We start from the raw sequence: 72,089 nt of genomic DNA, 5'->3' as shown, positions 1-72,089 counted from the left end.
CCAGCCATATTTTAGCCAGAGGGCCTCGTTTGGACATAAACAACTGCGTATAAAACATCTTGCAGCTAATCTGGCGTTTCTAAACCTGTTGTAAACACAGACATAAACTCAAACATTTTATTTGAGGAGGTGGCAACACGTTTACACATTTTGTCTGTAATAAACAAAGTTACAAGGCCTACAACACAACCTTAGATTTTTTACTATCAACAGGCAGCTGGGGACCAACTAGGAAACGTCTTTAACTGAGCATGTGCAAAGTTTAAATGCTTTAAAATGCCTTCCCTGTTAAATTATCTGTTTGATTAGTATTTGTCCTTCTCAAACAACTGGCACCGCTTCATTTAATGAGCGCTATTTGTTTTGAATGTATGTGCCTGGATGCGCCTTCATACGATTACGTAAACGGCGTCAAATCACCGCAATTCCAGATTAAATTAATTCAATGTATTTTCTATGCAAACCACTAACAATTATTCATATGGTTACTGGAAGAAGAAAAATCAACCGTTGTATTAATAAGATACAATTGTACGCGACACAACAAAACCTAATTTAAATACCTTAAGACATTTTGTTATAATTATACATTCCTTTCGACAGTAGCAAGCGTGGCAAATTACCAGCGACTTATTAAACAATGTAAATACAGTAATTTTTCATTAAAACGGGCGGACAATATTCTTACCTGTAGAAATAAAACTGAGATGGCGCCTAAAAAAACAGCGGCCAAAAAAAAAAAAAATCCCCGCTCGAGCCAGCAGCAAACGCGAGACAGGGCAAAGCAGGCAGTTCTGCATCTCAGTCAAGCGCCGTGCAATGCTAAAGAAGGACATGTTCTGACCTTCACCATAATAAAATAATGAATACATGTCTGTGTTTTACGATTACAAAGAAACTACCGGTACTTATCGCCTCACAAAGCCCTTTCTTCTTCAATCTGAATTGGGTATGGCAGTTGAGAGCGGTTTGTTTCCGGTAGCAGTTAGCTAACGTTAATTAGTTGGGATACTGCAGACATGAAAAAATAGTACATTACTACTAGGGACGTTCATAACATTGATAAAAATGTGTTTTGCAATAAAAAAATAAAAATAAAAAATCAAAACTTTTTTTTTATTGCAAAACACATTTTTATCAATGTTTATTCAATCGATGTATATTTGATATAATCTACAATACACGCTCAGCTACGTTATTTATATATGTTTACATTTTGCAAACATACATGTTTTTTGAAAGGTAAATGTTTTGTATTAAAGCGTTGTAGTGTTTTTCACTGCTAACAGTACTTACACTAATAATAAAGCAATAGTCTACTACTAACTACACTGTAGACTCTATTTTGTTCTATATAACTCAGTTGTGCAGTAGACTCCACTACAATTGCATTCTGTATGACAACTTTTTTGCCAGCAGAGGGCACCGGTGTCAAAACTATTAGACGTCTGGACCTGATTTCTTTAGACAAGCAGAGTGAGTCTCCTTGTAATGTAGTCATACTTTCTGTAAGTGCATGGGTGAAGAAGGTACTAATCAAAATAAGCTACAGTCATTTTCCTGACTTGAGTGAATGAGTGTTGTCTACACTCTTAAATGAATAGAACTGCTACACACCTGTTCTGAGGTTTGAGTTCCTAGCTGGATATCTGGTAGGAAAGCTAGCAGCTGCTGAGAGATCATACATACAGAGAACGAGTCCTCATGTCAGGGGCACATAGCAAAGGAGCAAACTGCAGCCTACAGTCTGCAGTAACAAGCAGAGGCAAGTGGGGATCACAAAAGAATACATTAGAGCTTTGGCTGGGGTTCGACCCTTTGCTGTGCTTAGCCTCGATACAAGGACTTTTTCCTGTTTCTACCAAACAAAGCGTATCCTGTCCATGTCCTGCAAAACAGTATGTTCCTGTGGTCAGTGTGCCCCAGTCCTCATTTAAGCAACTCTATTTCAGAACAGTGCATGCATTCAAGATCTACTGGAAAGTGCTTATGGACTAAACAAGTTTAATCACTGATCAGTTTCAACCTTTGAGTATATCTTTGCAAATCTCCATTATAGTGAATACAAATATACACATTGCCAGAAAGAGATAGTCACATGACAGGAAGAGAGGACTAGTGTGGAATTGGAATCCTAGGGGTTCTAAATTGGAATGGAAAGATCACAATCCTGCCCTTATTTTAATGATCATATTCACTGAGCCAGTCAGTGACAGAGGTGGGATTTGAACTAGTGATCTTCTGGTTACAATCCCCTGGACTTTAACCACTGGACCACACTGCCTCCTAAAGGGAAGATTACGGTGTTGTCCTTTGGTCATTACGCCAGCTGAAAGCACACACGTTCAGGTGCATTAGACTGTAATCTGTTTTTTTTTTTTTTTTTTTTGTGAAGCACTTTAATCCTCTTTCTCTGTGATTATGCTTTCGCAAGAGAGCCCCAATCAAATAAACCACTCTCCCCGATCTCCTGTCAGAGAAAGAAAATACCCTGCTCCAAACCCTAAAGGGATTTCTGTCTTGCTTTTGGCACTTGCTTTTCAAAAGTGAGGTTTATGAGCAGAGATTTGAGTGGGCATGACATGATTATTCCAGGAGTGCTAGGCTATAGAGTGTTACACAGAGTAGAGCCAATTTCAAGTCTGAGTTTGTTTGCCTGGGTGCTAGCTATGGCTGAATAACAAGTAGGAAAAAATAGTGAATAATAGGAGAGATTTATGGAGGATTAATCCAGCTGAATTAGACTAAAATGGAAACAAATTTGAGGCTTTTTTTTTTGTTTGTTTCAATTTTTCTTCCCAGGATGGCCCAACAGGAATACCCCGGCCTTTTAACTGCGAGGGTCATTGTGACCCATGTACCCAGGGGCGCTGGAAGTAGGGGTGCTGGGGGTGCGGTAGCATGGCTTCCATCATATACATGGGTTACAGTTTTGTTTTGACTTTCAGCACCCCAGCTATAAAAATTGTTCCAACGCCTCTGCATGTACCCCATTTAATAGTTTAATGAACAGCAGTCTCCAGTGCATGTACCATGTGCCATGTGTGTGTGAGAAGGACTAGCAATCCAGTGCTTCTATAAACCATAACACATCTGTTAGGATATTGTTTAGAGGCGTTTTTCTTTTCTAACAACGTGATTCAGAGTACAGGGCTTTGAGAGGGACAGCCTGCCGTGTTTATGTAAAGTAAAAGTTGTCAGTTCTTGAAGAACAAAAGGGAGGTTGATATTTCAGAAGAGTTGTTGCGTGGGATCTGAAAGCCTTATACGGTGCAATAAAAGGGAACTCTGCTCGATCCATTCGTTTTACGTTTGAGGCACGAAGCAAACGAGCAGCAGGGCGCACTTTCATTACTCAATTACACCAGCAGGACTTTGCTCAGAGAAAGCCCTAATCATCCTATAATAGCACCATATCACAAAATGACGTTTTTCATTGCCCAACATCACAATCTGCCCACTTCTTCTTTACGCTAAGATTGCATTTACATGTATATTTGTTTGGAAATGAGGCGTCATATTTAATGGAGGAAGGAAAAAAAATACATTTATATTATTTGTAAAGAGCCCTTTGTTTCGATGGATTAAAAAATTTTGATATTCAAAAACCACAGACCAGAAGGTTGCATTCATTCAAAAATGTATTACCTGTGAATCCAATCGCAGAAATTGATTTGCAGAAATGCTTTTTGTTTAGAAAATGCAGCACAAGTTTAATTTCATTCAAACAAACTGGATGCATATATTATATTGTGCATGAACAGGCTCATAGGCGCCAAGCTTTTATGAAAGATTATTCATGTTTCGGGTGTTGTCTAATCAAAGAGGCCATTGCATAAAAGATCACAGATAAATGTATCTGGAATTTGTCATAGACTTTAAATAGTGTTAAATTCATATTATAAAGTGTGGATGTCTTGGGCTGGGAACCAAGCATACTGTTGCAAATGTAAATGTAATTGATGTATATATATATTAAAAAAAACAAAACCTTATATATTCTAGTTTGAGACATTCAATTGCATTGAAAGCAAACAAAACACCCCCCTTGTCTAAAAGCCCTAATTGTGACCATTCTTCCACATCCCTGAATGCACCACAACTCAGGAGTTACTAAACTTGATGGGGTCTGACTGAGCAGAATGGCCAGGTTAATATCCAGTCCTTGTCTAATGCCTCTATTTGTTGTTTAAGATATGTTCATGACTGGCCTGTTACATCAGTTACATGTATTTGACATAAGTTTTGATTATATCTCCCCTTCACAGTCTGTGCTATATATATTGTGGAGTCATCATGGACAGTCCTTTCTTCCTCTGCAGAATGAATTACAAGCAGAAATGATTTGAAACTAAGGACGCTCATCCATGTGCATGAGGACAGGGGCCTGGATTGTCAAGCAAATAATCTTAAAGGGCAAAGAAAAAAAATGTATTTGATTTTATTATTGTTATAAAAAAAAAAAAAAAATTTATAACAAGTTGCATCCTTGAACCACCTCATAACTGGCCGTCTCACAGTGTGTCTGCTTAATATAAGATACTAGATATGAATCGCTCAGTCCGAATCACAGCTCTTTCAGTGCAACCCATAGTTCTACTTTTTTATAAGAGTTTACCATGAAAAGTGTGCTCAGTAATGTAACAGTTTCCATTCTCACTCTCCCATACACATATGCTTTACCATGTTTATTCTTCCACATTGTGGTGTCTGTGCTTACCATACTTTTGCAATGCTTTTCCAGTGCTCTTCTACCCTTTTCTATGCCTTTTGTCCATAAATCATCATGAATAAATGATGTTAGAAGGATCAAAAAGTGATCTATTTTAACAAATCAAAAATCAAATCAAGTCAAATTGCAAAATCACCCATGCACAGCACACTAGCCAAGATCACTCAATACTACTGTAAAGTAATGGCTGCAAATCCAAAAACATTTATATGCAGAATCTTTTGTTTCAATGATCTTCCATGGGAATTAATTGTGGATTTGAATCCACAACTTTAAAACAATCTGATAAATTACAGAGAAATGTTTCTGACAATACGCAGCGGACAGTTGATGTGGTTTTGGAGGACCATTGAAATGAGAATGTCACACCAAGCTAGCTTGACAGGTTGGCTCCGAGGCAGTCAGCAAATCCAACATTAAACATTTAAACCGAACACTGCGCTTTTACATTCTCCCCATGTTAAACCACGAGCACGTGTTCATTTAACATTTTCTGCCTGAAAAAGCAAAAGGGCAATTGTTATTTATAAGACCCGTTAAGATAAAAAAAGCTCCTAGGTGTTTCTCTCACAGGAGATGAAGACTAATCTGAAACCCCGCTCTCTATCACTTCGGAATTCTTACCTTCCTCCAAGTTGCTTTGAGTCAATATCCCACTGTGTCGTTGCTCAACAATGTGCCACAGTATCAGTGATGAGTCCCCAGGCTTGCATGACAGATAATAAACTTGAGATGTTGGTTATCTTCAGTGTCATATCAGTGCTGTTCAGTGGATATGCTTATACAGTAGCAGGAAAATATTATCTATATTAAAAAAACTACCCCCCTTATTTAAAGGCAATAAAAGTAATGTATTTCTGCAGAGACTTTGACAGGAGCACGCATAGTATCCATGCAACAGTCTCCTTGTGAAAACATTGTAATTCCCTGGAATTTTCTATCTTCAGACAATACTCTGGTGCTCACTAGCATTCTGTGTTCCACTGGTGTTTAATACACAAGCTCAGCTCTTCTTCAGCCATTCTATCTATGTATCTGTTTAATGTATGACCGTGTGTGCGTGGGGTCGGCACCTTTAATCCCCAAAGCAATTCAATTCAGCTTTCTATTGTTTAATCAGGCAGAGTTTTATACAACTTCCTATTTCATAGAGAGAGGAAGTATTCACACCTTCACTTAGGGCAAATAGAATTTTGAATGTTTTATTAGGTTTATTAAAAAAAAAAAAAAAAAAAAAAAACTGTTGTCATTTCAGTAATCCAAATGAATTCTGTCAGCTGCTTTCAAAGGGAGTTTGTAATTCATTCTCACGCATCTTTCAATAAAGAGCGAGTTCAAGAATAACTGTGGCAGTGCAAACACCATGCATGCTGTAAACATTGTAAATACTGTGTGGGTTCAGCAGGCAAACCCTTTCCTGTTTAACAATTATAGCGGTGCATATATCCCCTCTGGCCGCTCCTTGCACCATGTTAACTGTCCTATCTGTCCTATCTTTTATAATTGATGGATGTTTTTTCGAAATGCTTTGTAGGGCTAATTCTTATACCTCCATAAAAATGATTTGAAGGTCTGCCCTAATCAGGGGGGTCAGACTGTGATCAGGCAAAATTTAGTAATGAAATGTCAATTTAGTCAGGCCACCTGTGTAAAAACACATTGGAAAGATCATTTCAAGGGGGGGAATTTTTTATTTTTTATGAAAGTGCTGTATATAACTGACATAATGTTTCCCCCGGGAGAGTTAAAGGGCAAGTTAGCAGTGAACTACGTCAGATCACTCAAGCTGCTCAAATACGTTTTTACTGTCCAGTAAGAAGAAAGAAATTAAAGAAGCCACAAGTTTAATATTAAATTGTTTGCCAGATCCACTGGACGGTTCCATCTCATCTGCAAAGCTTAATGAATGAGCCACTACTGATAAAGAAAGAACCGACCCAGTGTGCATTGGGATCTCCACTTAATAAAGATCCCTTGCAATTCTGTGCCCATCGAACCAGCTAGGACAGAAAACGTTTTCATACGGTACTGGACTATTCTACAAAAGCTGACCCTGGATAACATCTCACGTTAAACTCAAGTGCAGATCTGTGTAGCTCCCAGGCTTCAGCACATTGTACTTCAATTTCAATTCATCCACACTTTCATCTCGCTGAGGCAAGCGGATTCATAACCCAAACAATGCTTTGGTGCTCAGAGGTTCATAATGTGTCACTGTCAATTTACAATGCTGAGTCTTCTAATGCTTTGGCTTCTGTCTCTGGCCACAAATCCCTTTCGGGCTCCTGCTCAATTCCTGCCCCTCGCAGCAGTCAAACTAAAAGACCTTCCTTGCAACCTGGCTTTTAATAAATCTAATTGGCAAATTGATGTATCTGTCATCTGACCTGTCGGGTTATTGTATTTAAAGAGCAGGTACTGTCGCTTCAGTTGTCACTTTATTTATTTCTTATACCTTTCTCTTGTCTTTTTTTCATTGTGTTTGCAATTGTTTTTTCTGGTTTCTCATCCTCAATTGCTGAGTGATTCTGTTGTTTCTCTACATCTGTCTTTTAACTGGCTCTGGACTTGCTTAGATCCTGTCTGGGGAATGCTAACTACCTAGAGCTGAACACATTTCCTCATTCTGTTCCTCATTCTGGATTCGAACCCCTGTCGGTGACATGAGGTAAAAGGAGATGAGCCTGGCTCCTTTGCATAGGTGTTGAGGTGCCCACTCATAATGAAGCTGCTATCATGAAAAGGACGGTTACAGAAGAAAAACTGAGGCCAAAGAGATCCAACCAAAGGACTGTTGCTTGGAATCTTGTTCAGCCAATTATAGTGTTATGTTCACCCAAGCCGTTTCATAATTGACAACCCCAGAACGATTGCTATAGACGGTGTCTTATAGTGCAGACATTTCACATGAAAGATCCCAAGTTCCTTATACACTGAAGACATCATATCTAACTAGCAGGCAAATTGATATTTTTAGAATGTATCATACATTTTTGAATTCAGCTTTATGAGTAATTCTGGTAATTTTAGGTTTGGCAGCTAAATTCCCTGAGTCTCCTCTTTCACAATGTACATCTGTCTGTAGTTCTCCAGTTTAAAATGATTCTGATTTGACTTCTCCACTTTATTTCTCAAACATTTTGAATCCCATTATTTGGACTGCAAGGGACATTTTCACAGAAACGGCCCAAATTACTTTCATGGAATATAACGTAGGATACAAAAAGACAGCAAACTAAATGACACGAGTTACCTTAACCTTGACAATAACTTACAAGTTTTTAGAGAGCTTTCCTCTTCCTGACAAGCAATTAGCATAGTCACTGAACATCCTGACTACACTTCCAAGGGGCTTTGAAATAGCTGCCTTGTTTCTCATAGATGTCCTCATGCACTTAACATGTGCACACTAGACAGGCCAACATGAAAGAGAGCGTGTAATTGTACATTATGTTTCTGTACATCTACCAAAAAAAACCAAGCAAACAACAACGAAACTAACGGTTTAATATTAGTACTCAATTGTGAAACTGTTTTAATATGCAGCTGCTGAATATTTAAAGGAACAGTAGAATTAACATTTTATTGTTCATTTATTATTTTACTGTTTTGGCATTTCTTATGAAAGGTACTTATTATTGAAAGGTGCTTATTCCAGTTACTCTTTTTTTTTTTCTAAGCCTATGTTGAGGTGCTTTTACCTGATTTCAGGAGCTGCTCTGCTTCGTTCTCTGCCACAAACCCAGGCAATACAGGCTAGGTCAGCCAAAGTCTCTTGGTATTTACACAATGCCTCCTGAAGCAGAGAAGCTAGTGTATTAGCCTGCTGTGCCACTTAGCTTCTATCGTGAGTTTTTGTTTAATCAAATAGCCATCCTTGAATAGCAATTATAACTGTGAAGCATCCTCTTTGGTCACTCCATGTACCATGTTCACTTTCCTATCTATTCTATACATTTAGAATGGAGATCCGTCTTTACTGCACAACCAATTAACCAATTCCCATTAATTAATTCATATTTTAGAATGCAAGAAAGGATGCAATGTGCATCACTTGATAATTAACCAAATCCTTACAGGCCAATAAATAACGCAGAAATCTGTACACATCAGTTACCTTACCTTGATGTGATTCCGTGCGAGCCCAGGCTTCTCCTTTGTCATAGCTGAATGCCAGGCAGTTGTGCGCTTTTCAGTTTGCTCAGACCAAAATAAAGTGTTACTTGCAGGATTTTTACCCGACGGGCTGCAGCTTGTTTATTCTGTTTACCCTTTTAGAAGTGCCCATGGTTTATCCTTCATTAAACAAAACAGAGACGTTTTGTCTCTGGGATCAAATGTGGGTATTCATGGTTTTGACTCTAAAGATGATACTACCTCTATATTGCATTTACTCAATGAAATAATCTGAATCTCTGAGCACATTTTAATATATTTTAATAAGAAGATGAACCTCTGAAAGATAAGGATGGATTGGTTCTGCTCACTGGGTCAATTTGTATTATAATTTAGGGGGTTTATTATAAATTTTCATATGCATAGGCTAAATGTGTATTGTTTCTTAATAAAGTAGTCTTTTAACCATACAGGTTAAAAAGCCCACTGGGGAGGGGGGTTTGTGTGATTCAGGCCAACAGGAATTGAGCCATTGCATAGGGCTGGAGTATTGCTCCCCTGCAACAGTCCACTTTCTCTCCCAGCTGCCATTTCAGAAAATTGAGCACGGAATTGGTCGTCATGACAATCTCCTGCTTCCCTTTACATCTAATCAGCGTGGTGACTAGCCCAGCGTGACCGCTTTAGCTTCACTCAGTTTCTTATGGGTTTTATCTTGGGCAGGCTATGCACAAATGTTGGACGACAAGGGAAGCTGATCCCTGGATGACACACTGTTAGCTATACCTCAGTGGTTAAAAACAACACAACATAAACTCTCACTCCAGTAGTGGATAGATCCCAGTTGATAAATCCAACCGAAAGACTTTTAATTAATGACATTCGAGTAGCAGGTGCCTACTGGCTAATGCCTTCCTCAGAACACACGGACAGCAAAGAAACCTGCGACGCAGGGGATAGGGAAGACTGTAACATGTCAGACATGCTCATTAATGATCATGATCTTAGGGGTTCAGTAGGTATGTGACACAAATCTGTTGTTTTTACTTAAGACTAGTCTGTGCCCTTAAATACAAGATGCTGCACAATCCTGGTCCTGTACACATCATTAATTAGAGAACAGAAACTCATCACCTCTCTTTTAAAGATACTTGTGTTCTGTTGTGCAAATTACTGGTTCTGTTGGTAAACATGTCTTGACTCAAAGAAGAGAAAACAGTTTTTTTTTTTCTATGCACTACATGGCCTAAAAAGGAACACATTGAAGTGTTTTGTTTTCTCATGGGTGGTATTAAAATGAGACACGAGACAGTTTTACAGCAGAATGTTAATGACAAAGAATTCTCAATGTTTAAACCACAACAGAATCTATATAAACACATCATGTTAATATCAGCTTTTCATCTGTTTTTTTTTTTTATTTTATTTAGATAATATGTTTGTGAGTGTACACAGAACATTGCAGGTATTCACCTTGGTTCTAACTCTGTAGATACAGGTAATTATTACCTGGTTAATATGAAGCCTGATCAAGTCATTGTATTCCTCTCTGAGACTCTGCCACAAAAGGACTTTCAGCTCAGCACTGCATAGCTGTCAGCTGGAGCTACAACCTTTCTTTTTGAAGAGTTTCTTTAAATCCGTGTTCCCAGTTTTCAAGAAACTTCATGCACTTCATGAAACACAAATCAACTGTATTGTGCACAGTATATTGTGCAGTAAGCATCCTTTTAAGTAAGCGAGAATGCGGCTCTGTTTTTGTATATGAGCAAACCTGAGAGCAATGAACTAAAGGATGACATTGAAACACGAGTAGGTTATAACAGGGACCAAGAGAGCAGTGCTTCCTGTCTGACTGGATTTTGAATGAATGTGTTTGCAAAAGCAGACAAGCACAATGCAGTCTACAAAAGGTTATTTAGATTTCACAGATACTGCTAAATGTTTCTGAATTTTAAAAGGTTTTATTATGGCTTAATAAAGAGAAGAAGAAAAAAGAAGCATTGTTCTTATCTCAACCTTTAATGAAAATAATGTATTCTAGTTAAAAAAAAAGACCAAAAACCCCCAAAGCAATTTCCTTATAAAAATGCTTGATTTATGTATTAAACAAGTAATTAATGCAATATACTAGACCACACTGTTTGGTTTTGCATTGCATTTTATTGGCAGAGAAGATCAGTAAGGCATGCCTGGATCCTATGCTGGATACCGTGCAAGTAATCACCAATGCTGATTTGCTGTAGTTTTAGACACTGACTAATTTAAAAAGATGAAAATAAAACAGAACTGTTTATGTCATAACACTGCTACATTCACACTTTTGGCCATTGGAATTGAGACACCCAATTTCTGAAACTTTTTCATCAGTGCTATCAACTTATTGTAAAAAAGAAAATTTCAGTCATTCACCCTGTGTGCTCAAGAGGAGGCTGCAGGGCTTGCCTTTGTCCTCCAGAGGCTGGCAGCTCACTGATGTCCACTCTGCAGTTACTGGGTGTAAAGAGACAGTTGGCTTGGTGGTGGGATTGGAGAATGACCGCCGATCTTCAGTTCTCCTGAGCTGTCGTGGGGAGATGATTTGTGAAGAGAACATAATTGGGCTCTGTAAAATGTAAAAACAAAAACCAACAAAACTTCAGCTCTTAGTCTTAAAGTGATACTACATCTGGCATGTTAATACAGTTTGGTGAATACCTCCCTCGATCATCTGATGTGCCGGACCCATGATGAAAGCTCATTATTTGAGCCTCGATGCACTGAAATACTTGTAAGTTGTACAGTGGAGCTCGTGATTGTGGAAAGCCTTTTAAATTGATTTTTATTTGGTGCACTTTCTGTATTTCACTTTTAGAATTATCTTTTAGTTAAGATGAAATAGTTGTTGCTAATTACAGGGAGGCTTGAGGGTGGCTCCTGTGTGTGTGGACAATGTGCTAACAAAGAAGATCTTAGGGTCCTTTCATACCAAAAATGACTGTTTTGGTTGTTCCCTTGGGTAGATTGCATTATGATTTTATTTAATCAGGTGCACCATGTCTCCAAGACTACCTAGCATTGCTGGAAAGACAGGGAACATCATTAAAAACTGAAAGTTATGAAAGTTCATGTAAGCATTTACTTTTCGCTGACCTCACAGATGTTGAACAGATGTTTCTCACCACGAAAGATTTCCAATTGACCCTGAAACTGACAATAAAAAGCCAACTGAAAATGAGGTTATATATATATATATATATATATATCTATATATATCATTGTATATATATATATATATATATATATATATATATATATATATATATATATATATATATATATCAGTCGTAGCATGTCGTTAATCTAGGGCAACTAATAACCAGCAGTGTAGAGCTTTTTTGGAAATGAGAGTTTAATTCATATTTATATCCTGAAACACCATCAAAGATTACAGTAGGCCACAACACAGATTCATGACATCAGTCATAGCATATTGAGTTTTTTTTTTTATTGTCCTTTATTCCCAAAATTGGTATGGTTGACGTCACCTGAGGCCACCTAATTGGTTGTCCCATTAACACGTGTTTTCAGGGAGTGGAGAACTTTCATATTGCTGTGAGATAATGGAACTGAAGAGCACTTAAGGTAGTTGGATTGGAGGGATATATTGGAGACCCCTGATATACACATATGCTGTTGGTAACAATTTTAAAGATAAAAATGTAATTACATATTATGAACTACCACATCCTTTCCTCCTATTAAAATGAGCTAAGCATTAATTAAGGCTACGTTCAACACTTATTACTCCTATAATCAATTCTGTGTCTATGGAAGCTCGCGATCAGTTCTTGTGTTCTCATATAATTACATGCAGAAGAGCGTCATAGATAAATGTTTACTTCATACGAAATCACAACAGTGCAAGAAGGGATAGAGACTAATTTTTTACTTTAAAAAACTGGAGAACATGCAGTTTGATAAGTAGGTCCAGTACTTTCACAGCACATACTCTTGTAGTATAAGGGCTCTGCTCTACAACTGAAGAGCTACAGTACCTAATATAAGCCACATCTCAACTTCCTTAAATAGATAAAGCACACTGTGGCACTTGAAAGAAAGCGATGGCCTTGCTGGAAATCTGTTATCATTGTTGTGCTTTAAGAGCGATAGATGAAAGCTTTCACAATAACAGCTACAGTAATATCCCTGATTAAACAGTACATGAGCCCATCCAATGTTTTGGAATGCTGTTCCAGCAGCATTATTTACCAAAGCACAAACAACTTGTTACTGGTAATTCACAAATGAATGCCTTTTGTTATTCTGGGAGACCTTGTTTTGTATTCTAGCCTTGCTAGCTCTGAGACTGTGCCTCAATCCAGTAGTCCCATGTCAGATTGAGTTTTGAACAAGGTAGTAGTCCATGGGTTGGGTAGAAACATCTACTCTTCCAGGCCTCCCCCTGACCATTGGGCTGAGTTGTGTCCAATTGAGGGGGTCTTTAAACCAGACCCACAAAGGTGAAATGTATTACAAGCTAGTGCCAGTCTGCTCCTTATTGACATGAATGGTAACTTTAAATATTGATGAGTTTCAGTATAATGACTACAGGCAGTGGACAAAAAATGGCAACACCAATGTAAAGTCAATTAATAGGGTGTTGAGCCACCACGTGCGGCCAGTACAGCCTGGATGCGCCGTGGCGTAGAGTCCACCAGCCTCTGGAATTCTGCAGGAGGGATGCGGCACCATTCTTCCACAAGAAAGTCAATCAACTCACACCTGGCTGATGGAGGTGGAAAACTCTGTCTCAGGCGTTGTTCCAGAATATCCCATAAATGTGCGATTGGGTTCAGATCTGGTGATTGAGAAGGCCGTGACATATGGATAACATCAGTGTCATGCTCATCAAACCACTGGGCGACCATACGTGCTCTGTGGATGGGGGCATTGTCATCCTGGAAGACACCCCCCTGGTAGGAAAGAAATGCTGCAACATGGTGTGAGGATAATCACTCAGTACCATTAAGTAGTGATTAGCATTGACCTTGCCATCCAAACCATGCCAGGAAAATGCACCCCACAACATCACAGAACCACCAGAACCCTTCACTGTAGGAACCAAGCACTCAGGGCTGTAGAGTTCTTTAGGTTGGCGCCACATGTGCACTCGTCCATTTGTCGAGAACATGGTGAAGGATGATTCATCTGACCATATCACATTTCTCCACTGCTCGGTAGTCCATTGCCTGTGCTCTTTGCACCACTGGACTCGCAAACGTGCATTGCCAGGTGTGATGAGCAGTTTGTGCACTGCAACCCGACGATAGTATCCCGCTCTGTGGAGTTATTGGTGGACAGTTTTGATGAAACTGGTTGCTGGCTCCCCAGATTGAAATTTGCAGTCACGATCCTGGAGTATGCACTTCCGCCCACTGTTGCCCATTGCTGATGATGTCTTTCCCTCGGAGTTCCATGTCAACATCACCTTAGACACCATTGCTCGTGAAACATCAACAAGTTGAGCTGTCTTAGTCACTGAAGCTCCTGCCAAACGCGCCCCAAAAATCACCCGTCTTTCAAAGTCACTGAGGTCTCCTCCTGCAGCCATGCTAGCCATAATTATAGGCAACCAGGCCTGTCCAGCATTTTTATACATGACCCTAAGCATGCTGGGGTGCTATCTGCTTAATTAACGCATGGGCCTCACTTGTGGGGAAGCCCTTGCTTTCAATATACTTGGTGTCGCTCCTTTACCCATGTGTTTCCATTTTGTTTGTCCACTACCTGTACATCACGTCATTAATCTGAAACAAGCTAATTACTTTTGCCTTTGATCTTGTTTTCTATGCTGTTGCTTTGTGAGATTGGAGAGACAGTGCAGCTAGAATAAACTTGGAATCTGCAGGCTAGATTGTACCCCAGTATCTGTCAGGTGGACTTGCTGAGCCAGTTTAGAATGTCTATTATGCTGGCTCACTGCAGCAACTTCTCACAACAGCTCAGGAGAGCTGAATGTCAGTGGCATCATCCAGTCCCACCGCCAAGTCACTTAATACCCATGAGTGTGACAAGCTGGCCCTGAAGGACAAAGGCCAGCCCTGGAAATGTCTGCTTATGGAGTGGGGGAAGCTCCGCAAAGCTGGCAGTTATGGGGCATTGCCCTGTAGACAAGGCATGTCAGAAGAAGCGATGATGTTTTGTGCTTTTGCCTCTAGGAATGAAACTAATCTATAGTTGACTTTAACTAACATCTGAGGGTTACCCATTTTCCCCAGATATCAAACTTTGCATACTGGAGGTGAAGAACGCCAATAAGATCCAGAGTTGAACTGTAAGGCATGAGGTATTATGAGTGACTGTTAAACAGTAAGGAAAGTCATAGTCACGTGTCTCCTGTACAAACTGAATTAACCCATTAAGTGCCATTGTCCTCATTTGAGGACAGGTTACTTTGTATTTTTTTTTTTTTTTTAATTTTTAACTGGCATCTACCTGTTATTTAAAATTTCTCTTTAACTATACTGTTATGATAACTTGCTCTAAACTTGTTAACCGCAAAAGTTAAGTTTAATTTATTTGGTTCTTAATGGGTTAATCCAAACCAGTTAACACATAGTGAAAGCATGGTAAGTAAAATCCAGAGAGGTATGGGAAAGCATAATAAAACAAACACGGCAAGCCATAGTAAAGTATGATAAATGCTTAATATAATCATGGGAAAGCTGCAAACGTGTCTTCCCATAATGAGCAGTTTCATGGAAGGAAAAGTGATCAAAAATGAAAAAGACTCCCTAAACAACAATTGTGCCCCACTACATATATTTTGATGGCATTTTTTAAACCTTTTGCAATACTCTCCATAATTACTAAACACTGGATTCCTTGAAGATTTCTTTGATTTGAATGTGTTCACTTATTGTAAGAGACAATTGGGATATGCAAATGTGCTTCCAATGCTGTGAACTATGCAAACAACGTGAAAAAAAAAGTTACTTGAATTACGCTTAAATTACATTGTATTGGTCTAACTAGGTCAAACTGTACTAGAAATATACATTATCACTAATGTGCATAACATTTCTACACATTCACTCAAGGCTCACACAGCAGCTTCCATTCCCTTCCCTGTTTGCAGGAACCTCTTGCTCTTAAAATAGAACAAACTGCTTTTATGTTTAAAACTCCATGGCAACATGATGCCATTGCCCTGCCGTTCCTTTCTACCTGTTTCATGTTGCTGTTGCAGAGAGCAGCACAAATGACAGTCCTAATGCTTGCAAGTTATATTCTACTGGTTTTACTTAAAAGTTCTTTCCAACTTTCAAAAGGCCTGCACTGTAGAAAGGAGAACTCGCTGGCTGGCGTCTCTTCAACATTTCACAGGTCTGTGCTGAAGAATATGAATGAACCATTAAATAAGCATTGTGTAGCAGATTGCTAAGCGTGCGGACTGGCAGAGCTACAAACGTGTTATTTTCTTAAAAGCTGACTAACATGGTAGAGAGCACATTGCTAGTTCCAAAATGCATGTACTGCTGACAGTTGATAAGGGCTAGAGTCACAGACTCTGCGCCTACAGCTAACTTGCCCGGCATTTATTGCAAGCAGGCAATAATTGACTGCAAGTTGCATATTCTTGAGAAAAACAGGAAGATAGCCAAATCCACAAAGGCGTTGAGATGACGGCAACGTCTCTTACAAACAACGGATGATGGCTGAGGAAACTGAAACGCCCAAGATAACATGACAATAGCTCGCTAACATCCTAAGAATACAATAATTTTATTCTGACAAGCAATTTTCAAGGCTACTTCAGCACGTGACGCTAGTCACATCTTTTGCACACACCACAAAAACATTACTCACACAGTACTAAGAAAGAGATGTAACCACAAAGCGTTGTCCCTGAACTATTAGTTAAGTGCCAGGAAGAGGGGACTGGAAACACCTTGTAAAACAGTATATTTAGTATCCTGTAAATTGTAAAAACTTTGAATCTGATTTTTCTATATCTGGGATCTGATTTCCTGCATTTTTTAAAATAAACTTAACACTTATTGAAGAAATAAAATTACTTCAGTCTGCATATACAGCACCATACTGCATGCATCACTGTACTGCATATGAATATATAAACAATGCATTTTTAATAAAACAAATCCAGACAATTACCTTTAATCCACATGTTTTAATATCATTATGTGACAGGGCGAGCAGCCCTGTTCAGATTGTTTATTTTCAGAACGGGGTCTCCCCCTCCGCCCCAGGTGTTATTTTGTATTTGTTTATGACTTGTTTATTGTATTGAGTTTATTTTGTGTACATGTATACATACATACATATATATATATATTATTATATTATAGGAAATTATTCTTTTCATAATAAATCTGCTTTCAAAGCTAACAGGCCAACATGTGCAAATGTCAATGAAATCAATTTAACGCGGAGGCAATCAATCATGTTTGCAGTGTATTTTCAATAGCACAGTTTGATGGTGTCAACTAAATCAATGGACATTCCTATTCAACTGCAATGCTAATATTTCCTGGCTATGTCGGTGTTTGGACTATGAGCTGTAGGATGAAACTTGAAAGCTCACTTTAATAATACAGTTTGTTTTTTATTGCACAGAGTCACTACAGGAAAATTATATGTTCAAACAGCTGTCGTGATATCTCAGTGGAAAAACAACTGGAAATGAATGGTGTGGCGGTGTCACAGGAACGTTACAGCAATGACTGCCTTTATCAAAATAATCACTTCTTAATAACCTATACATTCTACCATATATGGGTATCTTAGTCATATTGTAAACAGAATAAATGGGATTCAAAGGGTTACTATTGGGTTTCATACTGACCTGCAGTCGTAAGGCTTGCCATTTTCAAATCTTAGTTCCTTGTTTGGCAGATATATGAAACAGAACATTATCCGAACTTGTCATAGGATAAAGCTTTACAGCAATAGTGCACCCTGAACATGGTATTGGAAGAAATTGTTATTCCTAGTTTGCAATTGTCAAAACACACCTGTCCGGTAAATCTTGTTAAACTGTCTGTTCACCTTTAAGAAAACAATGACCCAATTGGCACATTATTTTGTAACCTCAGTTATAAAATGTTCTCACAGTAATAGCACAGAGATGTGTAATAAAGCACAGTGAAAACACGTTAAAGCACAGGCAAGCACTGTAAAGTATAACAAGGGATGGCAAAGCATATTAATAAACATGGCAAACCAGGGTAAACTAGGTAAATGCATAGTATGACTATGGGAAAAGCATGGAAAAATAATTCTCAAACTGGCATGCCTATTCATATTCACTGCCTGCTCCCCTTTAATGAATGTATAAAATATGATCAAAGCATTATTAAAAGCACCAACACTAATGTGCTACCTGCAGACTAAGGGTCTTCTGTTCTGCAATTATGGATGTAAACTTGCAGGACACTAGAGTCTGACTGAATTAATAAAACAGCATTTTAATGCAAATCAACCTTTTTTTTAAATGGATCTGGCATACCATTTTCAGCACCAGCATCAGTCACACAGGAGGCCACTAAAAAGGAAGGCTTATTTTGTCTTTGTGAGCCCAGAGTGCAATTTTCTGTAGATCTGCAGCCATGGTTTTTATCTTTCTAAGCCTGATGGGCTGAGGTGTACCATCGTGTGAAGCTAAAAGTAGAGTGAGATGAATCCTGAGCTTATTGATGTTTTATTCTCGGCCATAATGAAGCTTCTCTAATAACAGAGCTGCGTGGATTGTGCAGGACAAGTTTGTTATGTAAATTTGTCTAAGCTTTAAAATAATGTTTAGTTGTTGCTGATAAACTGCTTCAGTCTACCCAATCCCTGGTATGTGACTGGAGCGTAGGTAAACATCTTTAAACACAATACAGCATTATGTTTAGGATGTCATTTATAAACAGTTTACATGTCATTATATTCTTACTAGAGGAGTGAGTTATACTGCCAGTAATATAAGTAATATATTGTAACAACGTTTGCAAATGTTTTGTAAATTCTAACAACAGATAATGTAATAAAACTGCAATAACTTCTAAAATAATGCATCTAACACTCTACTAATCCCATACTATAAATAAGAGTCTATCTGTAGCTCTCACCTGGATATTCAAATCCACACACCAACCTGCTGGACACTAAACCCATTACACCCACCTAAAGCCCCTGCTGTGAATCTCCTAGGAATCCTGTCCAGGTTGAGTACGCAGACAACTGCACTTCAGTAATTGCAGTTCCGGTCCCTCCACAAAAAGTGCTCAGAGCTGAACAGGCAATGTTAAGTTCTGCTGAACTGCATTTGGCTAAATGGGCTTAAGAGGCTTTTGACACAATCTGCTGTGAACCTCCATTAAACTCCCGTGGCTTTTAGGCTTTTGTGTCGCTGTGATTACAAACATGTGCTGTAAAAATGAAATACGAGCTTTGATGTGCAAATTATAAAATACATAAAATTGCAACTACAGTGTAAGTACAGGTGTTAAATATACAAGAAATAATGAATCAAGCACTTAAGCATAACATCTGAATTAAACTGTGTGGGGCAGTGGGGGACAGGGACTGGGATGGGGGGGGGGGGGGGGGACACGCATGGATCCCTAGGGTGCACCTCCCCTCTCAGCTGCCTATCCAGCAGGGTCAGCCAGCACACAGTTCCAGTTGTTTTTTTAACAGCTCACACATAATGTGTCTAACATGCTCTCAACTGTGGCACATACAGCTGAAGACAGAAGTGTGATAATGAGACTCTTGTTCAAATGCTATATACATCATGCACAATAATAAATATGTGTTGAATGTTGCCATGGAGTCAATTCAGCATGGCTTCCAAAAATAAACTTGGAGCTTCAGAATTATTCGGCATGCTGATAAAATAAAATAAAAAAGCTAATGGCAAAAACAATTCCTCACCTGGAACATATGATTAATTGAGACCAAAAGGATTCAATCAGTTTTGTTACCAATGGGAAGGCTTGTCTGGACAGAAGAAAATGAAAACATACAGTATGAACCAGACCAGAGACGAAATAGACTGCAGCGATTCATTTATGATACTGATCAAACACAGGGCTTATCAGGGCAGAATTAATAGATTCATTTTGCAGATTATTCAGAATTACAGTAAACAGAAACCTTGACCAAAGATCCTGATCATAAATCATTAGTATCCAATGATACTTTCATGCAGGCTTAGACAGACTGAAATTGAATGTTTAACCGGTATAGGTTTTTGTAATACTTTCTTACACCTTAACAGAAGTTCTTCCTTTTTTTAAATGGTTAGTTAATATATTATAACATATCTATAAATATGACCCAATATCCATTCAACGCCACTTGGCTTCGTCTCTTACAGCATCCATTGGATATTAGACCACATTCGAACACCTCCACAGTAGCTACTCTGTGTTCTAAATCATTTTCACTGATTATTAGATCTGAACTGATGATGAATTGCACTGACAAAGCTGAAATAACTGAAGTGACTCAGTCAAGCTCAGGCTAGGCTTATGTGTTTGTTAGCCTCTGTTTGAGTAGGTACAAATATTGAGGAACCATCTGGCTTAGAACTGACAATTTAAAGGCAATCAGCAGCATCACAATCGTAAACCTTGGAAACATCTTCCCATGCATAACAGCCTCTAACTGTCATTGCCAACCATCTGCTTGCACGTTGAGGGCTCCGAGGCGGAAGCTAGTAATCCATAAAGAAACAAAACAGCATTAGACGGGGCATGCTTTGCAATGGCGTACACAGAGCTGAACGTTCCCACAGAGAGTGATCAGATGGCTATGAAGAGCTCTTCCCATCTTAAAGCCTTAATAGGTCGAATCCCTATTGGTCCTTATAAGTCTATAAGTCTAATTTCACTTGCAGTGTGCTATTTTATTCAGACCACAAATTCCCCCGTAAACGTCAGCTGTGAAATGGGATCAGGGAAGGCCTCGGTCTGCAGCTACAGTCATTAATGCATTGTGCTTGGCATAAAGACTCTCCAGCAACTTCTGCATGCAGAGGCGTTTTTACTGAAGCATCAGAGTGCAGAAGGCCAGGTGATATTTAATTGCAGGATGCCAAGCCATGAAAGAAAGAACTACCAATATAGCATGAAAACTTGCTAATGTGACCTTAGCACTGTACAGGGAACCAAATAGCATACGCAGAGCTAGATTTTTATAGAAGTCATCCAGTGCTTTGTTGTTCCACAGTTGCGATCATCACATTAAATATAAAAGATCATTTCATTGCATTCGGGTGGATTCACTAAACGGTGACACGTCTCAATATGACAATCACTGAAATAATACAGAAAGAGCACCTCTAGCTGAATTCAAGGAGCAGCTTTTTTACTGAACTGAATGGCAGTGGTATTCAGGTCTATTTAATAGACTCCAATGGACTATGTACAGCTGCCCAGGTCTCCGATTGTATAAAACTGTCTTCTCGGAGGTGTTTGGGTGGGCAAGGGGATCATGAAGTGACGCTTATAGAACAGATATGTCTTCAAGTTACACAAGATTTATTTCTTATTTCCAAATGCTGTTACTTGTTTGCTTTTGTTCATCGTTCATTTATCATGATTATTCCATGGTAATTCAGATTAATAGTATGGACCAGAATGACATTCTGGTCCATATTATAAATCTTTTTGTGTGACACATATACCTTACTCATTAAAATTAAGATGCATCATTAAAAATCCACAATATGGCAGCCTTTTACTCTTTGATGAATTATCATTACCACTGGATGTAGCTCTGCGCCTCCTGTTAAGTGCTACTGTATGCTGTTAGCTTTCCTAAGAAAGTTAAATGTGTTACAGGTGCAGCTAAACACTCAGGTGTTACACTCTACCTTTGAGTAGGACTGGGAGTGTAGGCAGCCACTATGCTAATTCTATGTTCTTCTCAATGAAAGTACTCAGCAGAGATGTGGGGCTCTAATCACTGAGCTTTAACTCATGAGTATCATTACTCCTGCATTCTAAGACTTCAAACCAAGAAGTTAAGTGCTGCTTCCATTCTGAGTGAACTCGGTGACAAGTGCTGTTGTTGTGCCATCACTGGACCCTTTGTGATGTTTGGTCATCCAAACTGTCCCTGGGCATGTTATCAAAATCTGTTACCCCATTGAAAGTGAATGGCAGGGAGCTTCCACTTGTCATAATAATAATATACCCATACATACAGTGAACAAGAAGAGCTGGTTCACCTTGTAGAGCAATGTATTGCCCATATACAGTAGCTGTTTTATTCTGAACTGCTTACAAATTTTACAGAACTATCTTGTGTTCAGTATGTAGAGATATTTCTCCATATCCAGAGTAGAGCGCGAATAATCCGAAAATCAATGTGAGAGATAATAGATGAAGAGATGACTTGTATTGTGGAGAGTACGGGTTGTGCATTGATTTATTTAATCCACATTTAGCCTCAAGACCGGTGTTGGATTGACCAAGACAATTCAAAGGCTGCTTGCATTAGCTGCTAGGCTACGTTGCTGAAGCAATTTCCTTCTGTATGTTGAATTTTTATTAAATAATTTTCAAGACTGAGAAAAAAAAGCCTACTCCAGTACTGATAGATTTTACTGGGGTTGTGCTTTGTGCATTGCACCACAATCAAAGACTGCACTGTGAATTCTGATAGCCTCATAGTCTTGTTTTGTTGTGCTTGTAACAAACTCACACCAGAGAATACTATTCTGAGCAAGCTAGTGGGCTCCATGGAACGCCAATGATGTAGCTATGGCCAAAAGCCACCCTATAGAATTAACTAATTTTGCTTCATAAAGTCAAATTAAACTGGCTGAATAACATTACGTTAACATATTGAATTACACACCGCTTTGTAGTTTTCCATATAACTGACAAAAATTGAAAAAGGTGACTGTGGCAGGCTGGCGAGTGGATAGAGGCCCAGAGACAGACTGCAGTTCAAAAAAATAACTATTTTATTATAAATAAACACAAAAATGAAAGGGCACAAGGGCCAAAACAAAACAATTTAAACACAAAGAAAGACAAAAAGCAAAATTTACAAAAATAACAGTTTCCAGGCTGGGCAATGCCTTCACTGGATTCAAGTTTTCCAAACAACCAAAAAAAACCAACCTGCTTCCTCAGCTCCCTCTCTCCAAATGAGAAGCAGAGGCCTCCTTTTATATCAGGTGGCTGGGAGCTGATTGATCGTTAATCAACCTAATCAACTAATCAACCCCAGCCACCTGAACATAATAAACCCAGGCAGGTAGGGGAAGTTAACCCCATCCCTGCCAATTTAAAGGGCAGAGCTTTGCTCTGCCACAGTGACATTTCAAAATCTAATGTGATAACATTTTGTAGTTTCTTTGATCACATGATGTTAAATAAAAGATCTAAATTATGTTCTACAGTTTTATTTTTTTTGTCCTAAAATTGCAGGTGATGGAAAACACTGTACCATATCTGTACCGTAAAAAGAAGCAGAGAAGCTGCATGCTATGCTGTTAAAATTGTCAAATGTATCATGTTAACCCACAGGGTTAAGCAACTAACCTCAGGGAGCTTTATTAATACCACCGGTTCATATTGTAGTTTTCGTTTTTTCAGATAGTGGTCCAGAATAAACTCCAAACAAAAGGAGAAAGAAAAACTAAAGTATGGAGTGGAGAGATAAACCTGCACTGTCCTGGCAGAAATTGTTCAAATAAACCACCAGTGTATATTTAGCTTTATATGATAAAAGGGAACACATTAGGATTCAAAACTGTGTAACCTGCAATATACAGACTGATTTGTTTGAAGGCAAACTCACAGCTGGACAGTAACTGACTTGTTGGTAGCACTCTCTAACGGCAATGCAATTATGCTATAATAACATAGTAATTACACATTAATATCTTATAATAACACATTAATTACACATTGTTATGTAATTGCCATTCTGGCAAGTCTCTTGCAATCACATTGCAGTTTATGTACAATCTAATGACAATGTAACCACACTTGACATTGCACTAGAAGAAGGAAAAACAGCATCTAGGACCAGACTTCACCCACATGCACTGAAACCCAGCCTTACATGTGTGAAACACTGTTAGCAGTAGATTCAGGCCAACCTCAACAGATAATGAGAAAACCCTTCTTTCCTCTGTGCAATGGGCATGCTAATTGGTTTACGGTTTTGACACAGTGCTAGTTTGTGGTCTGACTTGTGATAACAACAGTCTCTTCATCTTTTACTTTACTGAGATCAGAACCCAGTCCAGAAACAGGTTTGACTTTACTGAATATACCGGGCTGAATATTTGAAGGATACCCCATGAATGTTCACAGAGTACTGTTGTTGCTCCATGAATGAGGATGGCCGAGTAAAATAAAACAAACGACTCTGAGAAATTATTTGCCACAAACAATTTATTAGGGGAAAAAAAAACACACACACAGAACTGTTCTTCATATCCAGTCAAAGTCATATCCCATCTACAATCCATTTGACACTAAAACAAGTATGGCTACACCTTAGATAACCCTTTAAAACATACCACAGAAATCACATGGAGCACACAAAACGATACCTGCACAAATATCAAACTACAGATTATCTGTACAAAACCGTTGAGTCACAATGCAAAACTGTTATCGACGCACACACACTTAACAACTGAGCTCTGTAGAAATACTGACACGCTATATTCAAAAGGGCAACATTTCAACAAGGCATCAATTGATGTCTGATTTTACACTGGCACTGTTCATCACTGCAAGGGAAACGGTAACCATAACAACATAACAGCCATCACAGCACACATATACAACACAAAACATTTCAAATACAAGCAGGAACTGGAGCCACACGTTAACGACAACACGATCGCTTACAGCAGTTTCATCACAGTTATAAGTAAAACAGTAGAAATATATATTTTTTGTAGTTGTTTTTTGTAGTTGCACTTCGTATAACAGCCACACTGCTTCCGTATGTCAGCTTTACATCCCTGCTATCAGCCTTCCATATCCTTTCAGTTATGGCTAGCGGACCATGGCCAGGAAAATCCCTCTCCCAGTATTCTCCCTACTGCCGGAGAACAGAAACGGTTCTGATAAGGCTCGGGCAACAGCAGGATCTTCCCGTGGTCCAGCAGAAACTCAGGATATGTTGCAGTTCTTCTTTCATCCTAGGAATCACTGCTGAATTGGCTTCTGAGCAACATATATTTTTTTAACTTGCAGTACAACTGCTTTTTTTTTTGCTTCCTAATGGCGACATCCCTCATAGTCTTTATGTTGCTTGTCATGTTGATCTGGTTCAATTTGTCTTCCCAGTGCCCTAGAATCGTAATGATTTTTGACAGCGAATCCCTCTTAAATACTTTTGTGTAAGATAATTCTCTTGCTATCGATTTTGGCTTCACACAGATAAGCAGTTGACTGGTAATGCTCTGAATATTTATACACACGTCAATCTGCCACACAGTAATGTTTCATTCTTGCTAAATAACTGGGCAGTTTATATACCAGCACTGTATACATATTTAGTGTATTGACTTTGCATTTTATGTTCATATAAGAGATTTTTATTGATTTTTACTAATCAATACTGTAAATAATTTCTCCACTCACACACACACACACACACACACACACACACACACACACACACACACACACACACACACACACACACACACACAGACAATAATTGTACAAGCGATCTATAAGTGAAAAGGGAATATTTTGTTTTTCACTGTTTTCTGACCAACTTTTCACATGAAATCTCACTAGCGATTCTTATTTTATATTTTGAGTCACAATTTGAATGCCCGATCTACAATATTTGAATTGGTATTCATGATTAGTTAAATCAATTGTAATGTAATTACAGTTATGTAGTTTGACAATTTGGCATTTTAAATGATATGTGAATAGTTAATACCGGTGCTTATTCCACTTGCCTTAAACTGCCTTAAGTGGTAGGTACTGTATTCTTTAAAGCCAGTACAGGCAAACTCAAAAGGATCATGTGCTACTTCCTCTACCTTAATCACACCCAAAGGTTGAAGGAAGGAGAGTTTAAGAGAAAATATTGTCAGGTCATCATTTATCTCATTTAAACACATTATTACGTCAATGCACTGAAACACTGCTTCTCAGAAGTACAGCAATTGGAACAAATTGAAAGTGGGAAAGTACATTCTTTACAGGAACGAGACAGAGAGCCAGCGTGTGTTTTAAAAGGAACAGTCTGTTCTCATTTTAAAACACTTAGCAAATAGTGGAGTAAGGTTAGGGGTGGTGTTTAAAGCTGTAGTGCAGTAAGTTGTAGTTTTTTTTTAAACTTCAGGACAGTAAGCAAAGTATAGAAAAAAAAACCTCAAACATGCTGACTGAGTTCTTGTTTTAGACAAATACATAATACTTAGACTGCAGAACTGATGCCTTGATTTAACATAAAAACCATAAGATTCATGGTGGCAAATATGATGGGTATTTACAATGTGCATGCATTAAATAATTACAGCCTACTGTTCAAGTATCCACATTTCTGGACCCTAATGAATTTGGACAGTATTAGTGCACGGCTATTATACAAAACTTTACAAGAAAATGAAACTACTATTGTGATACAAATAGCATGCTATTTACAATGCACTGTGTCATATTATTGTATTTACACACTATGGAAAATATCCAGTCATTAACACCTTGTTTGGGGACACAGAGCTTCACTAGCCTTGTCCTTGAAGACCAAGTCCTAGCAAAAGACACTTCACCCATATTCTCCTATGTCTTGCCTGTTTAATATCAAACATTACTTCTGAAAAGACATTAGGATGTGCATGGAGGCCGTACCCGTGCTCCCTTCCCAACTAATGAGGGTTTAGGAGTCTTTTCAGAAGCATGAGCAATCTTTGAAGCAGAAACTGCAACACAGAACCATACAGAACTTGCATAATAGTACATTAAGCAGGTACGATAGATAAACACGCATACAATAATGACCATAGACACATCTGAAGTCAATAAAAAACACCAACAAAATACTTAGCCCCTGACAAAACCCCTATTAGTGCCTTAGAGCCACTGAGACATAACAGCTGGGCTAGTACATTGTTTCCTTAATGATGTTGCTGGAGAAGGTTTGATTGCTTGTGATGCTGTTGAAATGCCTGGCGAGGGCAGGCCGCTTCCTCTTCCTCCTCCAAGGCAGACAGAAGTAGCTGAGTGTTGACATGAAGATCTGCCTGTAGTTGGCCGATACCAGGTTATAGAGGACAGGGTTGACTGTGGAGCTCACGTAGAACAGGACGTTGGTCACCATGTAGAAGTAGTGGTAGAAATCAAAAAGAAAGCTGAAAAATATCAGAAGGGGGACCATTTTATCAAGGGCTGCCTAACCCTTTAATCCCTTAACCCCCAACCCTTATAACCCAGTTTTAGAGAGATACAATTCCACCGGTTTCTATTTGTTGCCATATAAAAAATAACCTACAGTACTACCATGATCTATTCCTATAGTATACTGCAGCAGATATTATAGGTATCTATACTGTTTTTGGACAGTACTATGATTGTGGGGCACTTCACCTGAATGTATTAGAAAAAAAACAATTACACTTTAAAACATCTTTCAGCAAAAGCTTCAAGTTTTTGATCAGCAAAGCTTTTCCTAGCTGTGCCTACTCTGCTTCTATATGATTAAACACCTGGCAGTGTTTTTTTTGTTGATGATTAATGTTACCACCTTGAAGCAATTTTAATAGCTTTTGAAGGCACATTCTCATTTGAACATTATACACATCGATCTGGACACAGATTGACAGGAACCCTTAAACCACGACTTTAGCTGTATCCGTTGGAAACAGTAACGAGCATAGAGGTGTCAACACCACAGAAAACTGCTATCTTTATTACCTTCACTGTGCTGCTGCTTACACAACTGTTACAGAAACTGCAATGCACGCTCTGCCTTTCAAACTGTTGCATCCTGAATGACTTCCTTCCAGCACACACTGCCAGCTGTGTTAATTCATGCGTGAATGCAAACCTTACACATGTGATCATTTGTTACAAAAGAATATGGAATAAATACAGGGAATTAATTCCACATGCGTTAACAAGGCTGAATTCAAAATGAATTACTTCAGAACTCAGAGGAAGTGCGTACGATATTCAGGTGTTAATCCTGTGGTATTCAGTCAGAGGGTTTTTAGTAAGCAGTGATTTTACCCACCACTGCTGGCAATTAAGTCTCTCCCACCTTCCTTTCTTCTAGAGGTCTCCAGCAGTAATGAACTCCCTGCTGTCTGCAAGTTTGCATTACACTGCAACATGTCTGTGCAGGTCAGAAGACACCTCTTGCAAACGCCTGAGATCTTTAATAAACCCAGTGGGATTTGTTCCTATAACTTGACCTTATCTTTAATACCTACAGGATGCTATTGCGCTTCTTACACTGATGCAGAAGCTCCAGATAGCTCGACCAGCAGGAACTTTATTGGAATCTGTGAAGCCTGTATGTATTACTACGTCAAACCCAGACAACAACAGCAGTTCACTAATAATTTGATTCTACGGTCTATCCTGCACAATTTACACTGGCTTGTCGGTGCTTTATGAATATGGAGTATGTGTGAGATCCGCAGACTGCATTCGTTTCGAGGACCTGGACCAGAACAGCAGGTTAGATGGCACATGGAGAGAACCAAGCCCTGTTTTTTTTGTTTTTAAACTAGTTAAACTGTAACAAAAATGTGACCCAGGTATTCCCGTTCTATTAATGTTGCAGATGAACCCTCTATAATTAAAAGCTTCTTGTTATCAGCCCTATGAAGAGCCTTTATTATTTAATGAAAGGTTTTTCTCAGGACCCTGTTTAACAGGATTGTCTTTGAAAAGAATTACATCTTTGTCCTTGCAGATTACTATTCTTTTGTGAAGATGCCTGTTCTGTTGTTTAAATGGGATCAGTGCTCAAGCCCTCCTCTTCGTGACCACTTTAAATGAACATCATTATGATAAACTTCCTGTCGCTTTGCTGGTCTTCTTCAGATTTGATTTGTTCAGCTGCTGCGTCTTCTAATCAGGCTAATTCTGAAGCCCGAACCCTCGCTCTGAAAATGATTTAGCTTTAATGAGTGCTAGCAAAGGCTACTCAATGCTCCTCATCTCTGTCAAAGCTTCATCAATCCATGTGTGTGTAACACCACTAAAAATCCATTTTCAAAGAGCAGTGCAATCAGTGCTTGGAACTGTGTTTATTGGTCTGTTCGAGGAATCCAAGGTCTACATCAGGGTTTTAAATGAAAACAGACTGTTTTCTTTCTGTTATTTTTAAGGCTACTGTAATTGATCTTTTCTGCTGCAAGACTTTTGCGCTATATATGCTGACAGATGAAAGGAATAAAAAATACAACAGAGGTGCTGTAAAGCATGAGTACCAGAGAGGTGCGGTAAAGCATAATTACCAGAGAGGTGCGGTAAAGCATGATTACCAGAGAGGTGCGGTAAAGCATGACTACCAGAGAGGTGTGGTAAAGCATGATTACCAGAGAGGTGCGGTAAAGCATGACTACCAGAGAGGTGTGGTAAAGCATGATTACCAGAGAGGTGCGGTAAAGCATGATTACCAGAGAGGTGCGGTAAAGCACAATTACCAGAGAGGTGCGGTAAAGCACGATTACCAGAGAGGTGCGGTAAAGCACGATTACCAGAGAGGTGCGGTAAAGCACGATTACCAGAGAGGTGCGGTAAAGCACGTTTACCAGAGAGGTGCGGTAAAGCACGATTACCAGAGAGGTGCGGTAAAGCACGATTACCAGAGAGGTGCGGTAAAGCACGATTACCAGAGAGGTGCGGTAAAGCACGATTACCAGAGAGGTGCAGTAAAGCATGTTTACCAGAGAGGTGTGGTAAAGCATATTTACCAGAGAGGTGCGGTGAAGCATATTTACCAGAGAGGCGTGGTAAAGCATGATTACCAGAGAAGTGTGGTAAAGCATATTTACCAGAGAGGTGCGGTGAAGCATATTTAGCTTCAACATTCCGTTAGCTTCCAATCTGTAACACTAGCAGAGAGCTCTGGTTCACAACAGCATCAGACGCTGTAGCCTTGCAGGTGCACAATTTGCATGGACTCCCTAAAACTTATTGCATTCTCTTTCATTGACTTTTATTCAGTTTAATCCGCTCCAATCTACAACTTATTTTTTTTGTTCATAATGACATCTAATCCTGCAATGAGCTCATGCAACTCTCCCATGGATACACACCTGCCAACCAACCATACAGAACGATTACGCAAGTTAAAATCTTACACAAAGTCGTTCATTAAAATGATTACACATTGCTGTGGCTTGCAGCCGCTGACGAAAAATAGTAGCAACCATTCGGAATCTCATTTAGGTCAGCATACACTATACTGCAGTCTTTCACACCAATCAGTTAAAACAAGCATTCACTCGTCCATTATTGACCTCCATACTGACTCAGTGACTTGTCCTAATCTGTGTTCTAGACACAAACTGAGAGCACCCTGACAGGGAGCAGTACTTGGGGGAGGCTGACGAGCTCTGAAGCACGCTTCCCTTCTTCAGTTACTGATACAAACCCAGATCACTGAGAAGCTGACTCACACAGTGCCTCAGACCCAGTCCAGACCAGACACTTACTCTGTCCAGTCGGTCACGTAGCAGTACATGAGGCGTCGAATGTGATATGGAAGCCAGCAGACCACAAAGGCGACCACAACAGCCCCTGCAGGAAACGAGAACACGAATAAAGTTTAAGAAATGTGCCGTTAAAACCACTGTGACAACATTTTCAAGACACGAGTCAATGGAGAATACTGAAAAGCAATCAGGATGCTGGAGACAGTTAGTTGTCAGAGTTATTATTTTACTTACACTACGATGATAGATGTACTTTGAGATAGCTTGGAGGACCATGTATGGTCCTGTCACAAAGACAGCTGTAGTGGGTGACGTCAGACCAGAACCAGGAACCAACAAATAAACAACAGGGAGGTGCAGTTTGGTGAAGCTGAGCGATTGCTTTCGCTCAGCATTTAATAATAAAACAGAGAGAAAATAAAAGGTTGTAAAAGACAAACAAAACACAGGACAAGGCACTGTCAGCCAAAACAAAGAGACAAACAAAAGTGAACTACACAGACAAACATGGTAAGCTGAAATTATTATATCGATTACTATTACCTCCGTCTCCAATCCCGTTCTCCACTCACAGAACACACAACCCAGAGTGAGTGAAAACATTCTGCTTTTATGCAGCTGTACCGAGACTCGATTGCTAATCAATCATTCAATTGGAGCCTCGGTACAACTGCACGTGAATTAATAAAGTGCAATTCCCCGTGCTCACATATTATTACATTTTACCTGCACGTGAAGTGCTGTGCAATCCTCATGCCTAAATACAAATACACATTTTAAACAGTCGTGTGCATACCCCATATTACATCCCGTGTACCAATGACTATACACCAACATTAACACACAACACGCAACATACAACACAGAAATACACAGGGTGGGGCAACATTACCACAGGTCCCTAGAATATCAGTGTACTACAATAGCTGCAGACATGTCTGCTGAGTCCTTTACTCACCCCATTGTTATAGAAACTCAAAAGTTCTCAACAAGGTGAGCTCAAGCATTGGAATGTGCAAGGAGCATTCTTCACAAAGAGGGCCTGCATATGAGTGGATGCAAATCATTTTGAAATGTAATGTTGCTGCCGCTATATGAGGTACCTTGGTGCTAGACTCTAGCGCCATAGTGCTAACTTTGCACCCCTGATAATTACGTCTTCTGGCTAATAACTGATTACATTCAGAAACCTTTTGATTTTTCTGCTCCCTGCTGTAGTTTCACATTTCAGGAATACAATGCATGTTTTCCATGCCAACACACACTGTTAAATAAACAATGTACTGCAGAGCGTGCATCTATTTGCACTCCAGGAAACCTGAGAGGCCTCCTTGTTAGAGAGGATACGGATTTCTGTTCCTCAATCAGCCACCTCAGATCTGTGAAACTATCAGGGAAAAGCAACAACATCTTAACCTTCTTCTGGTGCCACAACCCTAGCTAGAGGTTCAAAAAGAGCAACATGAATTAGTTTATTTAATATCACACTGGCCTGGGGATAAGTCACATTGACATGTGAGTACCAGATGTCATCAGTTACAGGAGCATTGATAGATTAAAATATGTATAGCACTTGGCAAACAAAACACAGTGAGACACCGCTCCACTGTATATTAATAATAATTAATACTACTACTACTACTAATAATAATAATTTATTGTTTTTATATAGCGCCTTTCGGGATCACAAAGCACTTTACATACATAAATGACAATAATCAAAAATAATAAAAGCAACAATAAAACAGCACTACAAGAAAATTACAAGAATAACATTATAAACAGATAAAAACACACACAGAACTAAAAGCAATTTAAAAAGCCATTGTAAAAAGATGTGTTTTTAAAAGAGACAGATCTTCCCTTATTGTGAGGGGACGCATGTTCCAAAGACAAGGCGCGTAACTGGCGGGCGCCCGATCTCCCATTGCTTGCAGCCTCAACAAAATGAATATTTAAGTATTAGACATGCAGTGCTTGGTGTGAGATCATCGTTTCATTAGTTCATATTTTTTTGCAACGAAATGTTATATTTTTAAATATTTTTTAAGCAAGATTTTTTTTAAACTATATGATTACTGTAATTTGAGTAATAAGGAACCTTTAAACTGATCTGAATAATTGCTAAACTAATTCATGCATCTTCCATCAAAAGCAATTTTCCATCCTGACAGGGAGCATACTTGAAACTTGAATGTAATAAAAAATCAACGCTGCAAAAACGTATTTACTGCATGGTGCAGTATATGAATAATGGAAGCAGACACTAGCCCACAAAATCCCCAACCGGATCAGAAATCAAGGTCATTTTATTTTATTTTCCAATTATTGGCTGATCAAAGCTGTCTGTTTTTTAAATAACATTTTTTCTGCTGGGTTTGTTTTTATTATTCTGCGATATGTGCTATGTCTCTGAAATCAGCTGGGATGTGAAGATGGGTTAGATTGCAGAGCTCATTTTAAAACAGCAAGAGCCAGTATGTCTGTTTTGGAAGGCAAGTGTCTGTGCCCGGAGGAAGATCATATCAGATTGAAACAGTGAGAAGTCAGGGGTGGATGGAGTGAAACACAAGGTGAGTCTATTGAACAGTATATGTCCACCACTGACTGCAAGCTAAACATTGGAGCATGAGTACTCGCGCACGAGGACAATCGAAGCCACAGAAACAAAGTGGCTTCTAGATGTTCCATTTGTAGCAGCATGCTGCCCTTTGTGTGCAAGAAACCAAAAAGCACTGGGGCAAACCTTGAACTGGAATAGTCCACTGGCATCAGCAATGCCTGCAATGCCAAGGTGAGAATGTGATTCACATGAAGTATAGAGAGGATTTTCTGTTCCGAAAAGGCTTTGAAAAAAGCTCAGCTCAAGGATTCAAAAGGGTTTAACTCCCTTATCGCATACCTGATGTGTTTTGCAGTGCTGGAATTTGAGCATTAAAAGCAGTGTTTTTACCGAGCAGAAGCAAAGGTTTCTGTGCGGCGTGGCGCAGGGCTTCCTCTTCGCTGTGTCTCGCTGTTGGTCTAATAGAGTCACACCCAGGCCGTGATTCCCACAGCTCATTTGCTCATTTGGTGCACAGAGCCTGACAGTTCTTTAATGCTTCTCAGATTTGAGCTGCTAGAGACTGTAAACATCCCTCCGCCTTCCTTTCTCAGCATCGCTGGATCTTTAGGTCCCACAGTTCAACTGAAGCAAACCAGAATGTATGGTGCAGCTACGAAGCTAATTTCTTCCAGAACAATTCAACTTTGATTTGTGCATTTTTGCACTATTCATTTGCATACTGAACTGCTGCTGCACAGTGAAAATGTCTTGGTAACCACATGAAAGAATGCTGGTAATGTTAAACCAGTTTGCTGAAAGTGACTATGGCATAATTTCAGTTGCTAAGGCAACTTCACTAGGTTAGAACGATATAATGATAAGGCATGGGCAGAAAATATAGTGAACTATTAACCAGAGTAACCCTGTAAAAGAGAGTGGTTGGTTGAATGGAGTAACAGCTGAATAACTAATTTCAATTATAATTAGTAAGAAACAAACTGTAGTCACAAATACTCTGAGTCTACTAAAGTATAAATACCACTTATAACAGTGACACAAGAAGCTCCCAATACCTCCAGATCATTGGGACCATTGATGTAGCATCTGAGGGTTCTCCCTAGGGTTGAGGCAATCTGGTCAACTCCCTATCCCTAATAATAATAATAATAATAATAATAATAATAATAATAATAATAATAATAATAATAAATAACTATATTGTATTTGACATTGGCAACACCATTACAAATCTACTCTCATGGGCAAATTTAATGGATTCAAGAAGAAGACTGATCAAATGCTCAGAAAAGCAAAGGTTTTAGTTCCCCTGGCCAAAGCCACTGTAACTGACACAATCAGCTATCTCAATGATACTGTTATCCGTAAGGTTCAGCCTACCAGTTAACCCGATTGCCTCAATCACTGTTCACTCAACATCAGATGAAAAATAAGTTTGACATCCCTGCTGTAAATTGTCCTTAACAATCCACCTGCCTCTCAGGAACAGACTCAGGAGATGGAAGGAAATAGAAGAAGAATAATCTCCTAATAGTCTTTCCAACAGTCTTTTAGAAAAATAGTTTACTGACAGCACCAAGCCTGAGCCAAGGATCAGCTAAGCAAAAAATACATACGTACATAAATAAAGAGAGCCTTTAGTGTGTTTTATTTATTTATTCGTCTTCTTGTCCAGCTTGCTGCAGTTGCAAACATACAGGAGCGCTTGGTGGCAACATTGTGCATCTGCTTTCCAGCACTGGCGTTAGTATCACTGGGTTATTCTCCTGTTCATTATCACACACTTTTACTTCCATTAGGCGGAATTAGACTGCAAACGTTTCGATTGATCCCTCACCAAGGCTCTGAATTCAGTCCCTGCGTTATCGGTAACATGAAACTAAGACCACGATAGCAATTATCACGACTTACACGCACCTGTAAAAATGAAGTTTTTATTAGGTTACCAGTCAGGGCTGGCTCAGCTTTGTTATTTATTTATTTTTAGGAAATGAGGAAGAACGTTTTGGATGCTTCATGGAGGTTAAAGAGGTCAAATGACCCGGCGAACCAGCTAGTGGGAGTACATGCAATCAGTTTTTCAAATGGCAAAGGTAGATTGGAACGGCTCTTAAATTGCTTATTGGAGATTTAAATAAGACATCAGGATAATTTGATGTAATTGCAGTGGATAACATTTTAAAGGCGATCAAGATAAGGTACAGTATGATGCTGATGACTATACCATCTTCTTATATGATGTCTATGCTTATGGTCATAACTACGGTTAATCGGCGATCATTCACTTAATCACTTGTTGCAATATAAGTAAGAAAGACCAAGGCTTGGTCATCTATATATGTGGTTGTTGAGCTTTTTGAACCACATCTCCCTGAAAGGAGTAACAGCAATGAATCACACATTACTGGTTAATTACTTGTTGTGCGTCATCACGGTAACACATTTAAACAGCACCCCTGTCTTATTCCTGACACAATTCCCTACAGTTATGTGTTATGAGCTGAGCACACGTCCCCTGAGCTCCGGTAACATTGCCGCCTGCAACAGGATTCAGCACAGAGCCATCAGCAAGACCGTTACTTCTGTTTACTTGTCTGTCACAAATCTTTTGATGAGCCCTCCCCTGCCATTCTCCAGCAGCCGTGCTGTCGTTTGAATCCATTCCAGCAGCGTCCCACACATTTATGATGGCACCGAAGGGTTGTGCAACAGAAGGCACCCTCATTGCTATCATTTAGTAGGATTCTTCCTGGGGTACCAATGCAAATTATTTCCGTTCACCACACAGGCTTGGATTACAAAGCATCTGGCAGAATTACACCTGTTCAGCATCCATCTGTTTCATTTGGTATTTACCTTACAGCAGTTGACAGAATTGTATCTCTATGGGTGGATAAACAAACATCACACTGTTAAATTTCACTCGTTAAACAAACATACTATCTTTTAACGCAGTGAGTGAGTGTTGAGGTTTGGGGGCCTGCACATGGTTTGGAGCCTGAGTTTGGTAAACCTATTATTATTATTATTATTATTATTATTATTTATTATTATTATTATTATTATTATTATTATTATTATTATTATTAATAATAATAAACTGATTGAATAACTGTAGTTTCTATCAATCTGCTGTCCAATACACCCTAAACTACTATATTAAACAGTGAAAATACAGAACCAGAAATATCTACCTTTTGTCATACAGGTTTTCAAGGTGATTCACCGTTCTCTACAGCACAGAACAATTATTTTCCAGCTCTATCAAAGGCCTTTTTTTATTATTACACCCTCTAGTCAGTACTGTACACTTTTTTCACCGCAGCTGCATCGATGTTTCACAAAGCTATTTATAAGTGGTACATAATAGCAGAGGACTTGAATGTCGAGGCTTAAATTGTACCGGATAGTGGCTGAGAAGATTCAGCCTCACTCAATGGTTTTCAGAGACTTCAGAAGAACTTAACCATTAGAACGATCATGAATCAGCTTGGTTGCAGGCAAGGGCAAGTGCTTTTTTTGGCTTGAATAGTTACTTGCAAGTTTTCAATTGTGAAAACAAACAAATCCCTGCCTGAAAATGTGTATGTCTAGGGCCTCGGGGCTGCAGTGTTAGCATTCCCCGTAAAAAATCATGCCGGTTATTTCTGGTTGGCAGAGAAATAAACGATGATAAACTTGATTAAGAGCAGCACTAGATACTGCTGGTTCTGAGCACTCTACAGACATCTAAGTTCATATCAAAACATCAAAACATTGGCCATTTTTATAGGTGTTTGACAGCATGACAACTACTTGTTATTGTTTATATTCAAATCCATGATTTATTCTTACATGATGTAATGGTGTTCTATACATTGTCACATCATTTTTACTTATATATTTAAATCTATATTAATTCTAATTAACATTATTTTATATAAACTTGTATTTATATTATCATGCAATGCTGGCTCTGAGGATAAGCCTTGATTTGGTCTCCCCAGCGTATCAGCATGCACAACTTTTGAATACATTTTTTTTATTTAATTATTTTTAACTTTTATATATTTATTGGAATTAATGCGTTCATTCTTATCTGTTGAATCCCGCTGGCATAATCGTGTTCAGTCTATTTATCCATTTACTTTCTTTTATTCTTCTATATGTCGCATTGTCTAATTTTAGCTGTTCTAATACTACAAACTTTACATCATTCATGTCATGTCCTTGACTGCTGAAGTGCTGTACTATTGGTTCATTCATTTTTTTATTTCTAATTAATGAAAGGTGGTTCTGAATTCTTTTATATAAAGTTGTTCCAGTCTTTCCAACATATTTTATTTCATCACATTTTCCCCAGGCTATTCCATAAACATCATTGCTATTTTTACAGTAGATATTAGTATTTAGTGGATATGTGGTGTTCTTATGTTTAATTATATTTTTACTTTTGTCCATGTATTTACAAACTGTACATGTACTAGTGCAAGTATTTGTAGAACCTATTTTGTCAATTATTCTTTTATGTTTACTATGAACTAAAATATCACCTAAATTAGATTCTCTTTTGAATGCTACAACTGGGGCCTTAAGAAATACTTTTTTTCAATGTTTTCTGAACTATGTAGAATTCGCAAGTGTTTCCAAACTATCTTAGAAATATTGGGCAAAAGTTTAGAGTACGTCATTACTATGGGACTCTTCTGACCTTTTTATCTCTATTTTTATAATCTAGAAGATCATCTCTTTTTAGTTTATCCACTTTTCTTAACTCAGTCTCTATAATTCTTTCTTTGTGTCCTCTATTTTTATAATCTAGAAGATCATCTCTTTTTAGTTTATCCACTTTTCTTAACTCAGTCTCTATAATTCTTTCTTTGTGTCCTCTATTTTTATAATCTAGAAGATCATCTCTTTTTAGTTTATCCACTTTTCTTAACTCAGTCTCTATAATTCTTTCTTTGTGTCCTCTTTTTTTAAGATTTGTTTTAATACATTTCTTTGTTTTACATAGTCACTTTCTTCAGAGCATATTCTTCGTATTCTTACACAGTGCCTTGCAAAAGTATTCAGACCCTCTCACAGTTTTCACATTTTGCTTTAAAGCTTGCAGTCATGACACTTTGAAGTAGGAATTAATGTGTTATATACACAACCTACTCCACACATTCAAAGCTAAAACAAAAAGAAAGAAGTAAATAGATAATTAATATGAAATAAAAATGGAAAAGTCATGATTGCATAAGTATTCAAACCCTTTGATGTGGCAAACCTAAATTAATTCAGGTGCACAAAATGACCTTAATTAGTTGAGTGGCCTCTGTCTGTGTGCAAGATTAGTGGTTCTCATGATTTCAGAATAAAAACACCTGTCTGTAAGGTTCCTTGGTCAGGTAGTGAATTTCAAGCAAAGACTCAACCATGAAGACCATTGTGCTTTCAAGGCAAGTCAGGGATAAAGTCATTGAAAAGCACAGATCAGGAGAAGGGTACAGAAAATATCAAAGTCTCTGAATATCCCTGTGAGAACAGTCTACTCAATCATCAAAATGGGAGGTGCATTGTACCACCCAGACACTGCCCAGATCAGGCCGTCCCTCCAAACTGAGCAGCCGGTCAAGAAGGAAACTGGTGAGGGATGCCACTGTGAGGCCAATGAGAACTTTGAAAGAGCTACAGAGTTCAATGGCTGAGATGGGAGAAAATGTGCATCAGTCAACAATATCCAGAACACTTCACAAAAGTAACCTGTATGGCAGGGTGGCAAGAAGGAAGCCATTACTAAAAATAAGCCATCTCAAAGCCTGCATGGAGTTTGCAACAAAGCACCTGAGTGATCCTGCAAAAATGTGGCAGAAAGGTGTTGTGGTCAGACGAAACCAAATTGGAACTTTTTGGTTTAAATGCCAAGTGTTACATTTGGCGCAACCCAACATACCACATCTCCCAGTCAACACCATCCCTACAGTCATGCATGGAGCGGCTGTAATTGCTGCCAAAGGTGCTTCCACCAAATATTGAGTTGACAGGTCTGAATACTTATGCAATCAACATATTTCATTTTTTTCTCTTTAGTTTTTGCTGACATTTACTGTAACTTATCTTACCCTTTAGAGTATGTGTATGCATCATTTTGTAATTTCACAAAATGGGACACAATAGGAAGGGTCAGAATACTTTTTCAAGGCACTGTATATATATATATATATATATATATATATATATATATATATATATATATATATATATATATATATATATATATATATATACACATTATAGTTAACTTTTATAGTTAGACACATTATAGTTAACTTGGTGTGTGTTGTGAAGAACAGTAACCATGGACTAGAAGGAGAGCACTCACGTAAGACTTTGACCCCATGTCTAAGAGACTGCACACGGCTGGACTCCACAGAGACGCTCAGCATTGTGGGATGTTCTCCAATGGTGCAGACCCTGCTGTCCTGGGCAGCCTGTTTAAACATCTGTATGAGCTGATTGGCGATAACGGTGTTCAGCACAGAGATCACCACCATGGGGAATACGAACGAAAGGAAGGCATTAACCTGGTGAAGACAGTACAAAGACAAAATGAAGCTCTCAGTGTCATTTCAACAACCTTCATAACAGCATACAGGCTTGACAGAACACCCTAAACTCTGGACTAACCCTTATGAAGGTTTAATGATGTATACCACTGTGAAAGCATGGTTAGGCACAGGCAAATATGGTAAATGTCACGGTAGAGCATGGTAAAAACCCTGTTAAAAGGCTGGTATGTACAGTAAAGGGTATAAGCATGCTCACTGTCTATTATATTTTATATGTCACCTCTTAAAGACCTTTTACAAACTGGAGAAGACAGCTGTGCTGTAACTTTGAAAGCAGGGTCGAATCAATAACAAAGTAGAAAAATAAAAGATGTTGCAATCAATAGGCTGGATCTGGAGGAAGCGCCCTTGGGGACAGGAGAACCGAGGCAGACCTGTTGGCACAAAGGTACTCAGTGCCTGTTTTATAATTCACCTCCTCCACCCAACACTTAGGTTCGTTCAGCAGCCGAGATGAATGTGACTTCATTACAAACTAAAACTGGTCTGCTAACTAACTGATTGTTAATAATGTTGAATGGCTTAACTGACTAAAAACTTGATTACTCGCTTACAAAACAAAATGTTCCTATAATTACCCTGTTTTCTATAACTGGATGAGGCTGCGCTAATTGTGCATTTAACGCTCAGTTATTCCTGACAAGCCATGCTTGTCAAGATTCTTCAGGCTGTTTTGAAAACTGTGGGAGTTTTTGACATTCGCACTCCGAGCTACAGTTTTTTGATCTACTCTTTAAAATAGGCCTTGAATTCCAATTCATTAGCTTCTACTCCTGTGATGTTCTACTTGAATCCATTCTGAATTTGTGGCCAATACAAAAAAAAAAAAAGATTTGCAGAACTGCAAACACAAAAATGATTTCTTATTCAGATGCTTCTCCCATGTAATCCTATGAAACCCTGTTGAAATTCATATGAATTTCTGGCCGTTATGTTAAAGTGTTATCGTTTTTTTTGTTCTAGTTCTAGTAATTAACAAAAGAAGAAGAAAAACAGGAAACGACAACAGATAAACAACATTCTCTGTGGGAATTAATTAGAAATGCTAATTCTTAATAAGGTAAGTTTACGCTGGCGTGTTGCTTTGATCCAAGACGACCCGCTGTTCGTGGCATTTACGCCAGCCTAGATCTGCAATTCTGATGATGCTATAAATATTCATAGAGCTTCTTATTATGCAAGTGTTTTTGTCTGTTTTGTGTTCTTAATCTCGACATAGATATGGTGGGTCACCTGGGCAAAGAGCAACCAAGGAAAGCACCGAGAGGAGGCAGGGATTCAAAGGGAGGTATTGGCAGTGCACATCACGCAACGACCATCATATAACAAGCACAACTAAATCAAGATGCAGCTTTTATATGAGGTTAAGTACCCGAAGACTTTATTGGCCACCAGTTAAGAGAGGGAATACAATGCTTTACCATACTCCTTTGTGTTTTATCTGCCAAACCAGTACCCACTGAAATGGGCTGGATTGTTAACCTCCCCTCCATAACTATCACTGGTGCATGATTAAATCGATAGGGAATTGGAAACCCATCAATGAGGACCATTCTGAATAGTGGCAGGCGGTTTGTCATGGTGATAGTGTGGCAGTGGTTCATTCTTACACAGCACAGCACAGCACAGTACAGCTACCCAGCGAAATACTAAAGAGAACAAATATATCCTTGGTCTTTATTCTTTAAACATTTCTCTCCCTTGTGTAACTGTATTGGGGAGTGGAATTCCTTTATGTCTAATTATTGCTACAATCCCTGCCCGTGAAGTCCCAGAGGGTAATAAGCTGCATTAGAAGGAACGCTGTGGAATGAGGCTACAAGCCCATAGGGAAAGCTGGGGTCACTGGCAAATTACAAAATTACAAATCAGTTACACAAATCATGCGCTTAAGTTTCAATGAAAAAATGTATGCAGATCACAAAGGTTATCTAAAAACGAAGCCGCAATCAAATTTCAATTACTACTTTGACATTGAAATTAAAAAAAAGAATTTAGCTGCAGAGCAGTTTTTCAATTCAGAGTAACACCTTATTTAAATAGCTTTCTAATAGCAATTACTATACACTAATTACAATATCTTATTACAGTGCAATTACAATGTAATTACTGCCTCTTAAAACGGTTGTACACCTTCAGATTTAAGCCCAATCTTATTGAACATTAGTGGCATAGCAAGAATGCTCTTATCATTATGCAATGTTAATACTAAGTGTACTGTATTTATAAACTGTTTCATTATTAGGGAACAGTTGGGTGAGATGAGAACATTCTATAAGTTACACAGATGGTGTTCTACTTCATACAACTCATTGTAATCCAGACGTATGTTAAAGGAGGAGAGGGATATTGCCATGTTTTGACAGCAATTTATTTTTCTGTCTGTATTGCAGTGCAAGTTCAACACCTTTTTTGCAAAGACAATCTGTCTGAAGGAAAATACAATGATTGCAGCATCAGTGTTATATTAACAAGAAACTGCTTTTTTTTTTTTGTCTTGCTTTTGTTCCATACTGTTGAAAAGGCTTTGGGGCTTTAATTAAAATGTGCTTTGGACAATAGGTTCCACAGTACAGGCACCCCAGCTATCAATGCACTTCAGGAGTTGACTTAGCTATCTTTCTACCCTGCTCCACTTACCATGGACTTTTAATAGAACACTGCACACACACATTATTTTTTTAAAGCCAATTTGTGCTAATGACAAGGCTTTTAAAACAATTAACAAATACCCCTTGCTTCAAATTAACTGAATTTCATATTAGTTACAGATATATATGCAAATGACTAAAGTGTACCCTACCATTCTTTTTTTTCTTATGTTAATCTAACATACAAATGACTGCTTACACCGTTCAAATGGAGATTAAAGCTTTGCTCTAATTACTGTAAGTGCGCCTATTAATTTTACTAAGCAATGTGCACTTCAGGAAATTAGCATCTGATTCCCCAGAAGGCGAACACTGGTAGTTACTATGGATGACAGTACGAATGCATACAAAGCTTTGGTATACAGTACAGAGTATTTAATAAGGACCAGTTTTTCCATAGGTAATAAAATCAGGAGATGCTTCTTAACTCCATGAAAATAATAGCAAGAGCAGAGGCAGATTATCAGATGGATAAAAATAATTATAATGGTATAAAAACTGGGAAGAAAATACTACAAGTTACATATAATATAATATACATATATAATATCATATATATATATATATATATATATATATATATATATATAATAAACAGAGGAAATTTTTTTAATAATTTGAGCAAGGCATGTCACATGTAAAACTTCCCCCCGGAATGTTCTCCTTTTTTTAGGAAAGCAGCACAGCTGAGGACGAGGAGTTTGTTCCGGATAACTTCACTCAGACGGCTTGCTCACTAAATATCTCGACATCCCCAAATAGAACATTGTCCCCTCTTTAAAAACATGCTAGCATCTTTTTTTTTTAACCCTGGGTCCTGCCTCTGAAAAGACTCCTTAAAGCTAGCTTTTTGAAGTGTCTGAAAATGACCATTAACTTCTCCTTTCTGCAACCACGTTTCTCGCTGACATGACTGTACATCGTTGCAAGTGTTTTACTCCCCTCTGCCTTTGCACTTCTCAGTGTCTTAACTGTTCCTTCACACGGTTAAGAGAGTTCATATCAGCCCCAGATGCTCTTAATTCAGCCCACATGATGAAGATAGACACAAAAATAGATGCTTTGGATTTCCTTTGTCTGTTTATTAGGAGAATTCATATCTGTGATTGCTTATTCATGGAGACTGCTGTTTTGAAAATAGTTATTGTAGTTTATTGCTCATTGATTAAAAAAAAAAAAAAAATTACTGAAATAACTGCCTCGCAAAATTGCACTAATATGTCGAACTCCAGAGGTCTCTTGAGCTGCTGAAATCATCAGTAAGGCTATAGACAAAAATGGAAGCTGTTTTATATTTTCTGAAAGGAACTGGCCATCCAAAAAATGAAGGGTCCAAAATAAAATGAGAGATCAGTGAGAGACAGCAGCTTCAATACCAGCCTCTGCCTGGCGAAGCAGTGACATTTACACAGTGGAGTTATGGGTTCTGTTACTGACTGTCAAGTAAGCAATAAAGATTCAGTAAAGCTGCTAAGGGAAATGGTTCTGTCTACAAGGCTTTAGGAGGAAAGGGCGAATGAAAGCCTCGGGGATCAGATAATAAGCCAATCAGACTCAGGGTACAGTGGTCATTAACCCAGAAACTATTCATGTAACAATGGCTCCTTTTAATAAACCCATGCCAATCTGTGCTTAAAAAAAAACAGACATACCCTGTGCTATGTCAGGTAGCTGTGGTCTATGCTCACAACTTGCTGTAGAACTTATTTATGTGTGGCACAAATGAATCAATTATAAACACTTGTTTGCATCGCTATACCATGCCAACAACAACAAAGTGTTATTGCATACCATCTGTGTTTACAGAATATTCAATTTCTTACCTGTCTAAAGCTGAGGGAACTTTGTGGCTTGGAACCTGGTTTCAGGAAACTAGGTTTCAGGCCCCTGCATAACACACAAGGGGAGACTTGCATTACTCCCGGTATCGCTGTTCTACCCATGTTATGTCTGATCCTTTATTAGAAAAGCAAAATGCTAAAAGTGTTACTGTGCGTTGAATTAAAATCAGTCTGCGGCTGGCTACAGGAATCAATACAACGCACTGCACTCACCCTAACTCTCGTTTTAGTCTCCTTTATTCTCCCCAGAGATACAATGAAAGGTATTTACTGTATGCTATGATCGCAGAATTAGCAGACACAGCAGTCAAGGAATTTTATTAAATCCAATGAGTTTTTGGTAAAGTAAAACAAGTGCAAGAGGTATAAAGATCATTGGCCTCCATGAATACAGTGGCATAGGGCAGCTCCCAGCTTGTCATGCTCGGATGGCATGTTTTGTTGAAACTAAACAAAACTAAAAGCACTCATTAGTGAGTCTGACACTGAAAGTAAAGCCTGTCTTACATTTTCGAGATTGTAGGCAACAGTACAGAGAAGGAGAAAGAAACAGTGAAAGAATCAATATCCCAGAATACAGACAAATTGATTTGACAAAACCATAGACTTGTAAAGGAGCACTGGCAAAAGCAGAGTCACAAGCAGTGGTTAGTTTCAAATGAACCCTGAGAGGTGGCTGGATTACCAAAGCAAACAATGTTAGATATTAGAGTGCTTAAAGAAAAGGCAAGCTGCAGAACCCACTCCTGGACTGACTGAAGGTAAATTGTACACCTGGAGCACTATCTAAAGCAAAGCTGAAAAGAACATTGCCACGTTAATTAAACAGCAACAGTTCAACAGCTGATGCCTTGCTCTGAACAATACATGTTGTTGTTTTTAAATAAAGGATGTGCATTGTACTGTACTGTATGTATCAAAAGTCTTAGACATGTTGCATTTTTCTACTCTGATGCATCAACAATTTACTCAAGGCACCCACTAGTGTTTTGTACTATTATGGTTCATTGTTACATAGTCCAATTTCTGTGTTCTTGTGCATATTTTAGCCTTTTAATCTTGTTCCCCTTTCTCAACAGAGGTATTCTTACTGCAACACATCCTTTAAGTCCTGATTTCAAGAGTGACCTCCGTACTGTTGATTTGATGGACAACGACACCTGTGCCTTCTGCCAGCTCTGTTGTCAATTCAACACTTGTCTTCTTTCTATTCCTTAAAGATATTATCTTCAAATATTCCTCATCCTTGTTAGACAGCTTTTTGGGTCTTCCAATCCTGGGTTTGTCAATTACAGATGATGTTTCTCTGTACTTGTTGATTATGCTTCAGATACCACACCTTGAAAATCGAGTGATGCAAGCTATTTCACTCAGTGTGTTTCCTTCTTTATGTAAGTCAGGGTTGTTATTATAGTAGAAAACACTAGTGGAGGCTGGAGACTTTGAGTAAATTGTTGATGCTCATAATGCATCACAGTAGAAAAACTGCAACATGTCTAAGACATACATATATATATATATATATATATATATATATATATATATATATATATATATATATATATATATATATATATATATATATATTGTGACGGGGCGAGGAGCCTTGCACATGGAGAGAGGGCAGGGAAAAGCCCTGCGGTTTAATATTGTGTGTTTATTTTATAACGGGGTGCCCCTTTGCAGTTATTATTTTGTATTTATATTTATGACGGCAATAGCCGTGTGTGTGTGTTCTGGCAGAGGCGAGTTTGGCAGCTCGCCCTCTGCCAGTATAAATGAGTTAACTTGTGCAGAATGTGACCGAGGGATTATTGAATAATTGATAGTTTGTTAATCCCTTGGTCACTAATATAAAAGCTTGCCACTTTCGACACATGGGTGAAGTGTTTGAGAGGAGGAACGAGAGAGGAAAGAGGAATTACAATTAAAACTTAAAAAAGTAAAGATTTGTTTCTTGTTAACATCTTTTGTTTCACTTGGTGAGCAAGTGTTTGTTTTGTTTAAACCCTTTATTTGTTGCTATTTTTTAAAATAAATACGACGCAAACGGCATTGCACCCTACCTGCAGTATCGGTTTCAGTTCCTGCTCCTGGCCTGACATCACCACACCTGCGTACTGCGAACATGCTGTCACTATATATATATATATAGATGTGTGTGTGTGTGTGTGTGTGTGTCAGAGTCCATATTCTGTGATTTGTTTTTTTAATATCCTGTTCTATATATCAATGGTTTTCAATGGTAAAACTAAGAAACTAACTCAAGTTCAGCAGACACATGTCTAAAAGAGGAACTGGCTAAAACGTCTGTCTGCGTGACTTTCTTGTGAATCTTGCTTTAGAATCTGTGACTGAGAGTTTTTGATGGAGGTTATGCGATGTTATTCATTGGAATTCTCTCCTGGCAGGATCTGCCTTTTTTCTTTGTTTCCATACAAAAGGCTTTCATTGTTTCAAGGCGAGGTGTTGCAGGAATTACACAACCTTTTCCTCATGTTTCCAGAGCTTTGATCTTTGGCTGTTTTCTTTGAGTTACAGAGGTGATTGGCACTTGAGGATCTCCAGTGCTTGACAGCAGAACGAATCTGTGGGCACTTTCAGAAGTAATTGTTTTCTAGCAATTTAGGAAAATTGAGCACACTTATACTGTAGGTGCAGCATGTCAGATTATTAGAAAGAAATGAGATCCCACTGAGGCTGCAATTGCAGGTTTCTTACATTATCCAGCAATGAATGGGAAGTAGTAGGCGTCAAAGAAAATAGGCAAAGGTGCTGTACAAAGGATCAAAAGTTATATAAAAGTGAAATCTGTGGCAATGTTACTTCAGGGCTGATTTAATCCACCTATGCCCTGATGTTTTAGATTACTTTTAGGAATAGTCCTGTGATAGCGCTGGATAGGTGGTAAATTCAATCCAAGGTAATTACCCTGTGCTGTAAAAGTCTTAAAAAAAAAAAAAAAATCAATCTTAGGCTTAGGTTCCGTTGATCAAATTGACGCCCCAGCCTTGATCCAATTCCATCAACTTGTTTTCACCCACTAAACAGTACAACTAACCTAAGACACAGCTTCAGTAGTCTTCTGCTAATGAAATACGTTACATGCTAAAACACATGGTCCTGGGACTCATTCCAAACTCATTGAAAACCTGAAATGGGAGACTTCAAAAGAGCAGTATCATGGAATACAATGAGCCATAAGTGGATCAATAGCCACCCATGGACAGCCCTGATTCAGATTATTAAAACAGACCCGGGTGTCAGGTGGCTGGAATATGTGTGGAAGACAGAAATGCAATCTGATCTGGGTTTTAATTGGGTTTAGGTGGCAACAACTGAAGGGAATTTAATTTAGAGAGTATCCAACAGGGATAATGCTTGTCTCTGGGTCTAGTTGCAGAATTTCCATTTGCTTCCCTGCCGTGTAATAAAAGCAATCCTGTGATGCTAGCGGAATGTTTTTCATTTCCAATCTCAATACAGATGCCAATTTGATCAGAATGTAAGACAAGACATCCTACCTAGCACAACAAAAGAACTATCATGAATCATGCATGTGGGCAGCTTTATTACTGTTGCTGTGTATCACAAACTCTACAGTGCGTCGCAAATAAACCTAAAACTCTTGTACAAGGTGCAATCACCTTTTTTGAGTGAAAGGTGTATGCGGCAGAAATAGATGTCTCTTTGATAGAAACAGTTTACTTCATGTGAAGTCTTCCCACTGATGATGGGAATGGGAATGTAGAGATGGAAGCCCTGCTAACAAGATTTCAGTTTTTGCAGGTATCAGGCTTTTAAAGACACACCTGTGGTGGATTTGACAGACTGGCTGAGCAGAAGCTGAACCAAGACTGTGACAGCTACTGGAAGCAGGCTGATCTTTGGGATGCAAATTGAACATTTGTGAAATAACTGTGCTGTGTTTTAAAGAATATAAAGCCAGCAGAAATACTAAACAAATTGTTAAAACACACTGTTCATACAAAAAGTTATAATATGCTTTGTATTAACCGTTATGTGAGAACATTCTATATTCCTGTTTATTCTGTTATAACAGTGACAAATATTTAGTATCTTTGTAAGTCTGAGTAAAAAGGGAGCTAGGTTGGGGTCACGCTGACCAAGAAACACCTGTGAAATGAGCAAAGCATGTCTGTGTCTGAGCTACTGGTGTCAAGGCTTATAACCTTGAGGAGAAAGGCAGACGCGAGCATCAAGTTAAGAAGTAAGCTTGATCTGAAATGATTCTAGAATGATTCAAACAGAATGTAAGTGTAAATGTTTTATTATAACAGAAGAAATGTAAGCTTTTTAAACTAAGAGAATATAGTGCAGAAATTAACTTAAAGTAAAAACATCAGTCAAAGCACAACGGTGCCAGTCTGTGCCAGGCATATAATAGGATCTGCCAGAGAATGTAATTCATTTGTTAACCTTGTCTTTGCTTGAAACGGAACGGTACCAGGCAGGGTAACTGAAGAAAACAACTTTTTGGCAACTAATGCAAGTTTTAATGTTTGGGAGGTTTGAAATCCAAGGTCTCTATGATGAGTGCTCTTTTACATATAAGGAATACCTCCTGGTACAGGAAAGGGGAGTCAGTGGTGACCTATATATGGCTTCATTAAATCATAGAAATTAATGAAGACCTTGTAAAAACAAGTGAGGGGGAGCAATAGCATAGGACCATGTTATTCCATACGTCTGAGAAAATGCTTTCAGAAGACTCTTCTATTAATGATGGATGACCTTGACAGAGAAGCAGGTGGTTCGGAACTTACCTGAACAGGATTCTTGGAAAAAACAGAGAGAGGTCAAGTTTAGATTAAAGCATTGAATAGCTGTAATGGGACTGTTATATTTTGACTATGTTCTTGATAAACTGGACTTAAGTGAAAATGATTGGATATATAATTGCAGACTTTAGAAGTTTGATATGCGCCTTTTGGTTAATTGTTAAACCACATCTATACATGTAATGAAGCCAACCTATTAAGAAGGATGTCTTTTGATGTTAAAGGGAAATATATTTTTAACCCAGGATTGGAACAGTTAAACCAAAATAGAAGTTTGTGACAAGCAGGCTGTAGTGGTGACGTCAGACCCGGTAGAAACACACAGTACTGCCAAGTGAAATGTGAATTGCGCTGCTGCGCAGTTTAATAAGTGAACAAAATAAAAGGTTTAAACAAAAACAGCATATGACACGTTAGGCCAAAATAAATAGACAAACAAAATGTACTAACACTAAATGAAGTAGACACTAACAAACAAGGCACTGTACCTCCCAGATTGCCTGTCAGCTGGGATTCGACGTAGGCTGTAACCACTCAATCCATTTCTAAACATTTAATAAACTGAAGGAGTACCGATACTACTCTGATTCGTTAAAACTTCAAATTGAATGAGTCTGTGTGAGCTTCTTGATTATTAAAATTCATCTGGATACATTGTAAGCCTTGTGCATGAACAATCCACTTCCAGGAGTCCCAAACATCTCTATGTCCTCCTGAATGTCTCCCCTGAGTTTAATAGTGTGCTTAGAGTATATATATATATATATCTATATATATATATCTATATATATATATATATATATATATATATATATATATATATATATATATATATATTTATATATTTTAATAAAAAGAGTATGAATAAAAAGAGTATGTGCAAATAAAAGTGGTTTACAAGTCACAGCGTTATAATTGTACCATGTTAAATTTATACAATATTATTATATATATATCTATATATTGGGGTATCATACTATATATATATATTATATATATCGTATATATTATATATGGTGGGAACGCACACACACATTTAGAAATACTGTGTCTGGAATATATACTGCAAAAGATTAAGCACTTCCCAGCACAGAAACACAGTTCAGAAACTCCTTGAACTTGAAAAGTATTCAGCACAAACCAACATCTATCATTCCCCAGCACACTTTCAATTTCCCCAGAAAACTATGAGTCTGGGGAAAAGGATTGTATTGGAGACGGGGGCTTGAGTGTCATGTCCCTTGAAATGACTAATGAGATATATTCTTTCTGCTGCATGTATTTAACAACGAGGCAGTAGCCCATCGAATCAATTTCTGATAGATCATAAAAAAAAATACAAAAAAAAAAAAAAAAAACTTAGATTTTCTTCATTGAACAAATCTTTGATATTTAAACTGGTATGCATACAGAGAGAAAAGTGTTCCAGCGTAGAGTAGATTTAAAGCATTGAACGATCTCACTGCTTAGCAAAAGCAATAATAAACAGGGACCATTGCACAGAAAACGGCCCTTTTCCACTTTAGTTAATACTACTGTTTTTTTAAATTGAATTATACATAACCGTACTGAGTAAACTGTAACTGGTATTACACAAAGCGATGATTTATAGCTATCCTCTAAACAGCTAAGAAAGGCATAGACTGTAACTATTAGATAGAGTAATTAAAATATCAGACCCTTTCTACAGCACACAGACCCTGACATATCACATCCTTTCTATGACACATGATTGATGCACATTCAGCAAGATCTGACTAGTCTGCTACACAGTACAGTCAACTCTGATCTCTGCTTCCATGTAACACTGAGATGAAGCTGACAGTGCATAGAGATATCAATGCGTTCGGAAGCATGTCTCTGACAGTATGCAATCTAGAACAGAGAAAGTCTGGCTACAAAGCCACCTGCAATCCAATACCAAGGGCAATTGAGTCAGGTTTGTACCAATTCAGTGCCATTATCCTCATTTGAGGACAGGCTACTTTGTAATTCTTTTGGAGTATCTCTGTAAATATATTGTTATGATGACTGTTCTCTAATTTTAGAAACTGTGAAAGTCAAGTCTAAATGTAATGTATCAAATTGCATAAATACAGCTTGTGTTCTGATTTTTTTTAAAGAAACATTAATTTGGTACTTATTGCAAAAAATAAAAAATAAACTATCGGCTGAACAGAGGGTTGTGAAATACTTTCAGGGAATATTGGTATTCATACATCTCCTGGGCTTTGAGGGATGGGTACGTGTTACAGATTGGCTTGTTGTGTGATACGCTTCTTCTAATGATAATGCTGCCCCCTGTGGGTGAGATGAGGGTATAGCTATAAGCTCTGTAATCACTCTTTGAAGCAGATTTCTTGATTAATCACCCCAGTGCTTTAAAGGAGGGAATCAACCTTAACATTCCTTCTTAATCTCATCAATGAGGATAAACAAGCAAGTAGCTTGTCAGTTTTTTTTTTTTTGTTCTTTTTGACAGAGAGAAAAGAATCTCAACATTTCGGAGAGTTAATACAGAAGTGAAGAGAGTCAGTGAGCAAACAGAATAAGAGGCAAACAAATACACATCCTGTCTTTCACAGTGGACAGAAAAGTGTCAGGCGGCCTGTGTAATTTGATAGTCAGTTAAATAAGTTATAAACATGGAGGCTGGCACTCTCTCTCTCACACTCTGAGAGGGAGGCCCTGTGGTGGAGTCGATAGGCAGTTTCAAGTGAAGGTGCCCAGGGTCAGGAATTTAGAATCGCTGTGGACAAAAGCAAACCTTCTATCAGCTACAGCTACTAGTTTAATTCAGTAATAAAAAAAAAAGCTGTGTTGACTTAAAGTTCTCTATTTGTGTATGTTCACATTCTGCAAACATCGTGCATTACATTTTTTTTAACAGTTCTTCTTCTTCTTCTTCTTCTTCTTCTTCTTCTTCTTCTTCTTCTTCTTATAGTACTAATTGTGTAAAGGACATTTAATGAAAATTTGGAAGCACAAAAAACAGTATTTATTGATTTACTGCAAGGAAGCCTAAAACTTTTCTCGCTGAAAGTGACAATCATCCAATATTTCATTTTTCTTACTTCTTTCAATTCTCAATTGGAAAACTCCCAGCTAGGCAAGGATTCAACTTTGAAGCAAATCGGTCTGAAAACAACACAGCCCTGACTGACAGGTTGTTATGCAGTATCAGAGACACACACACGGGTAATCCTTGCTTCGTGCTGGTATGCTGGAAGCAAAGCCAAGGTAAACCAACCCACCAAGCTGGATTGATGGTTCGCTGGATTGATGGTTCACCCTGGAGACTGCATGGAGGGATTGCATCGTGATTATTAAGGTAATTGGGATGGGTTAAACTGACAGGTAGCGATCGGAGAACAGGAATGGGTTCTGGGATGGTCTCAGAAGGTGCACATTTTTATGACGCATCGTTATTTTATGTTAATGGCTTAGGATCACAGCATGTCAACCTTAGGGGCTTAATTCCAAACCCTTTATCTCATGACATGAGGCTCCTGATTGATTAAAGCTGCTTCATAGCAAGTAAAGTTAGCTTGGTAACACATTTCAATAAATGTCCGTAACGATTGTGTATTTATATAGTAGTTACTTGGTAAATACACATATACTTAAACAAAAAGACAAAGTTGTAAATGATGCGGAGTGCAATTGCAATACTCACGCAGCATGCTCTCTATTCACCACCTAGACCTTACACATATTCCTTGGAAAAACTTTTTTGAGTGTAAGCCAATTTGCAATACACGTTTCCAATGGCACAGGCTGCTAAGTGCATGCATGGTAAAGCACAGAGCAGTAAAAGCATGGTGAGCTGCTACATGTAACAGCAAGAAGCTTTCCTTTTTTTTTGTATGCAAATTGCAAAGTGTACAAAAGTCTAACTTATTCGGTAATGTGGAAATGGCACATAAAAACATCTGACTAGATAATAAGCGCGTTTGCACCAATTCTCAGCATGCAAAGGTGCCTTACAATAGGACAAATTGCTGAAACCATTTTTATTTCTTTTTTCAATGTTTCTTAATTGCTTAATCTTTATTTCTGAGGCTTTAATGGCATCTGTCATCATTTAAACAGTTCTAGTATGACAGAAAGCATTTAATGACTGAACAAATCGATACAATGTTGCAAAGGCATCAGTTAGTTTACACCTCTAATAAACACATCTCCCTTTACAGGCACCAAAGAGGTATATTAAAATTGTTACAGAATGGTTGATGTAGTCTTCTGGTGAGGCTGACCTACACCAGCGGAAACTAAGCAATCCAAAACTCTGGTGTTAAAAGCAAGAAAATCTGACATGCAGCGTGGTTTGTTGTGGAAAACGCCAAATAGATGATGCATAATTCCATCAAGCCCATTTGTTATTTTTTAATAACATACAGCACACTGTTACCCTTTAGATTATAACACTTTCCATTCTGTGTACTTAAAAAAGTGCATGATGCAGAATCTGGTAGCCAGTGATGACCTGGGTTAACGATCAAGAGCTGGAAAACGTGACCTGTACTGGTGCCCCTTCATTGCAAGACAGCAGGACCTCAGTCTAATGTCCGAACAGAAGGGCAGCACCTCCAACAGTGCACCAGAGCCGCAGTAACTTGCTGCAGGAATCTAGTGCCTGATTGCTCTCCTGTTATTTTTTATGCAACTTCTGCCACTGAACTCATCACTAAACCCTACTGATTAATCCCTAGCCTCTGGCTTGCTGTTCCTAATTCACTTGCTCGCTGACAGAGGTGAATCTGTTTTTGAAGAACTCTCCTAGTCACACATTAGGGTTATTACACTGCCGTGGTTGTTTTTCTTCTTCATTGCATACAGTACCAGCATCTGCAACAGCGCATAAGAGCCGCAGTTACTTCCTGCAGCAGCTGGGCCTCGTTTTTCAGCTTTTATTCCAAAGCACTGAGATAAAGAAGATACCCTGTTTATGAAAACTAGAACCTGAAATCTCAGAAAGTTAACTAAAGCGCCTCTTCAGTAATATGCCCTGGAGACAAACTCTCAATTAACCTCACTGACCGTGTTGGTCTCTGAGACATCACAAGTGAGTATTGACCCACCTGCTGAATTCGATATATGATATCAGAATCCAGGCTTGTATGGCCTCATGCATTGGAACCAAGAGGCTATTTGGTCCAAGATCTTCATAGGTGAGAAAATCAGTATTAACCGAGTCATTCTATATTTTAAACAAGCCACTGACCTAACCCCCCCCCCCAAAAAAAATAAAATAAATAAATTAAAAAATTGTCTGCCGTTGAACTGTTCCAAAAGTTTATTCTACTGGGGCAAACAACTGTACTTTTAATGCTTGCTACTGTCGTTGTAGCTGCACTTAAAATGCATTAGAGTGAGGTTAGCACATGACACAGAGTTCCAAAAAATGCACCAGGGACCTTGCATTTTCTATATCCCTTGGATGCTATGTTAGCTTGGAGGGAGGTCCAACCTTCAAAAGTTTCTGTTAATCATTCTACCATGATCAATGGATGACGACAGGCCCCAAAGGGTTAAGAAAGGGTTAAATAACATTTCTGTTATATTGTGCATCATATATTGGCTGGACTCACCATCCCCTCTGACTGCAACACTTAAACAACGATGTCATGTGATGAAGAACCCTAGGAACACATTGACAATTCCATTTTCAAAGTAGCTGTTCCAAATCATTTAGAAATATATACGCAGCTTATCTAGTTATGTGAATTGTTAACATACCAGAGCATAAAATAAATACTTCAGGCTCCTTAGAAAATTGCAAGGACTCCGGTGCTGTGCACTGTAAAGTTAGCAGTATTCCGAACTTACACACTTACACGTTCTACCCAACAGCACACAGAGGCTACTGCTGATTTTGGTCTAAACAGACACAATAATTCAGATACTACTGATTGATCTTGACTAAAGCAATTTTGCAATCAGCTCTTTCTGATTGATTTCCATGGAGTGACCTATAACTGGAGTTTAAGCACCCCTGATTTTAAAAAATTACTTCCAAAAAGCACCATAAAACAGATTTAAACACCATCACGATATCAGGCAGCCATGTGGAAAAAGTAATCATCATCTAAGGCCATTTACAACAGGCTTGGAAATGGTGTTCAAGGCAAAGTGTCACATAAAACAAGCCCAGGTGAAAAAGTACTCAGTGGTAAGGCTCAGTACCAAAGTCTGCCTTTCCACTTCTGGTCTTTGTTCCAACCCTGTTCTAATCTGAACCAATGAAACCTCCATCCAGACCCTGAAGTTGTTCGTTATCTCTCATTTTACATGTTAAACCTGGAGTGGAATGGCCCTCCAGGACTGGGAATTCATTAGAAATAAGATTATTATTTTATTTATTCTGCTAGGACCTAAATAACTGATCCCTTCCCTTAAATGCAGCCTACTGAAAAGCAAAATTAACCCCCCCCCCCCCCCCCATCCATTCATTTATTGGGCTACAAGTAGTTCCCTCTGCTGGGAGTTAATATAATTACAATGCAAGCCATTGTTAGTCACGTCTTTGGGTTTCTGCACATCACTGAACCTCAATAGATTATCTCTGTGACTCTTCCGAGTGGCCCGAGTACCCAAATTCCCAAAACACATATAGCACTGCAGTACAGGGTAATGACTCGCCTAATCCTTTCAATATTTTTACTGCATAGATAGAAGTGATGAAGATTGTGTTAAAAGCCATTGATTGATTTCAGTATATCATGAGTTCTAGTTCTAGTATAGGTATTTTTATAAACACACGATGATTTCTGCTTTTGATATAATGACATATTTTCATTTCATTATTTCCTCTGGAACAATCTTCTGCCTAGCTACAATTGACACACTTACCCTGAATATTTCTGAATAGCTGCTAACAAAATGCTTATTAATACAACAAGGATGTTGGTAAGTGCTTATTGGTTTAAATGGGAATGCCCTTCTTCCTATTTCTTTAGTATAAGGATGCATGTAAATGATATTTCCGGTGTGCAGGAGGCCTAGCAGTGCCGAAATACCATCTCTGTACCGAAAGCCATGTATTCAGGAAGCCATGGCAACTCAGACCTTCAGCTCTGTCGCATTGAAGCTTGGAAAACCGCCTGTCGACATCTGGTTCTGGACCTGCACCTCTGCTGTGCAGAAATTATATCTCCGTACCAGAGCAGTGCAGGAAGCCTCAGTGCTCACAAATTACACCAGCTGAGGCCTGCCGTGTGCACCGTGTGTTCTTTGTTCTCGTTCCTGTTTTATTTTTATCTTGATTTTTAAAGAAACTCTTTTGATTGATTTCGAACCCATCTTACACACGCATTTAAAAAGAATGTAATTGTTTGTATTCCTGTTCATGGGTTTAAAAGCCTTCCCACTTTATTAAATGTGCTGTAAGCACTGCCCCCATAATAAATAACTTTATTTACAGCATAGGTAAGAACATAAGAACATAAGAAAGTTTACAAACGAGAGGAGGCCATTCGGCCCATCTTGCTCGTTTGGTTGTTAGTAGCTTATTGATCCCAGAATCTCATCAAGCAGCTTCTTGAAGGATCCCAGGGTGTCAGCTTCAACAACATTACTGGGGAGTTGATTCCAGACCCTCACAATTCTCTGTGTAAAAAAGTGCCTCCTATTTTCTGTTCTGAATAACCCTTTATGTAATCTTCATTTGTATTGCAAATGGATAAGTGACAACGTATTGTCAAAATATATGTTTTACCCTTTACAGTCTGACATTTTCAAGTTTTCTTTTAGTTTTTTTGAAATCACACCTGTTTCTTTAAATGCCCACTTACTGTAAATGACCACTTACTGTACACCTGAAGCATATTTGGAATGTGTGTGTTTAGAGATTTCTTCATTAAAAAAAAAAAAAAAAAAAAAGATTGCCTGCATGTCCCAGAATTGTATTTGAAACTATCAGAATGGACAACAACCCAGATTATAAACAAATGACCATGAACCTGAGGCAAATTGTGTTGATTTTGTGTGTGTGTGTGTGTGTGTGTGTGTGTGTGTGTGTATATATCTATCTATCTATCTATCTATCTATCTATCTCTATCTATCTATCCATCTATCTATCTATCTATCTATATATAGTTGTATACATCTTTCTGCTTATTTTTCTAAAAATATTATGCAGAGTTTAAAAAAAAAAAACTACAACTACAGTCTGTGTGATCAATCAGTGCTATGGAACAAATGTTGCTCGTAAACAGAAGGAACGCGAGTTTATCTTCAAACTGGGAACTTTGGAACCTCTGGGAATGAACATTCTATGAACATTCTATTCTAATAATCATGACATCATCCACATAGCTGTTGTATAATTCAAATTCTTGTAATTACGAATTTACTGCACTGTGTTTACTTTTCTTTTTAAACAGCTGAAGAAGGGCTTTTGCCCAAAACGTCCTAAAAATAAAATATTTTTTAATCTTTTAAACTTTTTGTGTACATTTAAAAAAAATATTTTCTTTCATTATTTCATATTTTGTACAATGCAGTATATCTATCTATCTATCTATCTATCTATCTATCTATCTATCTATCTATCTATCTATCTATCTATCTATATATCTATCTATCTATATATATATATATATATATATATATATATATATATATATATATATATATATATATATATATATCAATGACAGTAAGATGACCTCTGGAATCAATTCAGTGGATAAACAGAATATATGAGACAATCGTGACAGACTGCCGATTGTGCGGATATTTATTATTTTATTTTAATGTGCAGGCGTATGTCTGATCTGTGTGCAGTACAATTTTATAGCAATGTCTAACATCATTTCAAATTTCAGCATGATAAAAAGGCTATAGACAATCCCTACTCTAAGACCTGAAACAGCGATACCAGGAGGGACTAAGCCGTGCCCTCCTAAATCCCTCATCAGCGTGGCAAGTGCCTCGGTTTCTGTCGCGTTCTGCGCTCACCTGTAGAACGGTCTTTGCCATCGACTGGTCCACGATTGTGGTGCAGATTTTAACCTCTGTGACATAGATCTGCCCCATGATGAAAAGCATGGGGGTGGCCAGCAGGAAAGAAGCTACCCAGATAGCACTAATCAGCTTCTTGGTCCTGCTTCTGGACATGATGCTCTTCGCTTTGAAAGGATGGCATATCGCCATGAACCTCTCCACGCTGAGGCTGGCAATGTTGAAAGCGGTGGCATAGGTGCACGCGTCTCTCAAAAAGTAATAGCCCTTGCACACGGCGTTGCCGAATGCCCACGGGTTGTGAACCCAGATGAAGTTATAGAGTTCGATTGGCATGCACAGCACCAGAATGAGGAGGTCGGAGACCGCCAGGCTCGCCAGGTGGTAGTGCACGGTGCTTTGCAAGTTCTGCAAAGTCTTCTTCTGAACTAACGTGTACACCGTGATGGAGTTGCCCAGGCACCCTACTAAAAAGAGACCGATGTAGATCACGGTGACCACGACTTTGGAGTAAATGTCCGTATTAACGTCTAGGTCGTCCTCCTGCTTCCCAGTCGTGTTATTTGAGCTGAGTGGTGATGAGACATTGGTTTCAGAATAGCCAGAGAGATGGAAGTCCCGTGTTATTAACTGAAAGTTGCGGGAGGCGTTGTGCTCCGACGACAGGGGTAAATTGAGATTCATTTTTAGTCAGCCTACAAATAAAATAAAAAAGTAAATTAAAAAGTTTTAAAAAACTACAATTGAGACTTAAGCGTGAGTTGTTTGGTTACACAGACAGCAAGCAGAATGTTCAGACTTGTAAAACGCAAGCCAGTCTCGCTCGCTGAAGTTGCGTTGTGATTTATCCATGCACCAGAAGAGGAGGCGTGGTGCTGATGCCAAGACATTGGATGGTGACGCAAACATGCTGTGGAGGCGCTATTGTTTCCCAATACCAGAAGATAATGACAGTGTGAAACATATAGAAACATATCATAGCCGAGTTACAATATAGAAACCAAAACCATCGCAAGCACAAGGAATTAATGCAGAATAGTTAAACGCATTGTATGGTGTGGTGTATTGACAAACTCCTATATTTTCAATCCAAGATGCTGTAATTCACGTTGATATTAATATTACTGCTATTGATGAAGAAAAGTAATTGATAAACTGACTTAATCAATTACGTATTTCTAATGATTGATGAGTATCCTGTTGAATCCTGAGCGCTCTCTCTCTCTCTCTCTCTCTCTCTCTCTCTCTCTCTCTCTCTCTCTCTCTCTCTCTCTCTCTCCCTCTCTCTCTGTGTATATGTATATATATATATAAAACATAGGGAGGCTAGCCAACCATAATATCCATTCATTTTCTTTTGCTCTTTGCATCTTAATGGTGATATTCAAAGTTCAATCCCAGTGGCATTATTTGCACTGTTTGACAAGCATGGATTTATCTACCTCTAACTGTGTTTAAAGACCCACATTCATCAATATAAGTCAGTACAACTCGCAATGAATGCACAGACTCATGTATACTCTACGGATATGATTGACACCAGGATGACCAACATTGAATAATGGATTATGTTTGACTTACACTTGATGCTCAGCCAGCTATTCAACAGCTTTACATTTCAAAAACTCCAGCTGTGCTCAGAAAGCTCTGTCTCTGAAGCCAATATGAAAATAATGCACTCAACAGGACCGGATTGCTGAGTGGTTTAAGGGGGGGGGGGGCAGCAGGTGTGGGTGATTCAGGGTAACTGGCCAGCAGCTGTGCTTGCAGATGAGCACCTCCTAAATTCTCTATTGTGATCATTCTTTTGAAGCGCACAGAGAGTGTTTTCTTGATATCCAGTCATAATGGTTGGTGTGATGTAACCTAAGACGCTGTAAAAAAAAAAAAACAGCTGAAGCTGAATCGATTGTACTGAATGCTGGAAGCTAGTTATGCTGCCACTTGCAAAGAGCCACAACAAAATCCATACCTGCAACTGGCAATTTCATGCACATGTTTAGAAGTGTTGACTTGAGCTGCATAGTCACTGTAAACCAAGTCAAATGAGATGATGTTTGAACATTTTAACTAACTATTAAGCAATATGTTTTGGCATGAATGCAAGTACAGTGTGATCTTTATGTGAAATGTTTGGAGGATAAAAGCAGAAGCAATATGAAGAAAGGATGCATTAATATCTTTCATAGCTTCCCTAACTAATAATGCACATTGATTCCTCATTATTTCACAATCTGATTTACACATGCAAAAATAAAGGGTGAAGGGTAGCCAGACACTAGCACATTATTCCTCAAGAATTAAATAAATGAATTTCTAATTCATAAAAAGCCTTCATAAAACAAACTTTGTATATAGTGTACTTTCAGCGTCTTGGAATCCTATCTGAATGACCTGATGCAGCTCCCTTGAATTTCAAGTCAAAAAAATGTACTGCATTGTAATGAAAAATGGAGGATAAGAAAGCAAACAACAAAATAAACTTTAATCACTTCAAAGTCCTCCATCCAGATCAATATCTCATTTTGCGGAAATGTTTCACGGACATTATGAAATTACGAGTCTGCCACATTATTCATCTGGCCTGATTTTTGTTAGATTGATCTTGATTCAACTTTATTTATGCACAAAGTTCTGCTTTCATCAGTAAAATGTATAGAAGCCCCTTTTCACCAATGTAGACGACAGAGTTCAGTTTGAATTGGCTACCCTACATGAACGGTTTGCTTCTGTCGTGATTGATGTTTTTGTTTTTCCTTCAAGAGCTTTGTGACATTTCTCTCTGGTGACCTTCAACATGCTGGGTTAGTCTAAATGAGCAACCTCTCAAGTGTTTGAAAAGAGTTTGGTGGCTAACGTGCAAAAAATTCATAAACAGGACTTCAAGAGATTAGCCAACTTTCCTATTAACAGGTTCAAACACCTTGCCAGACAATACACCTTGTTACATTAATGTCTGAGAAATAGCTTGGATTACACAGGATTATATATAAGCATATAATTAGGTAACGTTACACAGTACATGTAATTATTACCATGGGTTCTTTTCTTTAAAAAAAAATTAAAGGTTTGCCTACAAACAATTATAATGATTGTATTTTAATATTTAAACACTTAAAATTGAACTTTTAAGTCAATGCTGTAAGAGCCTTTTTCTTCCACAGAATTAAATGCAATTACTCTGCACTTCATGAATGAAAAACAGTCAACACGATTAACTTAACTGATATATTATTGTATACACCAATGAAGAACATATTTTTACACTTCTTCACCTCATTAAATGTAATCTTTACACAAGAGGCATTTTTTAATATAAACATATACCCCATACCGCTTACAAGTACAGCTATGGCCAAACGTTTTGTATCACGTACAATTGCTATGGCCATACGTTTTGCATCATGTACAATTACTGATAATCTGAGATGAACTTCACTTGAGCAGAAAAACAAAGCATTTTAAGAGGTTAATGGTGTATTAACCAATCACAATTATTCTTAATTAGACAAACTATTGAATAAACTAAAGGATTTGTTTATTTTTCAAAAGGATATCCATACAGAACAATGACATTTAAGCAAGGCAGCTACAGTGCAATTGTAATGAACACACAGTCTCAAAGCAATACACCAGTGTATTTGTCTCTTCTGCACAAAAAGCATTGCTAACCTATTCTAAACTAGCATCATATATCCCTGGTTACAAACCACATTAACGAGTTGCACAGAAATGCATAATTGGCTGATTACATCTATGAATATTCAACCTCCCTCATGCACTGTTCATGCAGTCAGTTGCTACACACCTGCTAATGCAGCCTTGAACGTTCCTTCAATTACAGCTGCATTACCATATCCAAGCGATATATACTATATAATAAATTGTAAAGTAATGACATGGAACATTCTTGTTGATGATGCCAATCACTCATATACAACACACATGAAAGTGTTGACAATGAATGTGGTACTTTGTATCCTAATGAAGGGACGCTGACAGACGATGGTTTTGGTGGTCCACAAATCCCCAAAGGTATTCTTGAAAAAGCCACTGCTAAGTGGACTAGACTAAGCTTCCCAAATTCATTTACAGAACATGTGGTTTACCGTTCTTGTGACCAGACCTTTGGAGGTGAAAGGCTGGTGCATTAACCCATGATGTGACCTAACACTTTAGCTGTTCCACACACACAAATTGGGCTAATCTGAATTCTGCTTTTAAAAAAGCACCAAAAGCTTTTTAATTGCTGGGATCCCCAGTGTCTCATCTAGTAAAAGGACTGCTGCTTTGGGTGTCAGCTAAGTCTTGTGATTGAGTTTCGAATCCTGCTAGAGCCAAATTGCTTATCTGGGCGGGGGACCCCCAGGGAGCGCTGCATTGGCCTTTGTGCTCCCACAGAGTTAGGGAAGAAGGCTGGCTGTAGACAGTTCACCTCATTGCACTGCAGCACCCCCTACTAGTCACATGCACACAGAGGCAGACGAGTGGCTTGACAGACAGCAGGAACAGGGGTTGCACATAGATCGGCAGCCCTCCCTGATTGTTACAGCAAGTCAGTAGCAGCTAGAGGTGTCTTTCAAATTGGCCATTTCAAGGACTGAGCTACAAAGAAAGGCTGAAAGAAAGGAATCTATTGAGCCTGAGACAGATGGGACATGATGAAAGTCTTTACATCCTTAAAAGGAGTTTAAATAGTTAACCCAAACCATTGCTTTAAATGCAGGACAAGCGAACACAATTGGGCATTTTGTGAAGATAGGCAGAGGGTAGGAGACACTTCTTGACACAGAGAGTGCTGAGTGTATATGTGATACCTACTCATGCTGAGGCAGAAACACTTGGATCCTTTGAGACCCAGTTTGACAAAGTTACAAGATGCGCTTAGATGGGTCAAATGGCCTCCTCTTGTTTGTGCATTTTCCTATGTTCTTGTATTGGGTAATAAAACTTGAGCCACAACTTTGATACAGCACAACTGAGAAAGTCTCTTAAGCAGTTTCGAACATTTTCCACAAATCTGCAACAGTTACAGAAATGGGGGAAAAACTGAAATCCCAATAAAACGACAGATGCATTGTATCTGAAGGGCTCAATTATCTTTGGTGATCCCAGTATGGAAGCCAACAGCATTGGCAGTAAAGGTTTCAATAAAGCAAATACAGTTTTCAAAAATAAATAAATAAATAAATATACTGTATATAGTATATACTACTATACTTTATCTCCATGTATCTTCAGCCTGTTCATTCTGCATTCTTTATCTTTTGTTTACAGCAATACCTTTTTTATTTCTGTGCCATTAACATTAGCTAATGTTGCAATGTCTATTTTATCGTTAACTTGAATACATAGCTGCACAATGCACTGTATGCTACACTGTACACAATTCAACAATTGTCTTGTTTGTCCTTAGTTTAATGCATGAATTCATTTACTTTATAGTCCTGTTATAATATACAATTTACTCTGGCATGGGTGGTGTGGCACCATTATTAAAGATTATAAATAGAGATATCAGTGTCATATGTGTTTATTAAAGGTGCTTACAGTTCACATACATTGTGCATTCCTGCCTCACTGGCTCTGAAGTAATGAAAGTTGTGTCAGTGGAGATAATAATTACATTCTGCACATGGAATATGTAAAGAGGAAATTATATTATTTTTAATAATACTGGAAGAACCTCAATGTCCGTGCTGAAAAAAGAAATTGAAGTCTTATTTTGGCATTTAATACATTAACATGTGCAGGTCAAGTGCAAGCACATGTAAATCCCAATTTTTTAAATGCATTTTTTTTTTTTGCCTGGATGTGAACCACTTCTGTGTCTACCACTGAAACCACTCTCAGTACGTTCTGTATTCACAGCTTGTATGCTTGCAGCTTCAGCTCTCTCCTGGTGGTGGCAATCCTACTTTCCTGGTGCCTGTTGTCCCAGGACCCCTCTATCACTTATCAAATTATTTTTAGCGTTATTATCGAAAGAGGAATACTGAAAGTAAAGCCTCTTGCTGCACTGACGATGATGCAGGCTGAAGGCTAAATTAGTTTAAGATCAATCCTTAGGCTATTATATCTTGTCCATCTATCTACAGTATATAGAACTAATTTAAGGAATACAAGGGTTTCTCACGGCAGAGCCTGGTAGTTAGAGCATCTATTTTCATGGAACATTTCAGCCTTAAAAAGGAATTCAATGAGTTCCAGGCTGATCTTTTCCTTCTCTATCTGAACCTACTGTCTCATCACGAGAGGGGGCTGCCTGTGCCCGGGAGGGATCCAGCGCAGCCAACAGGAGGACAGATATGAAGAGAGCGATTCTCTGTGATATTTGGCTTTCAAGTGCATACATCTTAATTGTAAGATTAAACTTTTAAACGTTGCTTTCCCTCAAAGGGAGAAGCGAGAAAAGAAATTTGAAAATCAAAAGATAACCACATTAGAGGCCCACAAAGAGCTTCGCGAGACAGAAGGAATTGTTACAGCATGATTGAGTAGGAATTCCTAAGTACTTTAAATAAATTAATTAGGAGATTTTAGACTGGATCAATTCAATATCCAGTCCAAAAGTAACGCTAATGGTTGGTTTTCTTTGCAACGTAATCAATCTGTAGCAGAAATCATTATTTAAAACCTCCAAATTAATTGTAAAGCATACAGGATTACGACAAGCTACCATACTGTAGCATTGCCAGAAATGGAGTATGTTTTAGATGAGTAGTAGTGTATTGTACAACCTGAAAACAAGACAAACCTTTGCAGAGCCTTGCAGTAAAGACACAAGACAAATGTAAAACCCTTTGATACAAGCACCTTCTACAATTAAGCATAAGAACCTAACTTTAACCTCAATAGTAACCCTATCCATTACTCTAACCCTAACCCTAACCCCAATAATAACCCTATCCATTACCCTAACCCTAACCCCAATCCTAACCCCATCCATTCCCCTAACTTTAACAATAACCCCAATGCTTACCTATGCTTTACCATGCTTTCACTATGCTTTATTACACTTTCCTATGCTTTTTACTATGGTCAACTTTCATAAGGGTAGATCTATGGATACAGTGGGAGATGGCATCATGTATGTTCAATACTTCTCCATGGCTAAAAGGAGCGCACATTTTTCACAGCATTTCACAATATGGCTTTGGCAAGTTGTCCCTCTAGATGAGAAGTGACTGAGGGAATCCCTGGGTGTTTGGAGTTCCCGATGGTGGGAGGCAGTGGAGGAGCCAGCACTGTCAACACCTGAGCTCGCTGCTGTGAGTCCCAGCAGCAGCAGAACTGATGGGAGCTTTGATTGAATGTGATCAGGGGTGATCTCAAAGAGGGACTCATTGATTTTAACACAGGGATGTGGAGATGGCAGAACTGCTTGCAGGCTGTGAGTCCTGCACGACTGCCGCATGTCTTTCCAGAACTAAATCAACAGAGTCTAACAGCGAATGGCACTCTCTATATGAAAGCATCTTTGTTTGAAAGAGTCAGCATTTTTTTTTTAATTTTAATTCCAGTAATATGATTTAATTCTTAATTCTTAAATTGCCCTGACATAAAAAGGCATTTGGGTTTACTTAGATTTGTATTTATTATGTGTGTTTTTTATATATAACACTGAGAAAGACATTTCCAGTCTAAATGTTTGTTGTTGAATTTGACACATTCCTTTTAGTATTTCTGCTTACATCACTGCTGAATGTTGTATATTTTAGTTATTGCTGTATTTCAAGTTTAGAATGCCCTGCAGTAAGAGCATCACTTCACATGCAACTGGAACCCAGGCCTCCAGAGGGTGAAATACAGGTTGAGAGGTTACTTAATTAACCCTCAGACAGCTACAAGAGGCCTTCTCTAAGGTTTTATTTCTCCATATTTCCTAATAAGCTAGTTTCAGCAGAATGTTTGGTTATCATAGCAAAGCAAATTGTTCTCTAAAATTTTCAGTGAATACATGCTGGTTTGTAGACATCAGCTGCATCCCATCTCCATAATCTACAGCATTGCTTTCTACATTAGATAAAAACAAAATATATTCCTCTTTAAACACTAACTAAAAGTCTCATGACCTGATTTTGACCAACATTAACGATTGGCTTTTACTGACTTCTGAGGGTAGTACATAAGGGTGACAATATTAGGAATTGGACACACTTATACACACTATATAACAGCAATAATAATGTCATTGTTGTGATTTCATTATTTTAACATAAACAATTCCAGCATTAGATGTCATCAGTTATCGAAATTGTTGCTTGTATAATATTTAGATCATATGAAAAGCCTTCTTTAAAATATGAATCATGTATTATTTATAGATGTAATAATACGATAAACTTTTAACTGACTGATTTCCTTGTTTACCTACTGTTTACAATTTATTTATATGACTATTTCAGTCATTCATGGGTGAATTCCTTCGGCTTTCAATGTTACCAATTAATAATCTTTATGGTTATGATGTGTGCAGTCAGTTATAAACTACAGCTCAAATCCAAGCTGATTCCTTCAATAGATATGTATGTTTTCCATTCAGCTAAGATTCCTCAGCTGTTCTCGTTGATGCTGAATGAAAGCAGGGAAACAGAAGGCTCTGAGCATCCATGAGACTGACCCTCCAGTGAGCTGAGCTGGAACACTGTCATGCAGAATCAGAAGAGCAGGGTGGCATCGGTATTGAGGCACAGCCTTCTCTTCAGATCCATTCATTAGCAGTGCCTTGTGAACAAAGATCAAGATAGGCCAGACTCGTATCTGCTGTCTTTATGTTATGCAGCGCCAGCACCATCTAGTAAACATCTACTCTGGGCTTTGCTTTTGCATCGCTGGTATTACAGTCTAACATAAAGCCAATCTAGCATATATTATTATGTCTCTAGCAGGCTACTGGAACTGAAGAGCAGCTCCTGAGCACATACTAAAAGCACCTCAACACAGATTCATCACAGTCAAAAAATAAGGAGAGTTAGAAGAACCACTCAGCATGACTATGCAATCGGAAGCAACTTACCCTTTAAGAAACCTAGATCAGGATTAATGATAGCATCGGTGATTTTATCTTAAGAATTGAGGAACGCCCAATTGACCTGCACACTAACCAATAACCACTGTGCATGTGAATTTACTCACAGAGACAAGGACCTTGTGGTTGAGGAAATCATTATTAAAAAATAAATGAGCTATGTTTTAATGTCGTAAAAATGAAATGAGTGCTACATTACCAAGCTGTCAAAAGCGACCCTTGAATAAAAATGAACTTGTCATGAAAGGATGGTCCAGATGTCCCTGACTAAATGTTTTTTTACCAAAGCTCGTGTTTATTTTCAGAGCTTTGCTAATGGACCAGCACGGCTCTGCAATTGAATACAGAGACACAAGAGGAATCCCTCGAGCCTTATTCATTATTAAACCTGGAAAGCGGACTGTACAGTAAATAAGAACTGACCTCGGAGAAGCCTTATGTTGCTGTTGCACAGAAAGTCAAGCCCTACATAGCAGTATCTGGTCTACATCACCATTCGTGGTATGCCTCAGACTCACCATACCTGTTATAGTCGTGACTAGCAGCTTTGTATGAAGTGTAATACAGTAAGATAGGATGATCATGAATGAGGGACTATTTTGTTAAAACCTAAATGAGATATTGGGGGCATCATGTAGATATCAATTTACATAACAACCTGCAATGACATTCATTCAAGAACCTTGTGTTGAGTTACAAGTAGCTGTGTACCAGTGGTTCTGAAGGAAGCATCCCGATTCAACGATACACAGTGGACTGTTAGACCCTTACTGTACCACAGTGTAACTTATCTTCTAATGTAATCCTTGACATGTCTGCAAAGATGCCCATTAGGAACTGGGCAGAGAACACTAGAACTCAGAATTTCAGACAGGCCACCCAATCGAATTGCCCTCCAGTCGTCCCTAATCTTGTCAGTATTGTAACCAGCGACCTTGTGTTGAACTGTTTTATAGAATATTGCCTTGTTTATTTATTGATCTGCATGGTTTCTCTTGAAGCAGGAATCCTGGTAGAAAACAGACTGCAGTCCCATAGCAGATTCTACAGATTTGCAGAGACTCCTTGTGGTCTAAATAGTGCATCGCCCCCAAAATCATTGTATATTTTTCATTAAAATATCATTCAGCTCCGATACTACTGAAGTTCTAAATTGCACTGAAGGGTATTGAAATGAAAGCTGCTACAGCTAGAATTTCCTTGCCAGAAACCACAAACCTATTAAAACTATACTGTAAAGGAGACAAATACTTGTGTTCTTGTCTGCCTGCCGGGCCTGTTGTAAATCCAATGGGCATGCAAATGCTGCCCTCTAGTGGCAAGTTGATACGTTGCAGTTTATGTTTCTGAGTGTGTGTTTATGAACCCTATATAGTCCCCTTTACAAAACATAAATGCATGTATTTATTAGAGGTGTGCAGAGACTTGGACTCATATTCCTTTAAGAAGTTTAATGTGTTGAGTATTTTAAAAGCCGATCTGAAGATTATTTTCCTCTCATGCCATCCAGAAAGCAGACTATCTTACTGGTGTGCCAGGCGGCTGTTCTTGTTTTGAAACCAACACGTTAATGAATATATGTATTGCATACATATATTGTATTGCATATTTAAGGGCTCCATTATTATTATTATTATTATTATTATTATTTTTATTATTATCTACTGAAGTTAATTTAACAAGAACGATTCAAACATAGAATACACGTTTTATAACAGCCGTGTTTATTTATTCAAACAGTACAAAAGGTTTCATAGAAAAAAAAGCAAACATTATTTGGGAGCAATGAGCTAGTTTTGTTTTATTACAAATACCAGACAAACTGCAAGTCTTCATATTCATACTGTACATCATACACCAGCATTTCAAACACATCACAGTTCCTACCAAGCCAGAAACAATATTACAACAGGGAGACCTTGCAGTTAATTAAAAGAAAGCAGTAGTAAAGTGGGTAACAATTTACACTGTGTCTCTAATTAATGTGTTTTTACATAGCAGTTACCTAGTAAATGCAAGTGCACTTGCACACAATTACAATGTTATTATGCATAGTTACAATGTACTTAATGTGTACATCGTTTTGAACAACATATGCAAGGGCACAATTGTATCAGAAAAGGGTTGGGGTTATGTTTAGAGTTAGGGTTGCAAAAAAAGATTTACACATTAAGTACACTATAACGATGCTTACTAACACTAATTATGTACAAGCACACCTGAATTTACTAAGTAACAACTATGTAAATACACTGTAATTAGAGACACTTCATGGAAAGTGTTGCACTGAAATGCATATGCACAGCAGCTGGAAGAGAAGGGTGCTAGCAGAGTTTAAATGGCTTAGAATAGATAGAAATGACTTAACCCGCTTCCTGCTCATGGTTCAGGCTGCTCAATCAAGTTGCCAGCAACACAGAAACCATGTTGAAAACAGTCATGAAAGGGAGTTGCATGCAGAAGGAATCGCTTGAAAATAGAAACACATTGAAAACAGTCATGAAAGGGAGTTGCATGCGAAACGAATCACTTGAAAATAGAAACACGTTGAAAACAGTCATGAAAGGGAGTTGCATGCGAAACGAATCACTTGAAAATAGAAACACGTTGAAAACAGTGATGAAAGGGAGTTGCATGCAGAACAAATCGCTTGAAAACAGAAGCACGTTGAAAACAGTCATGAAAGGGAGTTGCATGCAGAACAAATCGCTTGAAAACAGAAGCACGTTGAAAACAGTCATGAAAGGGAGTTGCATGCAGAACAAATCGCTTGAAAACAGAAGCACGTTGAAAACAGTCATGAAAGGGAGTTGCATGCAGAACGAATCGCTTGAAAATAGAAACACTTTGTTACCCCTGGGTCTGGCTTGATAACCGGTCTTATTTATATAATTGGACATATTTATATGGCAGCATTCTCTGTAGCATTAGTTGCAATGTAATTACACTTGTAGTTATGCAGTAAGCATATTGCAACGAACCGCAGGGCAATTACAGAAAAAAGTAATACCAGCCAGTACAAGTTCAGTTGTAGAATTACATGTTAAAAAAGTAAACAAAACACTTTTTAATTTATTTTTTGGAAGGGAATCACAAGTTGTAATGCACCACTAAACACACATAAATACACACACACACACACACGCACACACACACACACATATATCATCAGACACACAAATACACACACAGACACATAGTTAAGGGGCACAATATTATTTCTCTGGGCTATTACAAAACTCCAAACTTCAGAAGTATGCTTTTGGTCTCTGAAGTGCCCTCTGCCAACACAACAATGAATAAATCATATATTTATCCAGGCTAGCTCCTCAAGAGATGCAGCATTTCAATCACAAGAAAGTCCTGTTTGTCCTTGCAGATGCAGAGACCTGCAGTGAAAGACCATTTTAGCAAGTGGATACCCAACGGTCAAAATCACAGTGATCACCAGAGATGCAGAAGGGTATTGTTCTGGCTGTAATTTACACAATGACTATGAAGAGTGTGAGCCTGCCTGAAACATCCCTTCAAGCCATAGCCATAGTGTATAGAGCTGCTTCGTTTTAAACCCTCTTTGGAGCTGTTGCTTTCTTTCCTCCACTGTGCACTCTGGAAGCAGGGAATGCAGGCTTTAATTCCAAGCTAACACCCAGGGTCTTTAGGCAATGGCATGCAAGACCAACACTGAATAACTCAATGCACTTTCCTGTGCACTGTAGCTACTGCAAGGCTGTGCCTCTCATGCTGGTCTAGGTTTCATGTCAGCCATGTGCTTTTATTAAACTGTGTCTCACACGCAAGACTACACAAAGAATCTGAAATCGTTTATACGAACGTCTGCCGGTGTGTTCTGTATGCGAATAAGGAATGCAGGTCACACTTTCCAAGGCATGCTCATGAGTGAAGAACATTACACCATACACGTATATATTTAATACAGCCCTTTGTTTTAATGAATAGTTGAGGCATTTCTGTAGATCTCATAGCTGATACAATAGCAAAACAGGAATAGCAAAATAATATTTTCCGACTCTGAAGGCAAGAATCCTTAGTGTAACACTGCACTGAGCAGAGATACCGACACTACCAGGGCCAGCATTGACATCATCATTAGAAGAAACTAGACAAAGCTGTTCAATCAGTTAGTACTGCATCCAGGACAGCAGGAAAAAAGAGAGAGAAGAGATAGTTAGTGAAACAGCATGAGATTTAGAAGGAAACACAGACATCCACAATACACTACATGCAATGTGAATGATGGGTTATTTCATGCTACTGTAATTAGCATGAACTCCAGCAATGAACACATAAGAAAGGGTTTTCTAAAAAAATAAAACTGCCAAGCAAGACTTGTGTTGTACACATCAATGGTTTAGTCACATTTATTAAACACTCACATAAGAAATCATATAGTAAAGCATTTTACATTTAGTACAAAACATTAATATCTTACAATTAATATAAAATAAAAATTTGAATGTGCAATACTGTTGTCTGAATGCAAGCTTCTTCTTCTGTGGCTCAAGTTAAGTTGGCAGTGATTTACCCACAGCTCTGTTCAACACACATCAGTGCTCTCCTCATTATGACTCTCCACTGAACATTTCTGATCTGGTGTGGATCAAACATGAATTTCCCTCTCAAACTCCCTAGTTATAACTATGCCAATGAGATGCCGCTTCATTATTGGCACATTCTTATTTCTGTCTTTCAGTTAAAATAACAGTTTCATTTATTGGTTAAAATAAGCAGTTTTCTTTTCTATGCATAGGTTAATTACCACAATATATTATTTCATTTATTTTAAACGCAACATATTGTTTTAAATACAATTTATTTTTCTTCTGTTTTTGATCCGGTTTCTTTGAAAGAATTTAAATGGGTATTACCATGATATTGATATGATATGTAATGATATGTTATTCTAAATCTGTGAATCTGAGGTTTAGAGAAAAGTGCTACCTGACCCACTATGTAACGGAAACTGTTCCTACTTTACGATCACATTGGAACCTATGATAGTGATGCTCAGTTACTACCCCAGTTCATCTCAGTGCTACTGTCATCATGGTAACTGATTTCATTCAGTTACCATAGGAATGGAATGCTTTTTTCTGTATGATCGGAA

The 72,089-nt window shown here is 38.3% G+C and overlaps 3 protein-coding genes across 4 annotated transcripts in view; all 3 read right to left on the bottom strand.

Moving 5' to 3' along the window:
- Positions 1-71, bottom strand: part of rad21l1 (RAD21 cohesin complex component like 1) — a 6,505-nt gene extending 6,434 nt beyond the window's left edge. Inside the window, exon 1 of the mRNA XM_041258442.1 lies at positions 1-71. This exon is cut by the window's left edge and continues 86 nt beyond it. Coding sequence (XP_041114376.1) covers positions 1-58 — 58 coding nt within the window. The 5' untranslated portion in view covers positions 59-71.
- A 26,109-nt stretch (positions 72-26,180) lies between these two features.
- LOC121319385 (neurotensin receptor type 1-like) lies at positions 26,181-58,761 on the bottom strand. The gene is made up of 4 exons (XM_041256777.1): positions 57,928-58,761; positions 39,425-39,626; positions 30,513-30,597; positions 26,181-27,194 (listed from the first exon to the last, which is right to left on the bottom strand). Exons 1-4 carry the CDS (start codon positions 58,612-58,614, stop codon positions 26,945-26,947), a joined length of 1,224 nt encoding a protein of 407 aa, XP_041112711.1. The 5' UTR covers positions 58,615-58,761; the 3' UTR covers positions 26,181-26,944.
- A 12,555-nt stretch (positions 58,762-71,316) lies between these two features.
- Positions 71,317-72,089, bottom strand: part of LOC121319384 (solute carrier organic anion transporter family member 4A1-like) — a 24,565-nt gene continuing 23,792 nt past the window's right edge. For both annotated transcript variants that reach the window (XM_041256775.1, XM_041256776.1), the window contains exon 12: positions 71,317-72,089. This exon is cut by the window's right edge and continues 2,822 nt beyond it. The gene's annotated coding sequence lies outside the window, so the exon portion shown is untranslated.

Source organism: Polyodon spathula, chromosome 8 (assembly GCF_017654505.1).
Source record: "Polyodon spathula isolate WHYD16114869_AA chromosome 8, ASM1765450v1, whole genome shotgun sequence".
NCBI lineage: Eukaryota > Metazoa > Chordata > Actinopteri > Acipenseriformes > Polyodontidae > Polyodon > Polyodon spathula.
This window is presented reverse-complemented; position numbering and strand designations above follow the sequence as displayed.

Bases quoted from the DNA above. Each gene is read 5' to 3' on its own strand.
- LOC121319385 (XM_041256777.1), bottom strand. From the start codon at position 58,614: ATGAATCTCAATTTACCCCTGTCGTCGGAGCACAACGCCTCCCGCAAC. The intron at 30,598-39,424 runs GTGAGTGCTCTC...CGTTTCCTGCAG, and splicing joins ACATGGGGTCAAAGTCTTAC to GGGCTGTTGTGGTCGCCTTT. The intron at 27,195-30,512 runs GTAAGTGTCTGG...GATATTTTTCAG, and splicing joins TACGTGACCGACTGGACAGA to CTTTCTTTTTGATTTCTACC.